The sequence below is a fragment of the Anthonomus grandis genome, chromosome 6 (genome assembly GCF_022605725.1).
Source record: "Anthonomus grandis grandis chromosome 6, icAntGran1.3, whole genome shotgun sequence".
Classification (NCBI taxonomy): Eukaryota; Metazoa; Arthropoda; class Insecta; order Coleoptera; family Curculionidae; genus Anthonomus; species Anthonomus grandis.
The window spans coordinates 18,671,974-18,744,062 of NC_065551.1; the positions used below are offsets into that span (position 1 = coordinate 18,671,974).

A 72,089-nucleotide genomic window follows, 5' to 3' on the forward strand; every position below is an offset into this window, starting at 1 on the left:
CAGGTCCTTAGAACATTGAAAGGCCTTTCAATGTTCTAAGGACAGGTCAAAGATATTTAAATCTTTTGGAAGAGTAGATGTTACCTGCCAAGAGAGCTATAATACCTGAAGAAAAAATACGGAATGAAGTGTGGTTTCAACAAGACGGGTGTCCCGCACATAATACTCGGGACGCTCAAAACTTATTAACGCAAGCATTTAACAATAAACTTATCGCAAACCGCGGTGCTGTAATTTGGCCAGCTAGTTAGTGTTAGAAATGACGTTTACAAGTTTGAACCTCCTGCCACTCTCGAACAACTAAAGGACAGGGTTCAGACTGTCTTCAAGCTCAAAACTCATACTCAAAAATGCTTTATTGTCAAAAACTTACAAAAAGCGGGCGACATGAGTCACGAGGCTTGGCCCCACATAGATATCTAATGACCCTTTTCTGGAGTACAAACATTGAACTAAAAAGTGAATTTGAACATGAACCCCAAAAGCAAATTCCATATTAAAGGTGCGACTCGATAATCGCGAAGTATGCAGATCTGGCGATGGAGAAATTAAGACTGGTGGCAATAACCCTTAGGGCGTAGCAGCCTGATGAGACTTTTCTACATACATTCACAATATGGTCTTCAAATTTATCATCAGTATCATCGGCAAACAATGTAAATTTGCCAGTTACCTGCAGTTGTGGCAGATCGTTCACATAAATGAGAAAAAGTAAAGGACCAAGTACTGATCCTTGCGGAACACCCACATTTATATTAAGTTCCTTAGAGATTCCACCATTAAATTTGACAGCCTGGACACGATTTGATAAGTAGGAACGAAATCACTCAAAGGCAGTTCCTCTGAAACCATAGAGCTCCAGTTTCATCAGCAGCACTCTGTGACTCACGCAGTCAAATGCCTTGGACAAGTCAAAGAATACCGCCGCTGCAACTTCACCAACATTCAGTCGGTTGTACATGTGCTCTAGAAAGCCAAAGAGCATCATTTGTGCTCACAGACTCACGAAAGCCAAACTGCTGAAGACGCAATAGGCCAACCCTATTTAAAAATGAAACCATTTTTACCTTAAAGAGCCGTTCCGCTATCTTGGCTAAAGTAGGCAATAACGCTATTGGTCTAAAGTAAGAAGGACAGTCGCGATCGCCACCCTTGGAAAGAGGAACAATCATTGCTCTTTTTAAGCACTCTGGGAAAACTCCAGGCATAAATGAAAAGTTAATTGACTCGGCCAAGACTTGCAAAGCAACAAGAGGTAAAGCAGAAAATATTTTAAGAGAAGTTTTTTATAAAATAGGAACAACCACTCATTTAAAATGTCTTGTGTCATCCATGCTTTTTTTTAAACTTGCAGGAATGCGAACCAGAAAACATTGACTCGAAAAGCTGCAACTGATATGAATATACCAAGGACTATGAGATTCAAAGAGTCCTTAAAAAATATATCGTCCATAATGGCCTATAATTGTTCAAGGTTTAAGGGATACATACTACTATATACTAAAATGCTATCATTGTTTTTAGATAACTACCTTATTGGACCCTTTATTTATCACCAAATATACTGACAGGTCCTTAGAACATTGAAAGGCCTTTCAATGTTCTAAGGACAGGTCAAAGATATTTAAATCTTTTGGAAGAGTAGATGTTACCTGCCAAGAGAGCTATAATACCTGAAGAAAAAATACGGAATGAAGTGTGGTTTCAACAAGACGGGTGTCCCGCACATAATACTCGGGACGCTCAAAACTTATTAACGCAAGCATTTAACAATAAACTTATCGCAAACCGCGGTGCTGTAATTTGGCCAGCTAGTTAGTGTTAGAAATGACGTTTACAAGTTTGAACCTCCTGCCACTCTCGAACAACTAAAGGACAGGGTTCAGACTGTCTTCAAGCTCAAAACTCATACTCAAAAATGCTTTATTGTCAAAAACTTACAAAAAGCGGGCGACATGAGTCACGAGGCTTGGCCCCACATAGATATCTAATGACCCTTTTCTGGAGTACAAACATTGAACTAAAAAGTGAATTTGAACATGAACCCCAAAAGCAAATTCCATATTAAAGGTGCGACTCGATAATCGCGAAGTATGCAGATCTGGCGATGGAGAAATTAAGACTGGTGGCAATAACCCTTAGGGCGTAGCAGCCTGATGAGACTTTTCTACATACATTCACAATATGGTCTTCAAATTTAAGGAACTTATCTATGGAAAGACCCAAAAACTTACTGAACGGTGGCATGGTGATGGCTTCAATATTTAAACATATATCATTTGTATTACATTTAAAATTAAGAATATTTGTTTTAGAAACATTAAATGTCAAAAAATTTGCATCACACCAGTTTTTATTTTTAACAAATCTGCACGTATATTGGCCTCCATTTGAGAAACATCAGAGTCGTGCCAGAGGATGGTGGTATCATCGGCAAACAATGTAAATTTGCCAGTTACCTGCAGTTGTGGCAGATCGTTCACATAAATGAGAAAAAGTAAAGGACCAAGTACTGATCCTTGCGGAACACCCACATTTATATTAAGTTCCTTAGAGATTCCACCATTAAATTTGACAGCCTGGACACGATTTGATAAGTAGGAACGAAATCACTCAAAGGCAGTTCCTCTGAAACCATAGAGCTCCAGTTTCATCAGCAGCACTCTGTGACTCACGCAGTCAAATGCCTTGGACAAGTCAAAGAATACCGCCGCTGCAACTTCACCAACATTCAGTCGGTTGTACATGTGCTCTAGAAAGCCAAAGAGCATCATTTGTGCTCACAGACTCACGAAAGCCAAACTGCTGAAGACGCAATAGGCCAACCCTATTTAAAAATGAAACCATTTTTACCTTAAAGAGCCGTTCCGCTATCTTGGCTAAAGTAGGCAATAACGCTATTGGTCTAAAGTAAGAAGGACAGTCGCGATCGCCACCCTTGGAAAGAGGAACAATCATTGCTCTTTTTAAGCACTCTGGGAAAACTCCAGGCATAAATGAAAAGTTAATTGACTCGGCCAAGACTTGCAAAGCAACAAGAGGTAAAGCAGAAAATATTTTAAGAGAAAGCCCATCCTAACCTGATGAACTCTTATTCTTAATATTAACCATTAACTGTTTAAGCTCTTCTACACCTTCTTAAATATTATAAATAAAAACACCATGCGCAAGGTAAATAGAAGTGTTTTAAAGAAATGTGAAAAATGTTTTAACAAAAATGACCGGCATTTTGAATAGTTTTATTTATTATTATTTTTACAAGTAATTAATTATTTTATTTAGAAATTACGTAAAAGTATAAGTTAGCAAGTTATACTTTTACGTAAAGGGTTAATAATAATGGTGTGTACGACAAAATGCCAATAAAAACCATGGCTAACTCAGTGAAAAATAAACTATTTAATTTTTTGACGTAAACATAAAATATTTTTATAAATTGATGTTTTTACAGATTTTAAAAATACGTTGAAATAAAACAAATACCGCCCTTTTTCAAAAATGCAACTTTTTGATTTTTTCCGAACATTTCAAAATTGGAAGAAAAATAAAATTGTTCTGAAAGCGGCACTTAATTGGTAACTAAATGCCCTACAACTTTTCCCATTTAACCAATTTTCTATCTCTTATAGTTTCCAAGATACCCATACATGTACACCCAATTTGGGCCACACTGTATAAGAAGCAAAACACGGAAGACATCTATACCCATCTGCCAAAATGAAAGCAGTATTTTCACGATATAATAGTGAACGGGTTTCATTTTTTGTACACAAGCTAATACACAACGCTGAAAAATTCATCCCTTATGCAGAGGTTCGTAGAGCCTTCATATTTTCTAATATTTTGAGATTCTATTCGTATAAAAATATAGGAAGCTCGTAAATGAGGAGCACATGGGGGACCTAAGACAAAACAACTTGTAACTCATTTTATCCCAACCCAACCCAACCCATCCTATCCCATCCCAACCCGTTAAGCATAACAGTACAATAGTTACAGTTGGTAGATCCTATCAACACAATGGTTCCATGGTTTACTAAAAAGTCCACCAGGTTTCGGAACTCATCACTAAAAACACCCTCATTGTAAAAGTACAACTGTCACAAGCCATTTTTTCTGTTTTGAAAAGCACTCAGCATATATATATATTCAGATAGTTTTTTACTATTTTGAGTTTTTTATATCTACCTTTTTTTCTAATGTGAACAGTCAACACCACTCTATTTATATACCCAGAAAAAATATTCTTTAAAGTTCTAGAAGAGACATGGCAACCACGCCTTTTAACGAAGTATTTAAAATACACCTTTAAAATAAAAAGAAGAGAAATTGATAGAAACAGAACGAAAGTATTACAACATTTTGCCGATTTTATTGAAGCTTTTTATTTTTCTACATTTTTCTAGAGTTTATGTGAAAGTAACATCTAATATTTTAAGAAAAACCGAAAAAATTTGTCATTTAGAGAATTAATGCCCAAGAATGTCATTTTAAGCTACCTATCAGTGCCATTTACTTTAAATATCGTAAGTTTGGTTGTTTTTTGCACTAAAAAAAATAGGCTTTCACTTACAAAAAAAGGGCTAATTCGTGTTTCCGCCAGCACATCTATAAACTTTATAATCAACACAAAGTGCCTAAACAATAAATATCCTATTTATTGGTAAAAAAGATCTTATCTTATTAAACATTGTTTTAAGTTAGAAATGGTCAAATACTCAAATAGACGCTTTAAATTGGACAAACAACTTTCTATAGTTTGCTAATAGAATAAATGATAGGGCCAGTGCCAAAGAGACGTAACAATTAGTCGCGCAGCAGTGAGCCACCTATAGACAGGTTAAAAAAAAACTAAAAAGAAAATATTTAAACTTTTAGTTTGAACGAACAAAAGCGCTATACATTTTTACAAAAAAAAAATCAGTTTTGCTTAATATAAGACATGAACAATTGACTAGAATTAATTTAAAACGTCAACTAAAGTTTCCATACAACATCATACATAATAATTATTGTTTTAATAATAATTAACCTCACATATTAAATTATAAAAATAAATTATTTTTGTAGCACGACTAGTATATACAAACTTCTTGCACAGGCAATTTAAAATCCTTATTTATTATGAACACTAGAAATAATTTCCCGTCTCTTATATACAGGCCCCACGGCTCCCACACTTGTCACAGTAGACTCCACTTTTACCCCCGTCGACTCTAAACTATCCGAGTCCGGTATATGTCTAGTAGGATGTCTCGAATCCGTATATCTCCTTTTAGTATATTTCTTCTTCTCTTTTTCTATGCTAATAGACGAAACATTCGGGATGCTAATAGGTGACGGCTGATTCTGAAGTGATGCTTGTACCATCTTTGGTTTGGTATCGACTTTGATAATCCTTTCAAAATCAGCTGTTTTAGACTTCAAAACAGCATTACCAATACTGGTAATGCTCGGCGTATATCTCTCTTTTTCAGAAAACGACATCGCACTTGCACTTTTGCTTATTTCCGAGCCAGATCCGTACATTGCTTTTAGGTCTCGTACTTTTTGGATGGTCTGCGGAGAAGGTCCTTGGGCAAAAGACACCTTTTGGATGGTGGGGCCATCTTTTAGCATGCTTCGATCTTTGGGAGCGGGTTTCAGTATATTTACCTCCTCAGGGATGTAGTTTACTGAGGTATGAGCGCTGTCTGGAGACGTTGGTGGACTACTGGTCCAACTGGGAGGTGAAGAGAAGTGTCCATGATCTGCTGTGCTGGACGATATGGACGTTGGAGTATTTTGAAGGGGGGAGGAGTAGGTAGTCGGTGCTGAAGAGCCTACTGCGGAGTCATAGCCATGTCCTAAAATATATTTTTTTAAATAAACTTAATTCTATGATTCTAAGGGCTTGGAATAGTATGTCACTTTACTAGAAAATATTACTAAGTCTCTAAAATATGCAGTTTTTCATTATTATTAACTATTTAGAGTAGTAAAGAATCCTTAAAGAAACCCTACAGATCTTAAAAATATGTTTCAAAGTCTCTAGAATCCCCAGAGGGTCATAAAAATCTTTAAAATATTCTTAGTTCTTTCACTTACCTAATGAAAGTGACCCTGTAATAGCTTGAATATTAGAAGCAACTGAAGAGTCGCTTCCTACTGAGGTATTTCTTCGTCTGGGTGGTACTATTGGTGCCTTCACCACACCTATGGTCATATGGTGTCTACCGTTTTCTACTTCTTCAATATAGGGAATGTCATCATCTACAACATAAGGCAGATGTAATATGTCAATATAACAGAGGTTAAGTAGGAAATGTTACCAATATTATAAGAGATTCCAGCTTGTACTGGTATAGTCAAACTAGCAGTCAGTACTCCACTGTTATCCAGAACGTAAGGACTGGACTTACGCCGCTGTGGTGACTCACAATCTGACATTCTCAATATCCTGTGCATATCTTCGGTGTGTGAACTGTTACTTTCTAATGAGGAAGATCTTGTTTTTAGATAATCTTCTTCCTTTTGGGAACGGATTCTGGATATCAAGGTATCTTCAGTTTTTTCCCGCTTGCGACGCAAGCTGCGTTCCCGAATTTTATCTTTGTGCCTAAAAAAATTATCATTATAATAAATATAGTAAAGGATCTTCAAGGCAACCCAAACTTCATGGAATGAAATAATATATCAATTGATTTGAAAAAGTAATTTTTTTGAATATTATAAATAATCTGTTTCTGACCCTGGCTTATGACCAAAAAGTACAATGTCTTACCTCACTCTCATGCCAATATTAGGACCTCCTGTGGCAGCAGTTTCATGTAAAAACTCCTCTCTAGAATAGGTTCTTTTCGGTTCACCTTGGGGAATTTTAACATCAAATGCATACTCAGTGGACACCTCAGATGTAGGATGGGTTGGAGTCCATGGGGCTGAGTTCGATTCCGAGTCCAGCTCGTCCACTGACCTAAGTTACTCGTTTTTAGAGGTTTTCATTGTAATTTAATAAGCTACTACTCACTCGTCAGCACCAGCTATAGCATCTTTCTTATTTAATAACTGTTCTAAAGCTTCTGGATGGGAATCGACCATATTGGAGTAAACCTCATCTAACAGCTCAGCAGATACTGTGAATATTTGCTTGTAATGATCAATCATTATTCTTACAACGTTAATGATGTCCAATCTGTCTTCAGATCGATCTTGGACGTCTTTAGAGCCGGGTTTGATGCAATGAAGTATGTTTGGGGCAAAGACGGTGGCTAAGTTATTGGAGTCCATCTTGTTACCACTTAGTTCTTCTCCTAAACAAACAGCTTAATAGTGTTGGATTCAAAGGTTGTTGAGTATATACTTACCTAAAGCACTTTTGGTATCATTAGCGTTTTTAGCAACATGAGCCAAAAAACATAACAACGAGTATAAAGTATCACGGTTTGCTGCGGGCAGTAGCTGAACTAAGTGCTGAATTGCTTCGAGTTGCAGTCTTCTATTACGTATCCCTAAGAAACATCATTTTAAGTAAATTACAAATATAAATTGAGACTCTTACTTTGGGTTTGGATGAATGCATGGTATAACTCTCTGCATAACAGGGGATCTGGTAAGTCTCTTAAATATTCCTTAAGTAAACTAGCTACATCATGTGGACATTGGGTCTCGTCTATTGTTGTCTCCTTGCCACAGTCAAAATCTTCTCTCAACTATATTTAATTAAATTATTAATGACCGGTCAAATGAAGCAATATCCAGCTCTCACCTGTCGTAATCGTTTCTTGGATGCACTAACTCTAAAAATTCCAAAAGTGTGTAAACCGTTTTGCTGTAAATGCCTTATGCATTCTGATAAGATGTTGGGTACAGCTCCAGCCTCCTCCCCATCAGCAACGCTGCCTGGTATGTCAGCTGCTGAGGAGCATGATAAAGCATCCAAGAGACCCGGTACAGAACCTGCTATACGTTCACGACCCATTAGGCTTTCACAAGAACCAATCTGGAAAAAAAAACATTATTATATATGACCGAAGTTCATGTTTTCATGTTGGATATAAAAAAAATTAAGAAAAACAATTTCCAGTTGTTCTAATATAAATCTGGAATTTATTTGCAAGTTCTTGCAACACTAGAATCTTGTTTAAATAAAGAAGTTAAATTAGTCCAGTGTAATGAATGAACGAATGATTCCAAGAGCTTGTAATAGAGCTTTTCATTACTCCAAAATTTCTGTTCTGTTACTAGAATTAAAATCTTGGATATTTCTAGAGTGGTTTGGTAGTAATTTACTCCAAGCACTTGAAACTTGTTACTAAAAAATTCCAGAATTAGAAAAAAATGTCCAAGGACACAAAAAATAGTCACTGGATTATTGTGTACTAGATTTCAAACTCTTAAAACCTTAAATCATGTTAAGAGAGTTCCATAGAACCTAAAAATTGGTTTCTAAGATTCTAGTAAATAGTCAAACTAGAGTTATACTCTGGTTCGACAATTATAATGTCTTGAAGTAAAACCTAACTCTAGTATCAAATATTTTCACTAGCGTAATAGCAAAAGCTCAGGTTCTTTTTCAACTATGGAACTGCCTTAATTATTCTAAAGAACAATTCCAGAGACCCAAGTGACCAGGTACTGGCGAACGTTCAGGATCTTACAATCTGGAAAAAATTCCACTTAGACTTAACCGAAATAGTTAATGTTTTCAGGTTGAATATAAAAACTGGAAAAAAAATTTCCAGCCGTCCTAAAATAAGTCAAAATCTATTATCGGATATTTTATTTATTTTGTGAAAAAACACGAGTCGAAACTTTAGTGGCCCGTTTAAAAATTTAATTAGTATTTTATAGTGGTCCGAATGCTGGATAGCCGACGCTCGGAGCGAGCTTTTGAAAATGTAGAAAAAAGAGTTTTCGCATTTTAGTTAATTTACGCTATATTTGATGAATAATAAAATGATGGCATAGTTGAAACTCACTTGCTTTGTATATCAAATTTCAACATTTATAAAATAATATAATATTTTCATATTATAATAATATAAACCAGCTAATTGATAATATTTTCAGCAATTTGGCTAAATGTCAGGTAACAAGTAATACATTATTCTCAGATATATCAGATCATTATGGTCAGAAACTCCATATAGAAATACCTAAAGAGAGTAAAAAGCCAGTATTTATAAAGAAACGTTCATACACAGAAAACAACATTAAGAAGTTTAATGATCTTTTAACACATGAATCCTGGGAAGATGTATATAAATGCACTGAAGTCGATCTAAAATATGATTGCTTTTATAATATTTTCTATTACTATTTTATAGTAACATTTCCTCTAAGTAGCCACAGAATAAAGGATCCTGATAAAAAATGGGTAAACTCTGAAATTAAAAATTATTCCAGTCATATTAAAGATCTGTATGTATGGTAGAAGGAAACAAATAGTAAGGCAGCTTATAATCAATATAAAAAAGAAAAAAAAAGAATATAAAAAATTTATTTCTAACTATAAAACTTCTTTAAATGAAAACAAGATTATCTGTTCAAATAATAAAACTAAAACTGCTTGGACTATTTTCAATCAATGCTCAAATAAGTCAAAGTCATCTAAACCTGTCACCCTAAATTCTGGCAATAATGAAATTATTGAAAATTTGGATGAGATAGCCAACATATTTTTGAAGAAATTTAATGCTTCATCTCTTACTCCTTCATTTTCTGGTCAATTGCCTAAAGGAAGTCACATCCCCACTATTTTTCCCACGGATTCAAAGGAAGTTCAGCATATTCCATCAGCCTTGCCAAATAAATACTCTGCTGGTCTTGATGAAATACCAATAAACATACTCAAAAAAGGTAGTCACCATATAAATGTGCCTCTGCCTCACATAATAAATACCTGTCTGCACATGGGAATCTTTCCATCTAAACTAAAAAAGGCGAAAGTTCTTCCAATTTTTAAAAATAAGGGTGATGAGCAGGATGTAGAAGACTATCGACCAATATCTCTCCTTTCTTCAATATCAAAAATCTTTGAGCGAGTCATTTATATCCGTATTATGAACTTTTTAAAAAGGCAAACTATTCTTTCAGATAGCCAGTCTGGTTTTAGGCCCAATCATTCAACCCAGTTGGCAGTCTTCAAGCTTATATCCTTTGTGATTGCATAAGGAAACTGTGCCAGACTTATAGCCTCTTATTTAGATCAGAGGGAACAAACAGTTTGCCTTGGCTCTGGTAATGGTACATATGTTTACACAGCGTCATCCTTGGTGGTACAGGGAGTGCCTTAGGGTTCAATTCTAGGCCCAGTACTATTCATATTATATGTAAATGGTCTCAGTGAGTGTTTTCCAGGGTGTTTTATCAAACAATATGCTGATGACACTTCCATAATCTTGTCAGAACATCTGATTGAAGAACTATCTGTCAGAGCTTCTCAGGTGGTAGAGAGGATGATGCAGGAGTGGTGTGACAATCATGCTCTGAAGCTAAATGCTGATAAAACCGGGCTACTGACATTCTCCAAAACTTTACCTGAAAATTCCCTACTAGTAAAGTTTGAAAAAAAGTCTCTTCGAGAGGCAGCTTCCTTAAAATTCCTTGGTATACAAATTGACTCCTGTCTCACATGGGTCTCACACATAGACACTCTTCGCAAAAAACTAAATAGTTTCTGAGCGTTAATAAGGCGTCTACGAGAAGAGCTTTCCCTAAATTGTCTGAAGCAACTTTACTATGCATCGGTCCAATCTCTAATCACTTATAGTGTGATGTTTTGGGGATCTTCAACTGACGCCGTGTCAGTCTTTATAGCACAAAAACGCATCACAAGACTTTTTCTCAAACTAATGAAGATCATTATGCTGAGGGTATGTCTATTGTGACAAGGGGGAGAGCTGAATTGAGTGTCCCAACTCATCACTCTGCCTTTTTTCAAAGATCTCCTGCCTTTGCTGCTATTAAAACATATAATAGATTACCTCTCGCCCTAAGGCAAGAGAAAAATATCATGAAGTTTAAGAAAGACACTGCAAGGTATCTGTTGGGCAAGTGTATCTATAGTTTCGATTTACAATTTTAAATGTGTATTATGATTAATATTAAGGGTTTGCTTACTAATTTATTTACCTTCGTAATGTTTCATACTTGAGATACAAGTGGTAAGGTAATGCACCAAGACACCCATTATGTCCAACATTATCTTTTTGTTCTTACTATTTTTATTAGCAGTATGTACTGTGTAGATGTTATCAAATTTTAATTTTGTTTGTTTTGTGACGTTACTATTGTCTATTTTAATTAGATCTTGAAAGAAATAAAGAAATTATTATTATTATTATTATTAATCTGCAAAGAACCTGCCTCAGGCTAACCTGGCGAACAGGGATCAATATTGTGCCTGCTAATTTTGTTTTCAATAAAGGAGGTTAAATATATTTTAAATTAGAATGACTTTTATTTTATCATAATTAAACGCAGTGGCTGAAACTCCTTTTAAATAAAATTGTTTTATACCTAGGATGTGTTATACGATATTTATTTCTTAAGTCCAAATAATGAATATCACACTTAAACCTAATTTTCTAATAAAGATGATCGGGGCCATTTTTAAAGAATTCTTCATTACGCACATTTTACTAGTCACATCTTACCACCACCTCTGACTATAAAGTAGCTTCAGGCTTTATAAAGGCTTCCCTTATACATTGATTAATATGCTCACTAAACCACAATTCTATATTCAGGAGTATACCACTTGACTACTTTTAATCAGTTGACAATTCGCAATAATCCGAATAAGTTTCTAGGAGGTGTCCCAAGACTTTATCCTACAAAAGATAACAAACCAAAAAAAATTGCAAAAAAGACAAAATTCTGATTTTTGTAAGTTTTCCAACTATCTTGGAGACGGTAAATAATATAGAAATTGGACGGAAGTTACAAGGCTCACTCAAATCTCCACCCTTATAAAGAGAGATAACCACTGCCTCTTTCAATTATGCTGGAAAGATGCCATTATGAAAGGAATTGTTTATGGCAGAAGCTAAGGCACTCAATGCTGAGTCAGGCAAAAGGAGTAGTAATTTTGATGATATTCCATCAGCACCAGCTGATTTATGGTTTTTTAAGCTTTTAATTGCATATTCAACGTCAGTAAGACTAACAGAATAAAAGAAAAAAGAATTCTGAACTGACACTTGTTGAATATAATGCAAAGGATCAATATTAGTATTCACATCCTTGAGCAATAAATGAGGAATATTACAGTAATAATCATTTAAACTATGTAGTCTTACTTCTGGTTCTGAAACTTTCTTGTGAGACTGCCTGAAGTCATTTATAATTGACCAATATTCTCTCTGCCTAGTTGAGGACACATTCAAGCGGTCACTATAATATTTAACCTTTGTTACTTTTATCGTCTTTCTGTATAGAATACGATATTTCCGATGATAAAGAATGTTTGCATTAGTTGTATACTTGCACAACTTAGCCAAAAAACGGAGGTTCTTAGCTGAAGTTCTGAGGCCTGCTGTGACCCATGGTTTTCTATTTTTCATTTTAAGCCTCTTTTTAGGAAAACACTGATTGATCTTGTCACATACCACATGAAATAACAAAGTAAACGGGTCAGGAGCCATTTCAACTGCATTCCAATTAACCAAAGCTGTAGTAGAAGAAAAAGCATTGAAATTTGCTTTGCTGAAAATTTTTCCTATATAATGAGATGAAGGAAATCCAGTGTTGCATGGAATCCTAGCGAGAATGGCTTCATGGTCAGAAATACCAGATGAGAGTACTCTACATGACACATCATTTAAATTTGTACACTAATAATTAATAGTAGTTGCAGATGAGGATGTTATACGTGTGGGTGAAAGAACATGCATCTTTAAGTTATAAGATTCCAATATACTTAAAAGGGATGGATGTATGATATGATAGCAAGCTTACATCGGTGAAGTTAATATTAAAGTCACCAGCCGATATAACTATGGAGTGTAGAGACAATTGGAATAATAGAGAATCATACCAATATCTCCTGTGGGTGGTCTATAAACACAAAGAACATATAAAGTAAATCGCTTACAAAAACAAAGGGAGAATTCAAAAACTTTCTCCAACAGAAAGCTATCATACTTACTAATTTAACAGAAAAAAGTTTCAATAGTTTGTTTAACTAAAATAGCTGTTCCTCCATGTATGGAGTGTTACCGACAAAAAATTGATATAGGAATATAATCAGATATTAAAAAACATTCGTTAGGCTTTAACCAGTGCTCAGTTACTAACTGATACAATATCAGGAAAATCACATGAATCAAGTAAAAGATGAAGCTCGTTCATTTTATTTCTTAGAGACTGTATATTTAAAATAAAACTACTGAAACTTTTCGAATGCTTATTTTCAATGTTATTTATAGAATGTGAGTGATCTTCATCTTCTGTGTATTTATCTATAAAAAAGAATCCCTATCACAGTCAGTATCTAGATGTCCAGGTTGATTACTTGGTTTTATTGTGGACACATTTTTTGATGAAATGCTACTTTTGAAATGTTTTAAAATACAGGTATACAGTAATGATGCCAAATCTGATCCAAAGTTGCTGGCATGATTAGACTCTAAAATTCTATTTGGATTAATATTATTTGCGTGAAATATTCTAGAGAGCCTTATCGCTATTATAAATTACATTATGGTTTGGATACATGTAAGGGCTTGTCATCACTAAATTATTGCTATGTAAATGTATAAAATTTTTTTAAATATCGAATGATGAGCAAATACTACTTAACATTAAAATCAACATATCATTTTCTGTAAATTCTTTAACCATAGATGATGCAGTATAAATCAGTTCATTGTTTGTACTTCCTGGCTTCAGGAAACATTGGACTTTGTAGTTAGCTTCAAACTTCAGACGCAATTTCTTCAGGAACACTCTACTACAATTTCCACCCACAAAAAGAAGCTTAGGTCGATTATCAACTTTTCTAAAGCTAGATTGAACAATGAGGTCATTCACGTATGCTCTGATCTGACTCTTCTCTAGTACCTTTAAAATGGCAGATTATAATACGAATCTGAAATAATCGTACAATAATTTTAAAAGAAAAAAGCTTAGTATAAAAATATCGTAAAATTAATAAAATTGCTGTCTGAATTTTCAAAATATTTAGTTTTTTATAGTATCAAAGTAATGATAAGTTTTTTCTAATTTATTGAAAAATTACCTAATGACTCAAAAGCGGCTGTGCCATAAAGGCATTTACAAGTTTCCTTATGGGTGAAGAGACTCATCCACCTTCATAAGAAACTTATTTGTTAAAAATTTTATTAGACGCATTTTTAAAATATTAACATTTTTAGTATCTTTTCACTACCCAAACATTACTCGATAACTCAAAAGCCATATTATAGCTAGATGACCTGCTAAGAACTTAGCAGTTTGAGTACTTAGCAGGTCATCTAGCTATAAGGTCTAATGATGCTTTATTAGCGAAACATGTAACCTTCGTGACATATAAAAAGATGTTTTCAGACCGAGACTTGAAGTTTTTTATTTTTTCTCTAGTTACGTAGGTCTCTTTGAGATAATTGACGAATTCTTTCAATTACCATTTATAGCTGGTTTATCTGATAAAATTAAAAGAATTGCTAAATAGCGAAACATGTAACCTTCGTGACATATACAAAGATGTTTTGAGACCGAGACTTGGACTTTTTTAGTTTTTCTCTAATAAATGGTAAAATAAGATTTGTGTTAAAAAGTTATTAATTTAATTTATTCATGGATTATCAAATTCTTTAAAGCAATTTTTCAAAAATTCTCTTGAAAAAAATTCTTTCGAATAATTGTTCTGTATAAAGACATATTTAATAAAATCTTTTTGAGTTGTTAAATTTTGATAGTCACAAATAATATTTGAACGATAGTAGAAACTTTTTACTACTTCTTTCTTTACCATTATTGAAATTATTATTAAGATATCTATTATATTAGTACGGTAAATTCTAATTTCAAAACTAGATTTGTTTTTATTAAAATATCAAGAAAAGAAGGCTTATACATTTTATTAAAGTAAATTTTATAGTACACTCTTTAAAATTAATGTAATTTAAAAAATTATTTAGGTCTATTTCGTCATGGTGATATATTAAAAATATATCATCCATATATAGCCAAGCTTCTTATATGAGTTATATAAATATATTTTTTTAGTTTTTTCTGAGGACTTTGATAGTATTAGGATTTTGTTTAGTCCATTAAAAAACTATTTTAAAACTCCAAAAACAAAATTTATAATAATGTTTGTGGTAAAAAACTCATCAGCTTTTATACGAAACTATAAGTACTAAAATGTTAAAACTTTTAAAAGAATATTTAAATTTCCAATTTATACCTGCGGTTAAAACATTATCATCTTAATATTTTAAAATTAATTCAAATTACAATGTTTCTATAAATTTAATGGTATTTTTCTTAGAGCTCAACTATAATAAATGGTACATCTAGATATGACTGAAAAGTTAAATTTATTAAAGAATTGCAATTTCCTTCTTCTTTCATTTTAAGTCACATAGTAACAAGTTTATAAAAAAAGGTGATAGACTTAAGAGAAGCCATCTCCAAAAATACTTCGTAAAAAGGTGGTTAAGTCAGCGATGCCAACACTGTTTCAATTATGTTTATATTGATGACGTTTTAATCAAACAGACACACACACGCATACACACAAATTATTTGACATGATGGTCGATAAAAATATCGCCAAGGTATTAACCTCGGCTATAATTGTTATGTCTTTTTTTATTTTTAGACCATTTTACACTAGACAGACGAATAGGTCTCATAAAAACCTGTTAGAGGTGAACGAAGAGGTGGGAAGATGCTATAATAACTGAAAATCGAAAATAAAATATTGAAAAAACATATTTTCCGTAAAATTATTAATGAAAAACCATAATCTGGGAATTTAATCTAGGAAGATTGTAAGATAAAATATATATATATTTTTACAATTTGAATGTATGTACAGAAACATGTGTGAAACTAAATTAGAAATTGAAAAATTATTCGGAATGCAACTGAGAGTAGAGACGATCAAACGTTCAATATTTTTTCAATTTTCAATCATGAGATCCCAGTATCCTGAATAATTGTAGTTATATGATGAAATAAATAATATTATTTATAATCCACAGAGAATGCCTTTGTTCCTCACTCAGGGAACAACATATTCTATACCAAAGGATCATAAAAACACCGAAGATCCATCACACTATAGACTAATTACAGGTCTTTCCACGCGCTATTAAATCATCATATCATGTATCACTAGGTATATCTATCAACACTGCGAGGGCAATGACATTAATGCGCTCCAGCAAAAGGGTTGCGCAAATGCTGCTATGGGCTGTAAAAAATAACTCATAACTAATTCTATCGTTTACAATCAAGCACATACCAAGAAGATTACAAGAAAGCAATTAACGCTGTACCCCAGGTATGGCGTAAATTTGTGTAGAGTCAACCATAATATATTATATTTTTAGAGCACATCATATCAAGCTGGCATACCAAGATCGAGATGCAACCTAATAATAGCAAAGTCGAGACTGAGTGTCCCAATTAAACGAAGTATTTTCCAAGGACTCACAAGTCCATTATGGTTTTTCCTTGCAATGAACCCTTAATCGTAGCGGCTGAATTCAACCACCTACTGCTTTGCTTTAAAAAATGACGGTACAGAATTAACCAGAATTAACAAGGCTGACGAACATGACAAATATTTAGGCATGGTGCAAGCATAAAAGTAAACCATCAGACTATGGAGAAAGAACTAACCACAAGGTTGATTAAAAGGGTGAGCGAGGTTAAGGAACCTATCTTAACAGCAAAAATATGTTCAAAGCTGAAATATAACCGTAAAGTATAACCGACTAAAGTAAACCCGATATCGAGAACTTACAACGAAAGATCAGGACCCTTCTGACAAAAGCACATAGGCATCACCGCTGGAGTGAACAACGGTACTTGGACATCTTGGAGGATACTGCATAGCCAAATAGCTAATCTGCGATCATACTTTCAGAAACAGTCACAGACCTCTTTATTGCATCGTGCAACATGCCCAATAGACCATGCAACACCTCTGTGATTGAGTGAACAGAAAGGTGAGATACCTCGTAAGAAGAATCAAGAAAAGATGCGCCTTTCGAAAAAAAAGCCTCTGCATGAGCGGCATTTCAACGACGTGAGTCAGGATTATGACGACAGTATCGCGTCGAAGTAGTTGACATGAGGAAATATGTTCCAATAAACAGAAGGTCACTGGCTGGCTATTCAAGATCAAGTCATGCTCACAAGAAACTACTTGAAATACATCATTAAATACCCATCTATACAGAGTGAAAAATGTCGCTATGGATGCCAGGCGCAGAAAACAGCAGAAAACACTGACTCATAGGAGTTTGACTTGATTTGACTTGACTGGAGGCCGCAACAGAATATGAAGAGAGACATGATACAGTGGGGTAGATACTGCATCAAGAGCTGGCAAAGCGCCTAAAACTCATACATGAGGACAACTATGAGCTTGTGATGCCTAATAGGCCAGATGTCTTACTTCTAGATAAGAATGCTAGGCAGATAATTCTTGTCGACGAAGTAGTACTAAGTAAAAAGATTTGGATAGATAAAAAGGCCGTGGAAGATAGGAAAGGTCCAAACGGTCCCAACTATTATTTCGACAATAGGTGCTATTCTAAAAGATCTTCTAAAGAACATGAAGGTATTTGGGCTTAGCAAACACCTTTACAAGCCTATGTAAAAAGCAGTTCTACAGTCCGAAGCGTCCGGAAATTTATGGAGAATGCGCCGACTACATGTTCCTTAAGGGTCCGATAACTCAGAAGAGCCTTGACAGAGCTCAATTCTTTTGATAGCTAGTAACTATCTGGCATTTGTGAATGTTCCAAGTTTTTATTTTAATGAATAATAAAGTTTAAAGTTTCGAATAGCACAATTATTTAAATTATTTTTACCACTATACATTGTACTTGATGAAGTCTTCTGATGAATAAAAACAAATTGTGTAAAGCAACTATCTAACTTTTAGATTTTCTTCTGTCCAAAGACTGTATTTTAGAAAGTTTTCTACGATTCCTTATAAAATTAAATAATTTAGTCAATAAGCTTGTTTTACCTGAAAACCAAAATTTTTTACCATAGTCAGTTTTCAGTTTAAGAACAAATTTTTAACACAAAACGTACTTACAGACTACCCTCAACTTAATAATATAATTTTAAATTAATTGGAAGTTTTCTGGAAAAATGTTTTATTAATTACTGGCCTTAGCGGACAAAACTGCTTATAGCTCCGAACGTATTAGAAAATGCATTTTCTTTATAAAAGAAACTTTATCAGTCTCACAAAATTAATACACGTGATTCTTAGAAAACATAAAAATTTACTAAAAAAATTACCTGAAAATAAAAATTGATTTTGTAAAGTCAACTTTTAGCCTAGCTCAACTTTTTATAATAAAAGGAATTTTAAAAATAGATTGAAAATCATATGGAAAAATGTCCACGAATAATTAAAAAATCATCTATTGCTTACTTTTTACTCTCATATAAATAAATAGCAGAAGATCGTATGTGCTATATCTGTATTTTAAAATAGACACTCACTTATCGGGACACATAACCGTGACTTCTAACCAGAGAAGGTAGTAAAACAGACGATCGCATTAACAAAGAAGAAGGAAAAAAGGATTTACGTTAAAGATGGGTTCTTTTACATATAAAACCAAATAAGTATTAAGACACCTAATTAAGCAACAAAAGAAATAAAGAAAATACAACGAATTTGCTATAAACACACCAAAAAAAAAACATGTTTAGTATCTCTAAACAGAAAAAAGACGAAGCTAATAAAAGACCCGTTTCCAGTTACGCCCTTACGCAACTATATCTAACCGATCTGCCCAAAATAACTTTCGTGTTATGCATTTTACGTGTAACTATAAATTTCATCATAAGCATCCAAATGTTGAAAACGTGGTCCAGTTGGTCGCTGACAAGTCGTCCTAAGAATGACGTCAAACTGGAAAACGAGGCAACGACAGCTCTAATAAATGACGTCAAACGATGTTGTAACATATTTTGCTTTGAAGAGTTTTTGCATATAGTTTTAGTGTTTGTCAGAATTACAGTGATATATCCAATCTATGAAGTGATTTAAAGTTACAGAAGCTGAACGAAGAGGATTTCTTATAAGGAATGAAAAAGTATTTAAGGAGTAAAATCTCCTAAAACTTAAAGCGTTAGTAAAACTCTTACAGATTCTTACCTCTTCTCCTCTGGGTGAATCGATAAGTGAACTAAAACTGGTTCTAGAACCATGTCGTGCTATATTGCATTTCTCTTCCGGAGAACTTACTACTTCTCCTGCTCTTCCGATGCCTCGTAGCCTGTCGTTTTCCACACACTGAGTTAAAGGAATGCCAAATACAAGTCCACCGGTGGAATTACCATCTGAAAAGGAAAAATGCCTTGTAATAATAACTGCCTGTACAAATTAAATATAATACAAAAATGTTAAAAATTTTTAAAATTATTTTTAAAAAAGGTAGATTGTACCCTACGCATTTGTTATTTAATAAAGATATTTTTAACATTCGATCAATTTACACTCTCACAATCTGTTCTTATATACATACTCGACCTAATTTAAAGTCTTTTGTTAATCATAATTATGATACAAGAACTAGGTGCAATAGGCAAATTAAACTACCACTAAGTACTAATACTCTTAATCTAAGATACATAAATTACTTTGGACCTAAACTGTATAATTTGTTGCCGGATGCTTGTAGAGGTTGCACTTCCATTAAAAAAATTCAGTTGTTGTGTAAGAGTGTTATTTCTAAAAGCGCTCAGCAATTTGAAAGGTTGTTCGTCTAAGCATTTGATCACAGATAGTGTCATAGTTGGTTGTATTTTAATTTTTTTTATATATATGTATGTATGCATAATTTTCTAATTATGTTTTTCTTTAATTTGCTTAGACTCTTAAATGACTTTAAAATTTTACTAAATTATTGTTTTTCTTAATTAAATTTTTCCCTGGAAAATATTCAGAAAAAAATTGAAATAGCAAAAATGCTTAAAAAAATTAAAATTTTAAAAGAAAATCTGGAAATGAAGAAAAAAATATAATATGATATTGGATATTGTGAAATATAACCCAATAGAATACAGAATTTGAAAAAAAATTTGGAAAATAATATTAATTTTTTCTAGACCTTCTAAAATTAAAATTGCTTCATAAATTTTAGGAGAAAACGTAAAAGTAAGAATCTCAATTTTTTTTTCTGGATACGTTTATGAAAGTCGAAATTTCGTTTTGTCTTCCCAGAAGACTTTAAAATGAAGAAAATAAAAATTTAGCTACCCGAAAAGAAATGAAATCCTTAGTAGAAAATTTAAGATAATAAACCTTGAATCAAAAAATATATATTCGGAGAAAAAAGAAACTTAAATTGAAAAAATTTGAAAAAACTTTGCAATGAGCAAATTTAAAGTAATAAAAATATAAATTGATTAAACTCCATAGGAAAAAAATTTAAAAATGTAGGAAAAGCCTGGAAGTAACCCAAATAAAAATATTGTTTTTTTTAGGATGTAATTGCCCAGAAAACATAAAAAATATAGGAAAATCTCTGGAACAACCTTAACAATATGAAACCATCTATAAAAAAAATTGTTAGAGGGAACTTGAAGAGGAAACTTGAGAAAAGCTTGAAGTATAAAATGTCTCAAATGTACCGGATGAGCAAATAAGAATGTTCACCGGCTATATCTCAGCGGCTAATTGAGATAAAGCGTTCCGTTAAACATTTTTTTTACAAAAATGCTTAAAAGAAAATGCTGGCAATTATTTTCGAGATTGTGGCACAGCCGCTAGAGGGCATCACAGGCATGACCAAATAGAAAACTAGTTAATTCTACGATTTTTTTCAAAATAAGTGGTATTTATAATATACGCATTTTAACGCTTTATTAATTACCTTTGTCTTTTGTTGTAAATTTTTTTCTAAGTGGTGGACGGATGTCAAAACTTTTTTTTTATATTTAGAAATTTTTCTGGTTTGACTTAAGCGATTTCAACAATAACATGTCGATGGCGTTTTTAGAACCGGAAATATTATGAAAAATGCTGATTTTTTTTCAATTGATTGTTTTGTCAATTTTCCTAGTCTTCAAAAATACATACAAGTTTTTAATAAAATAATAATTCATTAAAATAATTGTTTTAGTCTAACAACCTACCTATTATAGAAAATACATATTTATAATTCGCATATTATTATACAGGGTGTTTCAGAACTATGGGATCAAACTTCTGGGGGTTGTTCAGTGCAACAGAAGAATCCATTTGAGTATAGGAATCCATGTTCGGAAATGCGTCACTACGCCACTACGGCCCTAAGACGCGTTAAAATTTATAAAAAACATTAATTACCTAAATAGGATCTGCTGCATTTATTTTTACCTTTTGTACATGATACCATAACAACAATTGTTTAAAATCAACGCTTATCAATGTCAATTCACAACGTCATGTTTAAAAATTTTATAGCAATACAATTTTTAAACATTTATTGCTAATGGAAAACTTTACCAATCAAGAATTGGCGGATATGCATTTGGCATACGGAGCAACAAACTGCAATGCACGAGCAGCATCGCGGTTGTATCATGAACGTTATCCCGAACGACAGCATCCTGGATACAAAAAGTTTATTGCGGTTCATCGGCGGCTCAAGGGCTTGATAACGGTTGGTAAGTATCTCCAACCGTTATCAAGTGTAAACTGAGTTTACACTTGATATCAGTTTACACTTAATAACGGTTGGAGATACTTACCAACCGAAACGTCGTGTTACATTAAATAAATAAGACAATGCAAGTTCGACAAGATGTTTTCAATGGCAGTGTTAACTTGCACAATATGCATTACTGGTCGGAGACGAATCCACATTGGATGCAGCAGGTGCAGCACGAAGGTCGCTGGTCGGTGAATGTATGGTGCGGTGTTTTAGGGGGGAAAATTATTGGACCATTTATATTTCAAAGATTAAATGGGGCAATCTATTTAAACTTTTTGAGTAATGAGTTACCACCTCTTTTAGAGGAGGTTCCATTAACCATTCTCCGTGACATGTTTTTACAACATGATGGGTGTTCTTGGCACTTTGCAAGAGGTGTAAGACAATTTTTAGATATCACATATCCTGCTAGATGGATTGGACGAGGAAGCGTATTTTCATGGCCTCCTAGATCATTAGACCTCACTGTGCTAGATTTTTATCTGTGGGGAAGACTAAAAGATCTAGTATTCGCAACTAGGCCTACCACGCCCGAAAATATGGTTGAAAGGATAAGAGAAGCAATCGAAAGTATTTCTGTATCAGAAATTGAGACTGCTGTTATCTCAACCAGGCAGAGATTATTAGATTGTATCCAAAATGACGGACAGCATTTTGAACATCTAGGTCGCCATTAATTTGTATGTTTCGCTATTTTGGAAGTTTTAGTTAAGTTGTTATTTTAACTTTAAGTATTTTCTCGTTTCATTATTAAAGCTTACTTTTTATTTTTGGTTTTAAATAACGTGTTAATATATTAGTTAAATCATAGATAGTAAAATAATAAATTCGTTAAAGCTATTTAGGTTACTAAAATAATTAATACGAGTATAATAGAAAATAAGCAAATAATAGACCAAGAAGACCATAATGGCGAAAAATGCAGCATTTCATGTTTTAGTCAATATTTCCGGTTCTAAAAACGCTTTCGTCGTGATTTTTTTACCGAATTATTAGTAATTTTATTTGTCATTTGATGATGTAAAAAAAATTATACCATTGCATTTAAATTTTAAGAGAAAATTCATAAAATTTGCTAACATTTCATTTAACGCCCTCTAGCATATAATTCGAAAAGCGCAGTTTATAGGTTAGGACATGTTCTTTAAAATAAATTAACATTGGTTAAAATCGCTTAAGTCAAACCAGAAAAAATTCTAAATATAAAAAAAAGTTTTGACTTCCCCTACCACTTTATTTTAAGAAATATAGAAAAATAATTTATAACAAAAGACAAAAGATATTAAGAAAGCGTTAAAAAGCATATATTATAAATACCACTTATTTTGAAAAAAATCGTAGAAATAACTAGTTTTCTGTTTGGTCATGCCTGTGATGCCCTCTAGCGGCTGTGCCACAATCTCAAAAATAATTTCCAGCATTTTCTTTTAAGCACCTTTGTAAAAAAAATTTTACCGGAAGGCTCTATCTCAATTAGCCGCTGAGATATAGCCGGTGAACATTCTTATTTGCCCACCCGGTATATTTCTTGAGTTCTTAAATGAAATTTAAAAATGATTATGAAATTAATAGAAATATGAATTCGAATGCCAAATTTTTTTTTCGGATATTTTAAAGAAAAACCGAAAAATGAGAAAATAAAAACATTTTAAGCTATTTAAAAGAAAATAAATATTTCGTTTTAAAAATGAAATAGCGAAAATAAAAATAGCAGAATTTTATGAGCCTGGAAAAAAACAAAATCTCACGTGGAAAATTTAAACACCTCGAGAACAACGTTATAATAAAAATTTCCATTTTTTTTTATTCTTAGACCTAATAATCATCATCAAACATCACAGTTAATCAAAACCAAATACTTCTATTTTATCGAGAACTAGTTTATATTCTAAATACCATATAAATCCCATAATTTTCAATTTTCTCACGTAAATTTCGTCCCTCCACGTTCCTGAAACACCCCTTAAGGTTTTTTTTTTCAAATATTTACCCTCCCACACGCGTTCCACTAAATGTAATTGTTTATCATCTGATATGGCAGGGGTAAGGGGTTTCATTTGCTCTTAGTATGGATTTTGGATATTAATTACACCTTATCTGGGTATTTTACAGAACCGAACAGAGATTGTTTAATGGGTATAGAGCACCAAGGTTCAAGAGGTTTTGAAATTAATCTTTAAGGGTGCATTGAGGCTAATTTCTATCAATTTTTTTACATACTAATATTCAAAAAGTAAATAAAGCATAAATCACTAAAAAAATAAATCGTGAACGTAAGTTATTTTGGAAAAGTGTGCAAACATATTTTTCGCATGTCTACCTGTGATAAGTCACATGTTGCTCCCGTACACGTTTGACGAACTGATTATTTGACAGCACAGGAATTCCACACACGTAAAATTAAAAATACACCGTGCCGATCTATATTTATTTTACAAATTGGAAAATTGTATATAAATGCAAAAAAAAAATTATTTGCTTACCTTTATCGACGTCTTTCCTATTACCATCGAAGATTCCGGTGGTAAGCGCTTTTCGCTTTAGAAGGTACGGCCTGCGTTTCTTTGTAGGAACGGAACCAATAATTTCTAGAAATTCATAATAAATTAAAGTTGTTGGTAATAAGTGAAACAGAAGGTGAAAAGGCAATATAATATTGTTTTTTCACCTGAATGAGTTAGTCAGAATGAGAAGGGAAAGAGTAAGATTGTATCGAAAATTCAGATCTTTCTGTCTTTTTTCAAGATTCTTGCGTCTTCAGTAAATCGGTCAACAATTCGTTGGTGTTACATTAAAATGAATAATTGATAGTGAGAAGAGAAAGGAAGATTGATCGAAATAGTAATACTATTGTAATAACTGAAGGATTTTATGGATTGTATGATTGAGAGAATGAATAAATGAGAGTGAGAGGATGAAGGAAAATTAGGATGCGGATGGTAAATTATTTTGCTCTTTTAATTGAATAACACAGTTAAAGAATCAAGAAAAGCTGAATTGATAATTCGATTAAACTTCTTTAAATCAATCTATAAGTGAGAGTGAGAAGGCACTAGAAGAATGATATGAATGTTACAAAGATTCTTTTGCTCTTCAATTAAATGAGGGAGCTAAATAATCAAGAAAGCTTGTGTTGGTAATTTAGAGAATATACTAGTTTTTCAATAGTATCTACAAGTTCGAATGAGAAGATGATAGAAAATTGAGTAGACGTTGGTGAGGTTAAAAAAACAATACAAAGATTCTTTTATTTTTTTAAATAAATGAGAGAGTCGAACAATCAAGAAAGGTTAAATCGATAATTCGAAGCATATTTAAGATGATAACATTTTGAATATTTATTTTTAATTAATATCTTTTCTAACTTTAATGTTGTTAAATCAATTTAGATTGCTTATGCGAATGTATAAAAAACATGTTTAGTTCGAGAACAGTCTACTTTTTGAAGATCAAAGTATACATTTTTTGTCTAAACTTAAATTTCATTTTGTTTATTTTCAAAAATTTATTTAAAACAATTAATTTGATCATACGTTTACCTGTGTCCTAATAATTACGGAACATTTTGTGAAAGTTTCTTTGATAATACGCCATCAAATCTAAAATAGAATTTTTCAAGCTTTTTAATCATCTTTTCAACTACAGCGGTTAGTGAGACGATAGAAGATTAATTAGAGGATGGTAAGATTGAAAGAATAATACAAAGATTCTCTTAAGTTTTCTACTGAACCAAAGAGAGCTAAGGATGAAGCAACGTTTTTTTCTATTGAATAATATAGTGCGAGGTTATTAATTCAAAAATTCCTTGGATTTATAATTAATAAATAATTAAAGGAGTAAGTAAGTGAGTGAGTAAAGTAGGTAAGGTTAGAATAGTAACAGTTGGAGTGGCAAAAATACATTCTAGGATCTATATGGCTTTTCAACTACATCTGTGTGAGATTGAGGGGATGATAAAAGATTGAGATGAGGATGGTAAAATTGGATTATAAGAAGATAAAGAAAGGTTTGAATCAGAATAAGATTATTAAAGAATTTGATAAAGAGGGACTGACGTGAAAAGAATTAAGTGTAATTAATAAAATAGAGATTAAACTAGACCGCTGCTTTTTAAACTAAATGACTAGATAAGACGGAGATAAGACCATAAGTCTTGACATTAAATTATATAATAAATCATAAGAAAAAGCAAAAAAAGTAACGAAAATAACGTTCTTACCTGTAGGAACTTTAACAGACACACCGAGATTTAAAGCCTGAAGTTTTGCAATGGCGACCTTTTGTAAAACTTTTCTTTCGACCTCTGTTAAATGCAACAAATTCGTATCTTGAAGTATCACTTGGCGTCCGGTTACGCTGTTCCAGATACAACTGCCCTACAAAAAGGAACTTGTTAGATTTATAGTAAAACTGGGAAAAGGGAGGTTTCTAATATTTAAATTAATTTCATTACTCACTAGCCATAACGTGACTAATATAGTGAACCTGTGAGTTTCAAATGTGACATATAGGTAAAAAAAGTTTATTTGCTTAGGCCCTAATGAAGGTTAGAAGAAAAAAATTAGTTTCCAAATATTTTTTTAATATTAAAAAAGAACTTAAATTATTTTCAAAGTAATTTAATGCCAATACGTAAGCGTTTAATTCCCTAATGTATAAAGCTAAACAAAATATACAAAATCGTAATTATTTTCACAATGTTTAGTTCAATAAAAGTGGGCATTAATAATGAAATAAAATGAATTAAAAATAAATCGTTTGTTTTCGAAAATGCTGAAACCGAATAATCGGTCGGTTATTTTTAGATGCACGTCTTGTGTGCGTTTAGTGGTTGCGGTTAACTTTTTTAGGCTCGTTTTCTTATTGATGAGTAAACGAAATCGTTAATAACTTAACTTTTTCTTGATATAAAATATCAACATCATAATCTTAATGTAAATTACTGCAAGACGATTCTCAATTTAAATTACTAAATTTTGTCTAATTTGTCCATGATATTAAATTAAAAGTTAACTATGAAAGTTATGAAAAGATTTCATGTCATTGGAAGAACTTAAACTGGAAGAAGTAGATATTGATAAAAAAAAAAGAAAATATACAGAAACTGACTATAGCCGACAAAGATTCAGCGATATACACAACCAAACTCGTTAAAAATTAAGACACCAGATAGAAGTCCATAAAATCAAAACAATAAAAGAAAGAGCATGATGGAATATTTTCATAGAAATATAATTAATTCAACTTTGGTGTTTCCTTATTTACCAATAATAAAAATCCAGAAGATTAAAACAGAATACAGGGTGTTCGAAAAATAGACGAAGATATTTCATATTTTATGGAAGAAAGAAAGAAAGAAAGAAAATGTGCTATATAACGTTAGAATAGTCTTGTGTACAAGCATCCTACAAGCTAAAAAAATAAAACAAAAATACAATTTCAAAAATTGACAAAACAATAAACAAAATTAAACACAAGAAGACAAAACTTTTTGAACATACTTGAATTAAAGATAACTAAATAAAACAATCAATTACTAAATAACGGTAAACTTGTTGACAAAACTAGAGAAAAAAAACTTTCCAACATGTCCAAGGTTAAAACCTATCATTAAAAAAGTCATTCAGTTTATAATATGCCGTAGCCAATAAAAGCGTCTTTAATTCTCTTTTAATTTTTTTAACATCCGATATATGTCTAACACATAGAGTAAATTTTTTTACTTATGTAAATTAATGAGTTTTTGGTAAGGGAAGACGTAGGAATAGGTAGGGGAACATCATTTACACGACGAGTTAAATGGCCAGTGTCAGAGGGTAGTTTGGGAATTTTGTGAATAAGAGCAGCTGTTTCTAAAATAAAGAGTGAGGCTCTTTTCAGAAATGAGGAGGGGTTTGCAAGAATCCCTTAACTTTGGTTAAACCCCAAAAAGGCAAGCCATACCGAATATGAGATTCAATGAGTGAAAAGTACACTGAACGTGCAACCACCCCTCCCAGCTCTCGTTTTGCCATTCTTACTGCAAAACATCCAGAAGATAATTTCCTAGCTAAATGTAAAATATGATCTTCAAACTGAAGGCGACCATCAATGGTAATTCCTAGGAACTTGCAGCACTCTTTATTCTGCAAGAGGGAATTTTCGTCAAACATCAGACCCTGAACACCGCACTTAAACCCTATAATAGACGTCTTTCTTACATTAAACACGAGCCTGTTGGAAGCACACCACCCTGATAAAATCTGAAGGTCTTCAAGGATACAAGTATTAATATAATCAGAATTTGTATGGCTCCATAGTATGGTGGTATCATCAGCAAACTGAACCACCTTGCCCCGCAGTTTCAATGAACTCAAGTCATCCACATACAGTAAAAATAACAGTGGTCCCAACACTGAACCCTGGGGAACGCCGCATTTTAGGGATCTAGAAGCAGACAAACACCCAGACACTGTAACCTTCTGAGTACCATTTGATAGATAGGACTCAAGCCATCGCAACGCTACGCCCCTAAAACCATATTTATCGAGCTTAAATAACAGTATTCCATGATCCACACAGTCAAATGCTTTGGATAGATTACAATACACTGCCGCCGATGACTCTTTAGAATTCAAGGACACAGAATTCAAAGACGCTCTCCAAAAAGCTAAAAACAGCATCATGAGTCCCTTTACGGGCTTGAAAACCAAACTGATTTGCAGACAAAATGCCATTATGATGTAAAAAGAACAAAATTCTGCTTTTTGCAAGTTTTTCAACTATCTTAGAGAGAGCAGACAAAATAGAAATGTAACGGAAATTACAACGCGGATCCAAATCTCCACCCTTATGAAGAGGGATAACCACTGCCTCTTTTAAACATGAAGGAAAAATGCCAATATGTAAAGAATTGTTTATGGCAGAAACTAAAGCATTTAAGGCTGAATCAGGCAAAAAAAGAGTCAACAACTTTACCCAATTCATCTTCAAAAAATACAGGGTCTTTTACCTGATGATCGCGAGGCAAGACTTGCTTTTTGTAGATGGTTGTGTGAAATGAATAATAGAAATGTGGATTTTATAAGGGCGATTCTGTTTACTGACGAGGCCATGTTCACGAGAAACGGCATGACAAACATCCATAACGCACACATATTGGCTGAAGAGAATTCTAGGGCTATAGTTGAGACACATCATCAAGTGGGTATGTGTTGTGGATAACTTTCTTTTAGGACCTGTCATTTTACCAGGTAATTTGACTGGTGATTAGTTTCTGTTGTTTTTACAAAAAATACTGCCCGATTCGCTTGATAATTTGTCTCTAAATTTAAGACAAAATCTTGGTTTCAACTCAATGGTGCTCCGGCTCATTTTGCTATAAATATTAGGAACTATTTACATCAAGTATTTTCTCATCACTGGATTGGTAGGGGTCGAGATGCTCCTGTTCCGTGGCCACCTCGTTCGCCCGACCTTACACCTTTGGATTTTTCAGTCTGGGGATGTATAAAAGACTTTGTGTATATGGTTCCGATTTTAAACGAGGATCATTTAAGGGAAAGAGTCATTGCAGCTGGAGAGTATTTCAGGTTGAAACCAAATATTTTTCAAAGCCTTAGATTTTCATTAATAAAGAGGGCTCCTATGTGTATACAAACAAATGGAGGTCACGTTGAACACATAATTTAGGGTGAATATTTTATGATTTTTATTATAATAAGTAATTTAGCATTAATTTAGAAAAAATAATTTACGTTTATTTTGTTAACTTGTTAAAATGTATCTAGATTTTAAAATTAAGACATCTAATAAACGGATTCTCAGGCCGACATTTACTAAGAATACTTTTTTTACAAGAAAAGATTGGATAATTAGAATTCTTTACTAGAACTTTATTATATAAGGGTACAAAAAAGTTTTGGCATTTTTAACACATACAATATACCCCAGGTGGCATCCTCTGCGAGGTATAGCAAATCCGTGAACGGATTTCAATTTCTCGTTTCAAAAAACCCCCTCACACCAAATTTTAATTTAATATCTCATGTAACACTCAACTTATTAAAAAAAACGATTTTATATTTCTCATTTTGACGCCCTGTATATTGAATACCGAGCGCCCAAATAAAAAATGGCATAACGAAAGTCGCATTATTTTGGTCTACCCTATATGTGGCCGGCGGAATGGCCTCCTTTTTCCGTACTGTATATGTAAATATATTTTTTTTATTATTATTAAAAAAAAAATTTACTCGATTCTTTTGAAATTTGGCAGTATTACTTGTATTAAGAGGCTAATTTAGCCCCAACTAGATTAAAATTATAAGATCCAGTGGCGACCCGGGAGACATCTTAGCAAATATTATTGGCAAAAAAATGTACACCACTGCGTTTTTTCAACTTTATTATTTGTTGTTTGATTAAGCATTTAAAAATACAACTTTTTTGCCTCTTGTATTTTTTTCCTATCTTACTTTGTTTTCGACAAAAAAAAATTAATACCGTTTTATTATATGCCACTGGACATAATTGGTTTATTAATTTTTTTGTAAAAAAATCACAGGTGCCTTGGAAAACAAAAAATCATTTCTGCATGGAGATTTGACATTGACAAGCGTCAGTTCTCCTAGAAAAATAATTACAGTAGAGTCTCGATAACGTGAACGTCCCATAACGTGAACATCCCTAAACGTGAACAGCCTAATTGGTATTCAGCCTATTCTAAAACGTGAACGCCAAAAATATATCGCCTCTATAACGTGAACAAAAAAATATTTATATCGTTTTACCCGTAGGCATTAAGCGGCATTTCCTATGTTCCCTTTGTCGGCAACTTTAGTACTAACTTGTATGCAATTAAGAAGAAAAAAGACCAAATTACTTCAACAGTTGCCTTGATTTTTTCTGGACCAGGTAAACGAAAATCTCTTAGACCTTCTGAATATCCATTAATGGAAAAAGCTTTGTATAAGTGGTTTTTGCGACAACGAGAGAGGAATGCACCAATAAGTGGTTTAATTTTAAAAGAGAAAGCCAAATATTTTCACGAAAAACTGTACGACAAAAATTCCACGTTTTCTGCGAGCTCGGGGTGGTTGCAAAAGTTGAAGAAAAGATTTGGCATACGTTTCCTAACAATAACTGGTGAAAAACTATCTTCTCAGCCCGAGCTGGTTTCACCATTCTTAAGTAAACTTGAAGAAAAAATCAAGGACCTAAACTTAGACTATAACCAAGTGTACAACGCCGATGAACCCGGCTTGTACTAAAAGCTTTTAGCCGGAAAGACTTACGTATCCAGTGAAGAAAAAACTGTCCCTGGAAGAAAAACAGACAAAGAAAGAATAACGTTTCTAGCATGTACAAATGCGACTGGACTACATAAATTGACTCCTTTGGTAATAGGGAGAGCTAAAAAACCACGAAGTTTTAAGAACTCTTATATTCCTGTACACTACAAAAACTCAAAATCTGCATGGATGACAGCCGGAATTTTTAAGGAACGGTTCAAAGAAATTTTTGTTCCTGAGGTAAATTTCTTGCCATAGCTATACATTTCAAAAATAAAAGTTTGTTTTAATTTTAGGCGAGAAAGTTCCTTAAGAAACAAGGTCTTCCAGAGAAAGCACTTCTTTTATTGGATAATGCCCCCAGTCATCCCCCAGTATAGGAACTTTTATTTGATGATGGACTAATTCAAGTTATGTATATGCCTCCCAATGTGACACCCTTAATTCAACCTATGGACCAAAACGTTATTAGGTTGACTAAATTGCATTATCGCTCCATGTTTTTGGCAATGGTTGTAGCTAATAAATCTAAGAACATGAATGTCATTATCAAACAATACAACGTCAGGGATGCTATTTTAAACTTATCACGTGCATGGAATAAATTAGAACCAGCAACCATTAAAAAGTGTTGGAAAAATATTTTCGAAAGCCAAAGCAATGATGACCTTGAAGACACAATACCCTTGGCAACTCTTGCTCAAGAATTGCTAAGCCTGAATAGTATTGTAGAGACTAACCTTAATTTATTAGAAGAAATTGATCCAGGGCAAGACTTCGAACGTGGAGATATCGAAGAATGGAATAAAGATGACTTCGTTGTACATGATGAGAATTGTACTGCAGTGTCTAATGATTCAGAAACCGAACAGGATTAAGATCCAGAGGTTTCTCAGGCTGTGGATAAAGTCACTCACGTAGAGGCAGTTCGTATATTTAGCAGAGGTCTAGAATGGGCGGAGCAAAACAATGCCGACTTCGAGGATATTCACACAAATTACGTGAATGTGCAACTATTCTTTCAAACAAACAACGTATCCGTCAAATAAAGTTAGATAACTTTTTTCTAAAAACAACGGAATAAATATAAATAATGTATTACTAACTGTATAACATTTTTTTGTTTGATTTTCCAATAAAATATATATTTAAAGTACATATACGTGTTAGTTTATCATGCGATTAACTTTATCCAGTAACATGAACTCCTCGAAAACATGAACATAGTCATCTCATATTTTTTATAAGGAATCACGCACTGAAATATCTTCGTCCATTTTTCGAACACCCTGTATTAAGAACATCCCAAGTATTCAGTCCTCTAGTCTGCGGTTAAACATGCATTTAACTTATCTGCATGGTATTCATGTTGCTCTTGTAATAAATTATACTATCTCTAAGAGTCCAAGAAATATAAGTAAGATGACTTACTTCTTAAATTATCTTATCTTAAGCTTTTTTTCCAATACCGTAGCTTCTCAAGTTCGTCCAGAAAATATAAAACCGGTTTAAAAAATTGACTGAAAATGTCATATTTTTCCAGGGTTAAGAATACAAACTTCACCTACTGAAGGCTTGACAGAGGATGTCCATGCAGCTTTTTTTGTAATTCGTTTCTTTTTCTACGTAATTTGTATTGATGTTGGTTTGAGTCAAAAATCAACTCAAGAAGTCTTCCAGTACCAGTTTTTGACTGTATATTTAATATTGTCAAAGACTAGAAGAAATTATATTAACGGCATTTCTTGATCTGTCATAAATAAATATCATTCCCATTTTAGCTTAAGTAACTTAATTTTTTCTAGCAAAAAGAATATAAGAATTACTAATTTGAAAAAGTTAGTTAATGGCTTGTTTTTCTAGGTTTATATTCTCTGACAAATTATTCCCACTGATCTTATTGAGAATAAAAATAAAAAAATATGTCCTTTAATTTAGATTCTGATGATTAACGGTGTCAGCGTTCTTTTGATTTTGTATCAAAAATCACATTGAATTTGTATAAAAAAATCATATCTGTAATAAAGAGATATGACTGTGCTAGTAGTGCTATCCTTTATTATTCTTATTGCAGAACTAACATGGGATTAAAGGATTCGCAAGCTATGCTTTATTATTAATGAACCTAATTCTTAGATCCTAGTAGGTTTTCCCAAGTAAAATATTATACAAAAAACTGGTCTAAAGAATTTGATCTGAATTTAGGTTTTTTTTCCGGAGTAGCACTGTACTGGTACTGTTTGTTATTCTTTGCCAATTTTTCTTCAGAAATAACTTTGGATTTACCATGCAAGTGTGCAAGAAGTGGAGGACTTTCAATCGATGCTTCATCTTTAATGAACCTATATCTCAATTCAGTAGGGTTTCTCAAGAAATATATCATAACACTTATAACATTTTTCTATCTATAAAGAATTTGGGCTTGTCTGGAATTTGATGTATTTTTCTGACGAATTTTCTAAAAAGTCATAAAAATTACTGGTTTAAAAATTGGTCTATAACTTTTTTCTTCCAGAGGAAAAATTTGGTCTCTTTTTTCAAAAAATTACTGTTTGTTGCTGGTTTTTGCAGGTTTCTAAATGCAAACTATTCTTATTAGACAAAAATGCAAATTACATCACCGCAAAAAAAATGATCATAGTTTTAGAGTGGTAACGTTTTTGACACAAAAACTATTAAAAAATATGCATAAATCAATAAAATTAATCCGTGAAAAGGCTATCAAGATCTCTTCTCAAACTCTGAATAATTTTGTTGTGTTTTCTGCAATAAAGACTATAGAATAATAAATTAATAGTCAGAGCTTCAGCCTAAATGAACATTCCCAATCTAGAAGTTCTTTTTACAGAGAAGATTATAAAGTTTACTGGTCTAAAAAAAGGTCTTGGTCTCGAAAATATCTGGGTTCTAGGCTTAATAATGCAAACTTCTATTACTGATCCTATTGATAAATAAAAACATAGAAATCCTAGTTTTTAAATTATCTCTAGTTCATCATTTGAAATTTCTACTTATATCCATATTGAACAACAGGCATACTTCTTAAGTCCTAGTAGTGCTAGTCTTGGTTATGAAGTTTTGGCAGATGGCAGATTTTATAAAGAATTTTATTCGTAAAATTTATAATACTTGTGATCTAATATTAAGAATGTGAACTTCTTTCTGTAGTTTTGAAAATAAAAATCATTGATAAAAATAATAATGATAGTGACGTAATTTCCAAGGAGCTGAAGCTTGTTTAAAAAAAATTATAGAATTAAAGGCAACAGGTAGCTCTATATCTGAAGAGTAAAATTTAAAAATGACTTCATTTTCTTAATTTTCCCCACAATGTTGATCATCTAAGCGGTAGTTAAGAAACGTGGGTGAAATAACTGCCATGATATTATTTTTTTCGGTGACTATTTAATAGATTTATGGGGACAGCGACGCGTGTGGAATTCAGGTTATATAAAATCCGCAACTATATTATAAAACTTAATTAATTAGATTAGGAGGAATCACAAGTGGGAAAGCTGAATAAACCTTTTAAAATTTATTTAAGAAAAAAGATTTTCTACTATAAGATTTAGTTCTAAACGTGAAAAAATCATAAAATGTGAAAACTTACTAGCAAATATTGTAAAAGATTTACGAACCTGTCACTTACATCAGCAATTTAGGTTGCCTATAAAATATTTCGAAATGTAGTTTAAAAACTGCGTTTTTCGCTCGAAAAATATAAAATAGTATTCCAAGAACTGTATTTACGTTGTGTCTACAGTTTTTTTTTTATAAAAATTGATGAATTTTAAGTTTATATAGTTTACCCTATTTATCCAGCTACAAGGCGTTTGGGCGGGTCTGGTTTGACTTTTCGATCTTGACCTAAAAATCTTCTTGGCAACCAGGCTGCCCTGCTGCACCACACTTGATGACGATTTGCTTTTTTGCATTGCTGTGGCCGTTACAGCTAGAAAAAAAAGAAAAATATAAACAAAATAAGTATTAAACTATTCCCACGCATTTTTTAGGATTTTTAGGAGTTGTAGAGAATAAAGATTTATGGTTCTTTTATGTGTGCCTTATTGTTTTTATTACCGTCATCTGGGGTGAATTCGGACGATTTTCCGGTATTTTTCCAAATAGCAGCTACATTTATTTTTTTAAAAATCTCAAAAAAATAAATAAATTTCTTATGTCTTTTGTCGATTCATTCCACACAAGAAAAAAAAAATATTTTCATTTCTTAATATATTTTTTTTAACCTAAATAGTGTCCGAATTCACCCCTAATGTGTGGGGTGAATTTGGCCACAAAAATTGAAAATAAAAAGTTTCCCACGTCTCTAGATGAAAAAAATATATTTTTTTTGGATATCAGGAAAACACAATAATTGAGAAACATAAGATATATTCATAAGCATTTGTTCACAAAATAAATAAAACAAACTCCTTTGTTAACTGAAAAAATATTCTCACAAGAAATTAAAAAAACATTTCATTTAATTATTATAATAATATATTATTCTAAGAAGTGCTTCTATTACCCGAAAAATTTAAATTGCTATCGGCCCCTTCGTGCGTCTTTTACAGATCTGAGAACAAGCGTTAGTTGACGTCTTTCAATGACACTTTCATCTTTAGTCTGGGGGTAAGTATAATAATCTCCCATCTTAGAAGATTCATGCTTTCTCAGAAAATAAACCATATATGTATCTTGATCCAAAACTTCCTTGACACAGGCGACATAGTTTTTTATTGTCTTTAAGTTGGTCAATTTTACTATAACAAAGGTCTCAGTTGTTATAATTGCCGCTTTTGGATCCTCAAAAGCCCCCTGGACTTCGTTATTATTTCCGCTTTGATTATTTTCTCCATCAGGTTCATTTTCTTTTTCGCTTTCACCATCAAATCGTTCATCAGCTTCATCCTCATTTGACAGATCTAGTTCATATGATGAATCTGATGATGAAGAGGAGATCCTTCTGTTTGGATGTTGTATAGCTTTTCCGGGAGCCACATTGAGCTTTTTGCCTTTTCTACGCGTCGGTTCTTTAGTAAATCGTTTATCTTGAAGTAAGCCAACGAACGTTTCAGAACATTCATCAGGAACATCATCCTGAGCGTTTGGAACTGGAATTTTGTTTAACACTATCTCCGGATTCAAGGGAAAGATTCCATATGCTCGAAATCTCGACTTGATGGTCTGCTGCATTGTAGGTTCCATGGCAGTGTTAATGTGGTGTTAAAAACTCTGGGAAACTCTGATTTAGGAATACATCCCTTACTTTGTAATTTCCAATCTGTTAATGCAGCCCGCCATTTTTTCTTCAATGGAGAAAAATGCCACGTCTAAGGGTTGAAGAAGGTGCGTGGAATTTGGTGGAAATAGAACGAATCTTATAATTAATCTTTCACATTCCTCAAGAACATGTGAAGACACATGGCTTGACAGATTGTCGCCCATTATTATTTTTGGGCCTTGGAGATTTTTCAAATATGGCAACGCAATCTTATTAAACCAGTCTTCAAAGGTGGGCCCGGCGAACCATTCGCTTTTTGTACGGTTGTAGAAAGCGCCTTCTACTTTCCCTTCCACCCACGTGGGATATAAATGTGTAGCTTTATAAACTGCGTAAGGCGGTAGTAATTGGCCAGATGCAGAAATAGCCATCATGGTAGAGATGCTGCTTTTACTTGAATCCATTATTCTCTCCGCTCGTTTTGAGCCTTTACGACACAACACTTTAACACGACCCGGGTCATTACTCATGTTAGTTTCATCGTAATTGACGATGTTCGTATCTGGCACTCCCTCCAACGTGTCCCTCAAATTCGAAAAATATTTCACAATAGCTCAGTTAGACGCTTGTTTCGATTCAAAAAACAATAAAACCACTCTTGCCCTGGCATATTATCTCGGAACTTCGCTATCCTCATTCCCTTACGATCCAAATAGATCTTAACAACATGTCGTATATCGGATCGTGTGAGGGGAAAGCCCCATTCACCAAATTTTTGAATTCCCTCTGCCAAAAATCTATTATCCTCTGCCGAGAGTGCAGTTTGCCCACCTTGTTTTTACTGTGCTTATTTTTTAACGTATCGCTGATGGTTGATTTCAGAATCATATAGGTTTCTGAAGCATCACGAATAGACCTTCTGCCCCGTCGAACATCCTCTAGGGCCCGTTCCAAGGTCTCTGGCGTATAGTTCATAAACTGGACACCGAGTTTCTTCACATATTTACGTGGCATGGTCCGAATTTACCCCACCTAGTGACAAATTTTAAAGTTAACAAAACAAAAAAACCAAGGTCAAAAGTCACAATGTTTTTATGCTAAATTGTTGTTTATATAATACTTTTCAACTATTGTTAAAAAATGCACATTCAAATATTTCCTAATTCTCCCACCAGAAGTTTCTTTCTATGGTATAGACAAAAGGCAAAACATAAACAAATATTTGAAGTCAGAAAATGAATACTCACCTTAAGCTGAATTGTTTTTACACTGTGAATACATGAACTACATGCATACTTAGTCGTGTCTAAACGTCGACTGAAGTGAAAATCTAAACAATGTTACCCACAGGAATATTCTTGCGCAGAAACACATTATGTCCGAATTCACCCCAGATGACGGTACTGTTTCTTTATTCATCTTTTTAGGTCTTTGTTTTGTCTGTTTTAAATAATTATTTTTTTTGTGTTTTCAAGATTTTTTTTTGTAAAAATGGAAAATTCTATAATAATATGGAATTTCTTTAAATTTCGTTTTTGTTTTCTTTCAGAAGCAAAATGGTACTTTTACTTTTGCAAATAAAATTATAAGAGATTTGACTAATTTAAATACCATTATATTTGCGTTGCGCATTATATACGCTTGATTTGAATTCTGCAATTTTATTAGTTAATGAATGGGTCATAGACTGATTTTGTGCAAAAGGTCTTTTATTAAATGCCAACAAAACTCAAAAACTTTATGTTAGCACTGAGTATTTTACTATTTATCCTCTCTCCTCTGAGATACTTTAAATGCATGTAGCAGCATTAAAGGTGATTAAGCGTATTATACATTTTTCGTTGCAAATAAAGGCTGTACGATATATCACACACTTAAGGTCACTAGAGTCATGTCGTAACATCTTTCTTTTTTAGAATAATGACATTTCCTTCACCATTTATTTTTTATACATTATTCATGCAGATCATTCCAATTACATAATCGGTTCATCAGCTGGAATTTCCACCCACTGGTATTAAAAATACTTAAAAATATTAATCACTATAAAAAATTGCCTAATGAGATAAGACTGTTAAAGTACCAAATCTTTAAAAGTACCATTAAGCGTATTGTAACTGTTAACCCATTTTATTCAATTGAACAGTTTCTGCGACATAGTTTTTAATAAGCGTGTCAACATATCTATTGTGTCACCTGCTTGAATTTTATTTGTCGTACAATATCTTATATTTATTTAAAATTTTTGTTTTATCTTTTTTTTTTTCTTTTTACTTTTGACCTGCTACAAATATATTGTATATCATACTTAAATAAATGAACCTTAGCTCAAACCTAAACCGACAATTTCATAATTAGTAATAATTATTTCGTTTGGAATAATTATTTCATTTTAATTATGTTCTTTGACTTAAGTCCAACATATTTAATTCGTCCTGAAGATGCAAATATATTTTGCAAACTTTTATTTTATTGATCCCTAAACCCAACAATATTCCAAACGATATAATTATATTTGGATCATTAAATTTAAAAAAATACATCTTAAAGTAATAATTGTAAATTTTAAACGTTTTTTTTTTATATTTTATAAAATTTTTGTAGTTAATTCTCATTTTATTAAGTATAAAAAATATATATAATTATATTTTTCATGCTTCTTATTTTATTTAATTGTAACGTTTAATCATTTTTTTTAATGAAAATATTTCCTATTTTTCTAGATAAAATTATTAGAAATATCTATCCACGAGGCTCTAGTAACTGAAACAAAATATTATGCAAGTTCATAATATATTTAAATCATATTATTTTAAGGCATTTACTCTAAACATTTCACGTATTTTTTTCTCCCACAAACATCTTTTTTGTCTTCGTATTTTTTATATCGTATCCTAAAAAATATAATTTTTTACTTTATTCCAGGCATAATTAAAGTAATTTATTTATGTCTCAGTTATAGAAAGTAATAATTCTTTGTAATAAGTTTTTCTTTTAATTTTAGCAATTTAATGTCTCGTGGGAACCTGGCTTTAATTAAAAATGTTCTGATTATGGAAGACGTTAATATTCCCTCATTTATGTCAGATTTAACTATTGATGGCAAATATAGACTACTAAAAACTTTTTGTACAGGTGTAATTTAACTCAATTTAATCAAATAACTGACATAAATCAATATTGTCTAGACCTAGTTTTCCCTATCTTTATTATTCTGGTATCTAGTACATCTTTATTATCTGTATAAAGATGTGCTTATCAATTGTGAATCAAAATTGTAATTCAAAAAACAATTTATCTTCAAAGGATGCAAAGCAACGTAATTTTAAGAATGCAAATTTTCGAAATCGTTTGATCTCATTTTAGATTCTGATTGGATCCCAATTACTTCATTTCAGGACGTAGAGCATGTATTATCAAAAATATCATACAGCTCCGAGGTAGCTAGTGTAGATAAGTAAATAATGTTTTCGACGCATAAGCGTACCACCCAAAGTAAAAAGACAAATACGTTTCTCACCATGGTTCGGTAGGAACGTTATCAGAAATATCTATTTAAAAAAAAAACTTTGAGGGACTTTAAGTTGCATTGGTCACAGTTTTTTTCTAATAAATACAAATTATCGCGTGCCTTAATCAAGCAGCAGACCCACATCCAGTATAAGCTGTATATAAAAAAAGTTTCAAAAAGACTTGCGTACTAATCGAACTCAATTTTGGTCCTATATCCAGAGCAAAAAATTATAATCTCGAATTCCTGGATTCATGAAAACTACTAATTCTAATAAAAAATAAACTGGCCTCTAATATTGCCGTAGCTTTCACTGAATATTTTTCAAGCCTCTATAAAGACATATCAATAAACTTACTTCTAGACCTGACGGAGTACCAAGTTTTGTTATGTATGTATCTTAAATGACTTTTGACCGTGCATGTATCTTTAGTGACCCTTTACTACACATATTTAACCTAATACTTAAAACTGGTATATTTCCCGAGTGTTGGAAAACGGCCAAAGTGTGTACGATTCTAAAAAAGGGCGATAGCGGGCTTGTCGAGAATTATAGGCTTAGTTCAATCTTAGTCAACTTCTCTAAAATCCTTGTGACAATTCTGTATAAATGTATTTATTGCAATATTAATAATCTATGATCTGTCGATCGGCTTTATTTCTGGCAGGTCTTGCAGGTCACCAATCTTGCCTGTTTTTCACACTTTATCTGCAATACTCTAACCGAAAGGAGCTAAGTGCACGTAATCTTTACAGATTTTTAAAAGGTATTTGACTAGATCAACTATTACGTATTGGTGAATAAACTTGAGCATATCCTAAGTTCATATCTAACAAATCAATCGCAATTTGCAGAAATTGAGTACTACCAGGTCTCCATTCTTCAAAGCTATCTCAGGCGCACCCCAAGGATCAAATCTTGGGCCACTTTTATTTATGTTTATTAACGACGTCATTCGTATGATAAAATGTTTTAAATTAGCGTATGTTAACGACCTCGAACTCTTTATGGAAATAGTGTCGATCTTGGACTGCCTGTATCTTCAAATAAATATTCTCTCGTGATTTAAATATTGGTAAGTGCAAAATTAGCTCTCAGAGGGGTATTTAAAAATGTACCATTGAAAACGTACCGCAGGGCATTACAGGGTGGGAAAAAACTTTTCGACAAAATCCAAAAATACGTATGTTTCTCAGGGGGACAACTTTTGACATAAGAACCATTTCAAAAAACTCAACCTTTTAAGCGGGGGTGACATCCCCTATATTTTTTCAAATAGGACCGGAGGTCAAGTGGTATCTCTTTAAAAGAGTTTTGTCATTCCCTATAGAACGCTGCTTAGTTCTTAAAAATCGAGTCACTCGTTCAAGAAATATGGGCACTTGAAAGTTAAACAATAATGTGTCACGAAAAATGCAAAAAGCGATTTAAATCTGCGTCCACACCGAGTCGACACTGTCGATCGACGTTGTCGACTTAGTGTGTACGTTGCAATCGACGATGTCGATTGCCATTGAAGCCATCGCTTGTGGGTAAACATGAAAGAGCAGTCGATCGACTTTAGTGTGTGGACGTGTTTTCGACGTTCGACATTCGACAAAGTGTTAAAGTAGGAGTAGGTACTCAGTGACATCTTGCCTTGTTGACATTGTGGCCGTGTTTTTTCGTTGGAGAAATGGAATGGGAACAAGCTAAAGTCAGAGCCTTTATTGAGGCATACAAACCAAAAACAAATCTATGGGATTCTAAAACCAAAAACTATAAGAACAGGAACTTGAGGGCAATGCCCTTATGGAAATTGGTACAAAATTTAACATCGAGAAGCAAGAGGTACTTTGAAGACTTGGTCGAACCCAAAATCTTTTTTTGGCGTAATTTTTCTTTTTTTAGTTGCGATAATAATAATATTCGCGGCACAAGCAAGAATAACGTCTTCTTCGTCGGACATGTTGATTTAACTGATCGACAAACATTTGTGTCGACTCTGGTGTGGACAGATGCAGTTTTTGTCGCTTGTTGATCAACAATGTCAATAGACATAGTCGATTAACAGTATCGACTCGGTGTGGACGCAGCTTAATGCTTACCATTTTAATCAAGTAAATGCTCGAGGTGCTGTCCGCCAACCTTCATACAGTGATTCAAATTATCTTCAAACCGTTGCCGAACGCTTAGAAGATTTGCGGTGTCACTTCGCGACATACGAAAATAATTCTTCTTCGCAACTGTTCTAATTTAGCAGGTGGAGTTTTGGAAACTACGGATTTTATGTGTCCCTACAAGAAAAAACCTAAAGGACCGAGGTAATCACTCAATAATGCCCCTTCGCCCTATCCAGCGTCCTGGAAATCTATTATTTAAATAATTGCGTACATTTAGTGAGAAATGTGCAGGAATCTTGTTGAAAAATCAATCCTGATCATTGTATGCGCGGTCCTCTTCTATGATATCTGTTAGAGCTGGGTCGATGGCATTTTATAAAAAAATCTAAGTACATATCGCCTGTTAAATTTCCAGGGAGAAAAAAAGGGCCCACAATGAAATTTCTAAAAATACCAGCCCATACAACTTATGGGGGGTTGTGTGTGTTTCATGGAAAATCCTTGGATTCATGTCAGCCGAATAACGGCAATTGTGGCGATTGCAACTTCCCCCAATACTGCAATCTCCATAGCTTCATGAAACCCTGCATTTTCAATATTCCCCCTTTTGTTATAAACTAAACCTGTTTCGCGAAACTTTGCAACCAATTCCCGAACAATTTTCCCAGAGAGATGTTTCTCAGGATGTCGTTCATTAAATAAATCCGCGACCCAATTTCCACACTCATTGTTTTAAAAAAAAGCTCAATAATCTCTACTCTTTTTACAATTGAGAACACCATAATTGGTGATAAATTTAAAGGTTTAACAATTTTTAAACACTTTTACCACAAAACGGGTATTTAGCAAAACTACTTGACCTAATTTAAAGGAGAAGAAAGAAACTGGATTTTTTTATTCACTAAATGTGAAAGAAAGAATTTGCCGCAAAAACGACAAGTTCATTTAAAAGACAAAAAATTGTTTCTCGCGTCCTTATTGTTTGTTTACTTGAAATGATTAAATTAGTGTTTCGACTTAAAGATGTGTTCTATGTTCACTCTTTATTTCTCACTACATTATTGTTCAACTTTCAAGAGCCCATATTTCTTGAACGAGTGACTCGATTTTTAAAAACTGAGCAGCGTTGTATAGGCAGTGGCAAGACCTTTTTAAGGAGGTATCACTTGACCCCCCGTCCCATTTAAAAAAAAATTAGGGGATGTCACTTAAGTTGAGTTCAGCCCCTCCTAATAACTTGCTTATATGACTTGACCAGATTAAAAATTTAATGATATGTATGCCTAAGAATTCTGTTTTATTATAAACGTGTAAGTTTTGGCTATTAATCTCAAGTTTATCGGGTTTAAAAATTAACGATTTTTGGTTTTAACAATTAAAGCACATGTATTTTCCTGATTTAACACTAATCTATTTTCATCAAATCAGTTTGTTACCAGTAGAAAAATTCTTGTGTCTCAACCTAATAAATTTCAAAAAGTTTTTTTCTTCCTATTTATAGATTTTCATTATCTGCACAACTGACAATACTTGTATTTCTTTTGTTTACTAAAAGGGCTGTCATTTACAAATATAATAAAGATTAAAAATGTTGTCAAAAAGAATTTCAAAAAGTTTTTTTCTTCCTATTTATAGATTTTCATTATCTGCACAACTGACAATACTTGTATTTCTTTTGTTTACTAAAAGGGCTGTCATTTACAAATATAATAAAGAAATGTGTTAAGAAAGCTAAATTTTCATATTTCACGTAAAAACTCTAGAAATCAGATAACATTTGTTAAATATTTTATGTCAAAGTGTAATATATAAACGTGCAAGAATTTTAAACTCGATATAAAATCACTGTGACATAAACGGAAGTTCTTCATCTCAAATTACATGACTAATAAAATAATTGGCGTCTAGTACATGTTGATAAAATTGGGTTTGATAATAATTACGAATAGGTTGATGGACATTTTTAATTTATTTTGTAATTTGTATTTTTTTTTTGTCTCTTTCTGGAAAATTTGACAGATTTAATGATTCTTTGTCTTAAGGTATATTTTCTCAGGTTTATAAGATGTATTTTTTTCGAATTTTCTGTAATTGGTTTTCTTAACTGTTGGAAATAAACGGCTTAATATTATTATTTATTATTTTTATTATTATTATATTTTCTATATGGAATATAATCCCTTTTTTATAATGTCCTTAAATACTAAATATTTCTTACCCCTTTATCTCTTTCTAACCCTTAACTAAGCAGTATTTTAAAAGGTATCATTAGTATTTAGCCATACATTTTAAGAAAAAAATTGTCTTTGAAATATTTTCAAATTCCTTTTAAAATGAAAACTATATTTCTGATCAAAAGCTGGAATTTACGAAAAGAAATCTTCAAGTGAAAATGCGCAATATTTCTAAGTCAAACTATTAGAGAAAATTTATTCAGGTAAGCTATATTAACTTAATTGAAATTCTGTTTAAAATTAATTAAATTAGTTAATTATAAGTTAATTTAAAATTAGTTAAAATTATTTTTTTTATACAATAGTCTATCCAAGATAAAAATATTATGCAGGATCCTAATAGAATCATATTTTGAGAGTTTAAAGTTCAGTGTGCAGTGTGTTCAGTAGTGTAATGTTAATAGTGTCAAATGTGCAAACTGTGTTAAAATCTAATAAAAAATATGGTCTCACTCTAGAAGTTAGTCATACCACCTGGTACTTGAGCACATTATTTTATTAATTAATGATTGGAAACCCAAAATAGTATTTCTGAATGAGACACATGTATCATGTGATATTGAATTATGTGAATTAAATATCAGGGGGTATAAATTAGAGCAATGCACAACCAACAACAGCAGAATAGGGGGGGTTATGGCATTAATACGTTGTGATATTAGATATAAGATTGTCACTGTTCAATGTCTTGAAAACTATGTTTGGTTATTGTCCCTCGAAGTATCTTTGTCTGGTTTGAAGTATTTATGTTCGGTTTTATATCATCCGCCTCAGAAAGATGATGCAAATTTTATAGAATTTTTTAATAATCATTTAGATCAAATATGTGACTTTAATGGTATAAATGTAATAGTAGGCGATTTTAATTTTGATTTATTGAAAAACTCATTTTATGGCAACAAAATATTTAATTATATACCAATGGATTTTATCAAATAGTACAGACCCCTACTAGAATAGTCCCAAGAAGCCAAACATTAATAGACTATATCGTCACAAATAATAAAAACTCCAATATAAGGTTCACCTTATGCCTAAAATCAGCGACCATTCAATTCTTTCAATAACACTTCCCCAAGAAAAAACTCAAAATGATAAAAAAATTACATTTCAGAGGTTTTTTAAAAATTATGATTCCAGTGAGTTACAACAAGAATTATCACATTCTGTTTGGAATAATAATGTTTCTGATGTAAATATTTTGGCTACTTCTTTCATTGGAGATATTGAAAATATTATTAATCGTATGTGTCCCAGGGTCAAGATAGTCCAAAATCAAAAATATCTCGAGAAAAAATGGATTACTTCTGAAATAAGAGAAATGATGCGTGAAAGGGATCTATTATACAAAAGAGCTGTTATAAGTGGAAGTGAAAATAATTGGCAAGAATACAAAGGGAAAATAAATATCATTGTAAGTAAAATAAGAACAGAAAAAGAAAAATTTTACGCAGAAACAATAGACTTAAATAAAAATAACCCAAAAGAACTGTGGAAAAACCTTAAAACTCTTTTACCTGGGAAAAAGCAAGAATTGCCAGACGTAATCAGGTTTGAAACAGAAGTAATCAACCAAGAGGCAGACATAGCTAATAGATTTAATAAGTATTTTCTGTATAGCATTGACGGTATAATTAGGGATATACCACTTGCTGTACCCTTTTATATTGGACCCACAGTGCATAGTGGAATATTTAGTAATTTTGAAAAATTAACAATGGTTAGAATGAAGGAAATGATAAAAAACCTAAAAAATGTGGGTGGGGGTGAGTGTGACATCTCTAAGCAAGTCCTTTGTGACGTAGTATATGCAGTTGGTAATCGTCTTTTAGATGTTATTAACACATCACTTAGCAATGGTGTTTTTCCAGAATCTTGGAAATTAACAACTATCATTCCTGTTCCTAAGGTAAATAACACGAAATTATATAATGAGTTTCGTCCAATAAATACGGTGCTAATATATGAGAAGGTTTTAGGAGTTGTTGTTAAAGAACAGTTGCTAAACTTCTGTGATTCAAATAAAATAATTATTCCTAACCAATCAGGTTTTAGAGAGAACAATTCTTGCGAGTCTCTTGTTGTTGGTATGTGTGATGATTTTCTTAGGGCCGTTGACTGTGATAACTATGTATTCTTGATTTTAAGAGGGCTTTTGAAACAGTAGATAGGGATATTTTAATAAAAAAATTAGAGCATATAGGAATCAAGAATACTATTTTAGAGTGGTTTAAGTCATACTTGGATAAAAGATCTCAACGTGTGTCTTATAAAAATTGTTTCTCGAAGTCTGTAAATGTTAAATATGGTGTACCACAAGGAACGGTTTTGGGTCCGCTGTTATTTTTAATCTATATTAATGATATGGTTAGAGTAACACTATTTGCTGACGACACAATGCTTTATATTATAGGTAAAAACTTACAACAAATGCAGAAAGATTTGAATGATGATTTGGAGCGTATTTTGATTGGCTGTGTGTTAATAAGCTATGTTTAAATACTGATAAATCCAAATTTTGCATATTTAGAAAGAAATCAAAGCTTAGTGAAGCGGAAATCCAAAATATGCACATAGCTGTAAATGGGGAAAATATTACTTATGATGAGGAAATTAAATATTTAGGCATAATGTTGGATTGCAATCTAAACTTTCAAGCTCATGCTGACTATGTAATGCGAAAATTTTCAAAAGAAGTCGGTTTTATAACTCGAATAGGTAAAAACCTACGCATGCATACAAAACTACAACTCTATAATATTATTGCTCTCCCACACTTATAATTCTGTTCGACTTTGTTATTTAATCTACCTCAGCATGAAATAAACCAAATGGAGAAAATACAAAATAGAGCTATGAGACAAATTTTAAAATGTAGTTGGTATACGCCAATTAAATGTATGTTGAATGTTCTGAATATGTTGTCTGTGAAGCAAAGGGTTTTATTTAATGTGTATCTGTTTGTTTTTAAATTTAAACATAATTTGTTACCTAACTATTTATGTGATGGATTAAAGGTATTTAGTGATATTCATAGTTATCATACGAGAAATCGTACAGATTTTACTTTATTGGAACGGTGCAATTCGACCCAAATGCAAAACTCGGTTTTATATAAGGGATTATCTGAATTTAACAAATTACCTGTAATAATAAAAAACTGTGATAATCTAAACCGGTTCAAAATGCTCCTAAGAAAATTTCTTTTAGATAACTGTTAGTACAGATAGTTATATGTGTTTATTTTAATTTTACAGATTTTAGCCCGTTTTTATTTATTTTATTTATACATCTTAGCACTGTAGGTTTATTCTCGTTTCTTTTGTTTCTCGTCCTGTATATAAATATTTTACATGTTTATTTTTAATTTTACATATTTTAGCCCGTTTTTAATTATTTTATTTATTATTTGTTAATAAGTTAAGTTTTATCTTTGTTTAATTTTATTGTTGCCCCCTGGTATTTGTATTAATAATGTTTTTGTTAAATTAGCTACTGTAGGTTTATTCTTGTTTCTTTTTGTTTGTGTCCTGTACATACATTACGCTTTTTATTTTTATTTTTATTTAATTTTCACATATTTTCTAATGTTGTTTTTTTTCTATTTCTACTATTGTAATAAGACTAATAAAGCAAACTTGTACTTATATGTAGCTTTTTTATGCTAAATAAATGCTTTATTATTATTTTTATTATTAAGTCAGTTTTCTTTTTATTTGCACGTTTACTGTTATTCTTTTCTTTTTCTCTTAAATTAAATATTTTTGATTTTTAAGCTTTTGTAATGTCTTCTGGTCTCCTGGAAAATTAATTTAACCTTTTTTAGGTATTTAAAGTAAATTTTTCAATTTATTTCAAATGCCTCATTTGTCCTTGTGTGTTTTTCAAACAGTTAACGTAATTTGTTATGCCTTTCAAGCATTGGAAATAATTTCGCCTATTTTTCTAGTATTAAAAGAAACTTTTTCATTTTGTTCTAAGAAATTTTTTTATATTGTGCATTATTAAGTCAAATTTAATAAATTGTGGCTTTTATTAAAAAATAACCTTAAAAAAACTGTTTTTTTTTTCGTAAGTTTTAATTTTTAACAAATATTTAAAAAAACATGTAAAAAAACAATTAACTGTGAGCAAATAAATGATTAGGAATCGGGAAAACTCATAACGACGCGTTTGATACACTTGCGCTGTTGCCATATAATACAAAAAGTAGTGAAAATTGTAATTTTTTTAAAGATATTTTTATTTTATAAGAGGTATAATAAGGCTTTTGATTTATTTTAAATGCGATTTTACATTCACCTGATATACAGAAATTTTACCTTTAAGGATTAGAAATTATATTTATCGCACATAATAATATTTTGTAATATAGTGAGGATTGATCAATACGTCGATTTCATTGAAAATTAAACAAAACTTCAAGATGTTTTATTGACCTGATTACAGCCAGATCTAATTTCGCAGATCGTGACGTAACCTAAAAGAAAAACATATTTTTTCTTAATGTTAGTCAAAAAATTGCATAAATTTACCATTGCAATAAGCGAATAAAAAAAAGTGCTTCAAAAATCTATAAATAAGGGTTTTTTTTTTTAATTCTAACTGTAAATATTAAGAGTTTTCAAAAGAAATTCAATTTACTTCACTTCTAATTATAAACGTTAATTAAAAAAAATTAATAAATAAGTTTTGCCCAAGAAGCCTTCCTTTTATTAAAATTTTCAAACTTATTAAATCTGAATTTCCTATTTAACAGGCTAAGGTGTTTTTTTTAATGTATTTTCCCCGTCAATCGGTTCAAAATTGACTTTAAATTTAATTTAGCTTTACAAAATGTCTTTGCAATTTGCATTGTTAATATAGTGTGCACATGGCAACTCGCATTTCCGAACACCAAATTATGCCAAGAAATTATGTTTTAAATTAGAAATTGGATCGTAAATCAAAAAACCGAAATTACACTTCTGACGTGCTTGTGTTCCGTTATTTTTCTCTCTCTTAGTTTTATTACCACTAACCTTTATTGTCGTGCTTTCCTCCATGTAGTAAATGGCTTAAAAATCCATGGCTGCCAAACTTAACACTCGGTGGACTACTCGGACTACTCTTAACGCCATCGAATACACCGATGTCAATACTACTTCTTGCACTAGATAGTCTACTATCATCAGATACGTCATACACTTCAGCCATTTTTAAACTTCTGTAAGTCATAATCCAATCGTCGTTTGTCTGGCAACCCTTATTTAAACCATCGTCATCACCCGGTTTAGTAATTTCACCTTTTGCCTTAATGTTACGCAAGTTTCTATCGTAATTCACCCTTTTAAATCCCACAGCCTTCTCTGAATCAACACTTTTCTTCCTTGCCATCCTTAAGTACCTTTTAATAGTATCAGAAACACTTTGAGACACATCATCGTGATCCACACTGGAACGTCTTCGGGAGGTACGTTGTTCTCTCTCAAGCTCCCTCTTCTCTTCTTCTTCTTCCGCCAGTTTTTTTTTAAATTCACTTTCACATTGAGCCAGCACAGCTTCTTGCACTGGTAAAGTTTGCGTAGCCCAGTCTCTGTAAGTAACGTCGATAGTTTCACTTTCAACTTCGATCAAAGGGGGTGGATGTCTGTAATAATCACTTGATGACTGATTCTTATTACATGAACCAGTTCTGAAACTTCTTGATGGTGAGTGGTAGTCACTATAACCTGCCCCTCGAGCTCCTCTAAACCCTTTGGCTTTGCGTAAGTCAAAGTAAAGCATCTCCAGGGCTTTTCTGTCTGTTAAGAGGTCTGATATAATTTTATCTCTGTTGGTGCTTTGTCCGAAGTACCTTGAGAGGGTGTCTGATAAGGTTCTTTGCACGTAGTCGCCTTGAAAGCTCACGTGGTGGTGGTGTAGTGATGAGGTGCTGGAGTATGGTGATAAGTTGGTTGGTTGATAGTAATCGCTTGTGTGGTGAGACCTTTGAGTGGCGCTTAAGTGAGTTTGAAGTTTATTTACGAGCTCTTGATAGTTGAAGTCTTTGGAGGTCGCTTTGGAGGCATCTGTAGCGTTGGCTAAGCTAAGGTACTTTTCCAGCATGTTTACCAGTTGGCTTTCTTCTGATTCATTACTTGGTGTTCCTGTTGGGCTATTTAGGAACTCCTCGCGCATTTTCTTCAGATCAAACTTGCCATGCACTTTTGGTTCCAAGATGAGATCAGTGGGTCTTTCTGGTTTTATTATGTCGACCTCACCTTCGGACATTGCTTTTCTGCAGCTGCCACCTTTTCTGGATGTCCCGCGTTTCTTCTTTTTTCTAAAACCCAAAGCCCCTGGATAAGAGTTTTTTCTCCATAGTAAAAACTTGGGTTCTTTCTTGCAGAGTTCTTGGAAATGGGCTTCGATTTTAGGGATGTCTTCTGGACAGTTTCTTGCGCCATCGGGTATAAGTTTTCTCCCAGCGTCCGCCATATATTTCCAAGTTTTCCTGGTTAGGAGCCATCGTTCTTTTGGTTTTTTTCTTCGCACTGACCGACCCATGCTTACGGAAAACTCGGTACTTTCTGTGGAGGCACTACGTCGTTCGAATGTTTTTCTTTTAGTGCTCGCCTTGTCCGCCATACTTCAACACGCGGCTTATTCAAAATGCGGTTTTTAAATAGTTTAGTTCATGGTATCTGGGACTCGACTATGCATTTTTTTTCAAATCAAAAATGATCACACTTTTGGCATCGTGCGGCAGCGAATGAAAATAATTTTTGCATAAGTTCCGTTCAATCTGGGTGGTACAACTTAATATCACGCCGGCAACAAACAATTGGATTAAATAAAATGCGGACAAGTTTTGGCAACAATTCTTGGAGCGTGGGTTTCGGGTGGATTTTTTGGTCAGCTGACACGGCTGCAAATGCTACTTAACAATTTAAAGACCCTTTGATATATAATTTTTTTTTCAATTCACTTATTACACTGGTAGCACCTTTTAGTTCACAAAACCACGTAACACTCGAGGTTGACACTGATATTTATTTCATTTTTTTATTATTAAAAAAAAAGTTGCACGGTCGAGCGCCCGGCTGACTCAAAAAACTGCGAGACACCAACTTGGAAAAGTGGAATTACTTCGAAACAAAAATATCAGATTTTGGCAAGAGATACAGCGTAGTTTTCGCAATGTTTTTTACGTAAAAATAGACCGAAAATCTCTAACGGTGGGCCTCAGGGTGGATAACCGGAACATCTACTGGCTATAGACGAATTAAAAATATCGTTTACCGTTTGATCTCTAAAGCGGGACATCGTATTGTAGGTCTGGTTTAGTTATTAATGATGTTCATTTATTGAAGCATAAAAAAAGCAAAATTTTTTATTGGGATTTTTGAAATTCACGTATAATGATCTAAAATAAAAAAAAATTATTGAAAGTTTTGAATTTAAGTTATTAGTTACACTTTTTTATCTTACCTTGCCATTTCATTCTTTTCTCACTATATGCTCTGAAAAGTCAAAATTATTTTCCTGATGGTCATTGCTCTTTGCGTAACGTATGTTATTTGTCTTGTTAACATCTTTTAGCCTCTTCTTTTCTTCTTTCTCGATATTTTTATTTTACTTTTAATTTGCATTTTCTGTACTAAGTGTATGTACTCTTTAATATAGCTTGTCTTGCATTTAGAGCAATTTTTTTATCAAATTTTAATTAAAAAGTCATCATTTTCTAAAAATTTGAAATGTTTTAGGTGATTTTTTATATGTTATTGCCCCTCTATCTCAATTTTTTGGAAATTCCTTCCAGCGCAGTGGTAAACGATTCTATGTTGTCAGAGGGTAAATGGAAGAGGAAGTAAAAGAAATGAATGTTCCCAGGTTATTATGTAATCTGTTACAGTTTCCATAAATAGCAGAATATATAGTCTGAGTGTCTTAAATTAAATTTTTGCGTGAATTATCTGAAAAGCAGACAAAATTTTCTGAAAATTCTCGGATTTCTATCGCATTTAAATACAATCTGAGCTACTATCGCATTTAAATACAATCTATTCAAATATGATTTGTTTATACTTAAATCAGAAAAGAAACATGATTTTCACTATGATTTTTAAGTCCTAGATACATAATCACATCCGGATGTGATCAAAATCACAAACTTTTCTTAAAATATTATTTTTCTTATACAGGGTGACAATTTGAAAACTTTCCACCCTTAATATCTTTCCTGCAGTTAACCATATTAAAAATTGAAAGGACGCGTCCATTTTATTTGTAAGGGGAAAACTTTAAATAAATATTTTTGATCTGCTTGTTTTAATCCCCTAGAAAAAGTAGATCTCATCATTAGAATCTTAAATAGAAGTGAGGGTCAAATTGTACCTCTTACTTCGTTGCTTTTTAGTTAGAGCTATTCGAGTATTCGCGTTTTAAAGATGCAGAAAAAAACAAAAAAAATAATTAAACGTGTGTGTGCGTTTACACAAAAAATATTGCACTGGATCTTCTTGTAGTATAAATGATTAGAATAGTAGGAAAGAAATCTAGTATAAAGAATTAATTTTCTATTTATTAATTATTTTACTTCAACAAAAATCACTTTTTGCTTGTAAAAGAAACATTTCTGTAATAAAACACACGTGACCTACTTACGCACAATCTGAGAAGATGCTGAAAATTTTGTTAACTTTCCTATAAATACTGATAAAGTCTGTTTTCAAACTTTTCCCTAACATTTCTAAAAACTTTATCGACAATTGACTGGCATTCTGCTACAATTCGTCTTTTAAGATCGTCAATATCAGCAGCTTGTGTTTTTTAAACAGTTGATTTAATATGTTCCCAAAGAAAAGTCTAAAGAGTGTTTAGTTCGGTGGTCTTGGAGGCCATTTAAATAGCCATTTTCTGCGAATTTATTTATATGCCATACCATTATAACAGTGAGGTTGAACAGCCTCCTGCTGGGATGTTAGAAAATCCTTCCATAAAACTGAATTACCCTCTGTACCAATTTGAGTTTTTAGCTCATAAGTAGTAAAAAGATCAATAGTTTTTTCAAGCCTATTAAGGTTCAGATTACCTGTTAAGGTTCCTTCAATAAATAAAGGACCAGTAACGGCATTTCCAAGAATACAAACCTAGACATTATTTTTTTGAGTATATTGTGTATGTCGTTTTCAAAAAATATGGGGGTTTTGATCACTCCAATATTGACCATTTTTTTAATTTATCCATTTAGGAAAAAAGAACATTCATCTCTAAAATAGAAATTTGGCAAAATATTAGGGATGGCGTTGACTTGACGACTTATGAAGTCACAAGACGATCTTCTTTTATCAATCATTATAGAGTTATTGAAGTATTGGCATTTTATATATTTATGCATTTTTAGAGCCTTTCTTCCTTTATCGCATGATGTTCCTATCTGTGTTCTGCTACTATCCGCTGAGCTGTTAAGCTCTGCAGCAAATAATCCCAAATCCACAATTTGAGCTCCTTGATTCATCACTCGTGGGTTATCGTTTTTTCTAATATTCACAGAACCAGTTTTATAAAACTTTGCCACCAAATGAAGCATATATATGTGACTAATGCCATTCTCACACTCACAGCCCAACAAGCAAACGCGATCTAATAGTAATATTCCTGTTTTGGCTACATCTTTTTAAGTCGCTGACCATGTTTGGTTTGTATAATACATTTTTAAAATCAATGCAATAGTTTTTGTGGAAAGAATCTGAAACCCAAATCTCAATGAAGGCAAGTTTAATGTCTTCTGCACTTTTGAAATATAACTATTCGGAAACCAGACAAAAGCAAGAAAATAGGATATCACTGTAAAAAAACTAAACGACCTTTAAAACTATCTGCCACTCGACCTTCGTTTTTATTTAAGATTCTAAGTGTGACATCTAGCCTTTCTGCATGTTGAAAAACAAAGTCTAAAAATATTTATTTATAGTGCCCCTCGTTATAAATAAAATTGGTATATATATTTTCGATTTTTCTTATTTTTAAATGCAAAAAACATATGAAGGGTGAGTTTTCAAATTGACATCCGATATGGCTAGCAGACTGCAGATAAAAAACTTCATTTTGATTATGATTTGTGTGTCAAAAATACACATTTATGACAATTTTTTATAATGGGTTTTTACAACATTATGTTTCTCAGATTCAATGCATGCTTTTTGGTAAAAACAGACAATCAATGGCATTTTTTGGGTTTCTACGTCATTTAATTTTCTATGTGAAATCTGAACTAATTTGAAATATAATTTTTATTTACTTAATGCAAATGAAAAACATTATTTTCAATATGATTTTTGGGTCTTGGATACACAGTCACATTAAAAAATAAATAAAGTAATGCATTTTCATATTTTTTTTTGCTTCCTACTGCATTTAATTCTTATGGACATAAAAAATTTAGAAAATAATGATTTTTTTATAATTTTTTTAGATAATAACAATATACAAATAATAATACTCTTTATTTCTTTTAACAAAAGACAAAAATTACAGAATCGGCAGGGCAAAACATAGAAGAAAAACACGGAGCTTACTTTCGTTTTTACTAAAGTATTTTCCATTCAACTCCTATAACTAGACTAAATAAAAATAACTAATTAGATTAAATCATAATAAAATTAAAACATATTTTATAAATTAGCAGAAGTAATTAGTAGGTATTTCTAGATCTAGAAAAAAAAATGATTTGTTAAAAGAAAAAAAAAAGATACTTAAAAAATAAAATTGGAGAAATAATAGCCACAAAAAACCAAGTTAATATAAGAATAAAATCTATGTAAGAGTACACTTTGCGATAGCATATACTATTACTGCGAAAGAGAAAAATTAAGTAGAAGACGTTTAGCGTTTTATAATTCATATTAAGTTATTAAGAAGGATGTTTTTAAATTTGTTTAAACACTGATACTAGTTTGCGCCACAAGTCTAGGGGTATTGTATTATACAAAGATGTTATTTGCTAATAAAATAACAAAAAGTGCAGTCCCATGTATTAAATGAACGAGAGTTTCCTTAAATCTAATATAAAGAATATGTACATCTCTAAATCTAATTTTTTTAACATTTTCTGATCCTAGAAATTAGTCAACATTTTTATAGTCTCTGGATACGTTGCGCAAAAGTTCCTGTAAGGCAAGAACCTTAGTCAAAGGTTAAAAGAACAAAAGACTTATATAGTATCTTTTTAAGAATTCTTTACAGTCATCTATGGTTTATCTACGGAATCAGAATTATTCATTTCACGCTTAAAGACATCATAATTGGTTAAATATGTATAAAAGGGGATACCTTCATTCTGTTGTTCTTTTTTTTATATACTTACCTTTTCAGACTCCAACCTACTCACATGAAAAGCGTTGTTTCAAAACAGACGTTCATTATTAAAATTTAAGGTTTAAAGGTATGCTTACCCCTCCCAAACATTCATTTGAACTCTTTAAAAGATCATTTTCCTATCGAATAGCGTCAACCATGAACAAACTGCTACGTCCAATATTGGAAAGGAAATAAGTGACAGCTTTTAAATATAACATTTTAAAAGAAATTATTAAGGATCAGAGTATTTAAGATTGTATAGAGTGCATATTTAACGCAAGTCTAATAAAGATGTAGAAATGTAGGGCCTTAATTTATGTTGGACTTGCCTCCTACAATCTGAGGCCCCAAACGAAACAGCAATGCACTTAGCTTCATACTGTGATCTCTGGATACTTAGGAAATTACCTTTAAATAATTCCGATTGATTCATCCATGATCATCGTAAATTCGACTGCAAATTTAGGCAAAGTAGAATGAAAAATTTCCGTATCATGAGCATAATATGCTTTTACAAATTTTTGACTTTAAAATAAATTAAATCTACTTGCTGTCTTATAACATCCTCGACAACGAATGCTTCATCATTCTCTAAGAAACCAACCACATCATTATGAAATTTTTTAAACTTGGTGTAAACGTCATCTAAACTTTCATACATAGATTTAAATAATGGAATATCGTGACGATTATTTACAGTTTTTTCGGTTATACGTTTAACAGAAACATTTAGTTTTTGAGCAACTTTATGTTTTTTAAGACATTTTTCTTTTTAAATAATTAGCTACAATTTGATCAGCCCAAAAAATGAATTATTTTTTGGTTTAAATTGCTTAAAATCAGCAAAAGATTTTTAATTAGAGATTAAATATCAGCGAAAAGATAAAACATTAGCGATATGATATTCAAATAAGTATACTAGCGAAGAGGTATAGCCAAATTAATTATTAATTAGTGCAAGAAAAGAATTAAAAAAAAATCTTATAACATTTGATATTATCCTTAGAAGAAATCCACGTTGAAACTTACACTTGATAAACTATAAAACTACATCCCTTGCGAACAAACCAGCACCAATACACCAATTTCAAAAACGTTAGAAAATGGACTGTATTCTTTCTTTTCTCTATTGACTTCTTTCTCAATTAAAATATTTAGGCTTTATTCTTTATTATTTATAAAAATTTCAAATTACCAGAAATAGATTTTCAAGGTGATGGGTCAAATACTGTTCACCTGTGTAAAGACGGTCAGATGGTCGATTTTTTAATATATATAGCGAAAATTGAACGGCTTACACGTTTTTAAATACGATGAGAGCCGACGGACACGAATGATTTAAAAAATGGTTGTTATGGTGGAATATGAAAAGTCAAATGGATTAATCAGTAATTATTACATGAATATTTCAATTTTTATGCAAATGAAAATCCGGAAGAAGGATCAGAAAATGTCGCGAAAAGGTGGTTCCTATTAAAAGACACATTTTTTGTTGAGATTCGACGCGAAAAGGGTATACTTTGGCAATAAAAATGATGAATGGCATCTTACCTTTGGAATTTCTGAATGTGATTGTCGCAGGGATCCCTGATTTCCTCTGGAGAACTTGACTGGATTCTGCTTGTTTCAAAGCATTCACTTAGATTAGATTTTCTTAAAAACAATGTAGTATTTGAATTATATATCATATATATCAGGTATAGTAATCTCTAACCAAACCGGCCCTAAAACTGATCTTTGAGGGACACTCTTATTTAGATTTCCATATTCTGATTTAAATTGTTAAGTGTTACAGCTCTTTTTCGACAAGTAATTTCTAAAATTTTTTGAGTAATCGAACTTGATAAAGATATTGAAAAATATCATAACATTTAGTAATGTGTTTATCAAAAACCAGATTGTATATCAAGAAGAATACTATAGGTATCTGAGTGATATAAAAGCGGCCTCCTTACCGCGTATTCTAACATTTTAAATAAAGACAAAATAATAATCGGTTTCTGACCTATATAATGATATAGACTAATTTTGAGTAAAGGAATGACAAGTGCAATCTACCAAGCTGCAGGAAGAGGATATGAATTATATATTTTTCTATAAAAAAGAGTAATACATTCAAATCAAACTAATTCGCATACCATTGGCTCTGATTGCTCGAGTTTTATTTAAAAATAAATATTTTGAAGTATTTATCTCAGTAATAACTTATGACCTAAGTTATTCACATTTTCTTTTATTCAATTAAAATATTGTATTTTCAGTTTATCAAAATCAATAGGGATCAATATAAGGCTTGGATGAGAAAAAGTTTTGAATAATCAGAAAGGTAATTTTTCTTGCGCGATTTTTGGGAAAACAGCCAAAACGACGTGAAATTTTTACTATTTTTTGGGTCTTTAATGCATTTTATTTTTAGATATATTTGATTGTAAAACACTCGATACCTAAGACTCCAATACGCTTTTGATGCAGAGCTTTTTAATTCTGTTTGCTATTTCGTCGTCTATGTTTAGTAGTACAAAACTAAACATAGACGACGAAATAATAAATAAATACGCTACCTAGGTAGTTAAAGTGTTCAACTTGCTCCAAAGTCTCGCCATTGACCTGTATGAGCTGAGGATTATCTGATGCATAGAAGTTATAAGAAGCTTGGTTTTTGACGTGTTTAGTTTTAGACCTAAGGCTTGGTATGCCCAGGCATAAGAAGCAAGAATTTCCTGAAGAGTTTCTGAAAAAAGAAAAGAAGTGTACGGTCCTCCGAAATATATGCCCAGAAAAAGACATGCACGGCAATACTCTTAAGGACATAAAAGATATCATGCTAAGATGGAGGGAACACTATTGCACAGTACTTAATCAATCAAACGAAGTTGACCTCAAAGTGATAGACATGATTCCACAATATGAAACGGCACACGAACTGGATGGTCCAATATCTGTGGAAGAAATTCGATCAGCTATCAAAAAATTAAAAAATAATAAAGCTGCGGGGCCCGACGGCTTACCAGCTGAGATCTATAAGGCGGCCGGTGACGATATTATTGTACCGTTGAAATCTATCTTAGACAAAATCTGGCTCAGCGAAAAAACCCCGCAAGACTTTAAAACCGCCAATATCATTAACATTTACAAGAATAAAGGCTCAGCGTATGACTGTAACAACTATCGCGGCATTTCATTACTGTCGATAGCGGGAAAGATTCTATCAAAGATCTTAGCGGATAGACTACAACCAGTAGTTGAAAAACTTATTCCAGAAACCCAGAGCGGCTTTCGGCCAAACAGAGGAACCAACGATCTAATCTTTGCACTTCGCCAACTTCAAGAAAAGGCGAGAGAACATCAGACTCAATTACATGTCGCATTCATAGATCTGGTGAAGGCCTTTGATTCGGTTAACAGAAAGGTCCTCTGGTGCATTTTAAAACGTTTCAGAATCCCAAATAAATTCGTCTCAGTGGTCGAAAATTTACATACAAGTAATCAGTCACAAGTGCTAGTAAACGGTGAGCTTTCCGAACCGTTCTCCACTGAGACGGGAGTTAGGCAGGGCTGCGTCCTGGCTCCTATTCTGTTCAATGTTTTCCTTGCGGCGCTATCGATCATTGTTGACAGAAATCTAACTGCTAGAGGAATTGGAATCAGATATAGATATGATGGAGGGCTTTTCAATTTAAAACGTCTTAGAGCTAGAACAAGAGTGCGTTTTATCACGGATCTTCAATATGCGGATGACTGTGCGCTGATTGCGTACATAGCAGAAACTCTTCAGGAAATTCTTGCTTCTTATGCCTGAGGATACCAAGCCTTAGGTCTAAAACTAAACACGTCAAAAATCAAGCTTCTTATAACTCCTGCATCAGATAATCCTCAGCTCATACAGGTTAATGGCGAGACTTTGGAGCAAGTTGAACGCTTTAACTACCTACCGTATTAAGTACAAAACTAAACATAGACGACGAAATAGCAAACAGAATTAGCTCTGTATCAAAAACGTATTGAAGTCTTAAGGATCGAGTGTTTTACAATCATAATCTGAGTCTTAAAACGAAAACGGCAGTATATAAAGCAATAATTGTACCAACGCTATTATATGGCTGCGAATCATGGATCCCATACAGACGACATATAAAGGCTCTTGAACAATTTCAGCAACGGCAACTGCGACAAATGATGAGAATCAGATGGTTTCATAAAGTTTCTAATAATGAGGTTCTGCAAAGATCTACTGTATAAATATTGACACTATGGTACTAAGGGCAAGAATGAGATGGCTGGGTCATGTATACAGAATGGACAAACGGCGCTTACCAAAATCTCTTTTGTATGGAGAACTAACAGAAGGTGCAAGGAGGCCGGGAGGCCAATACAAACGCTTCAAAGATGTCGTCCACGATGATTTAAAGCTATTGGGAATTGAAAACAACTGGAAAGAGATAGTCAACAATCGTGCCCAATGGAGAAGAGCGACGTCTGTTGCTCCTCTACCGACTAGAAGAACCCAAAAACCGGCTCTGCAGGAATTTTCGTGTGATGTTTGTGGCCGGATTTGCAAATCTCGCATAGGATTGTTTAGCCATAGTAAAACTCACCAAAAACTGTAGCTTTACCTTTAGTTTAGATTTATCTTTTATAATGTAATAATTTTTTTTATTTTTTACTCGGTAATCGAGCTCGGCAATATATATATACATATATATATATGGGATAATATATATATTTTTAGATATAACCTGAATGGCCTTGAAATATTATTTCTTATATGTCTTCACACACTGTAGATGAAAAAGTTTTATTTTATTATAAGCATTCTTGTCCATTATCGATTAAAATAAATATAAAATGAAATAATGATTTTTTGCCATTTTTCGAAATATAGCTTAATATGTAATTTTTTTCTAATTACAGGTAATGCAATGAACATTACGATTTTTGAGTTTGAAATGAAGAATTGAATCGAGAATTTTTTTTTAATTTCGGTTTTTTTATCGCAGTAAGTTTTTTTTTAAACAATATGAGATCTACTAGTTAAGAAATATTTTATTAACATTTTATTGATATGTTTCTTGTTATTTCAACTCAACTTTCTACTTTTGAGGCATGTTTTGGGCGCACTATTATATTGTAAGGTTCCTTTATATATATTCCAGATATTTTGAATTATTTCTTGTTTTATGGCATTTGTAGTAATTCTTAGGCATTTTTTAAAATTTTCAATAATTCAAGTAAATCTTTTAATGTACGTACAATCATCGTTTATTTTTTCCAGTATATATTATATATATTATTATATTATATTATTGTTATTATATTATATTATTATTATATATATTGTATATATTTCTATATTATATAATGGAAAAATAATACAAATTTAGTTATATATCACGGGTCAATAAATCTTTTTAATCTGTGAGGAACAGAAAACTCAAGAAATTTATATTCACACATTTACAATTACATTTATAATTATCAATAATAAATTCAACTATACAGATTTTCTTCGATTTAATAAAAGGGATATTGATCATGTAATATATTGTCAACATCATATTTTTAATCAATTCACCTTAAAAACAGATAAATGCAAAGACTGAAGTGAAAAACTTTATTTCATGATATTTAGACTACTTTTTCCTCACTAGTAGTAACTACTAATGCTAAAACTACCAGTAGAAAGAGCGGCGTCATGCAAAATAAAAAAAATGTTGGGTTATATCAACAGGCCGCAGCGTAAAGTTTTCAAAAAAAATATTTTACACTTTTCCTTTTTTTTTTCCTTCCAATCAAAACATGCCGAGGCATTATGAAAAACAATATTTTTCTTAAGTTATTTTCGGAGTGGTTCTGCTTTAGTAACGTGCGGGACTCTCTCTAGAGAATCTCGCCTAATCCTGCTGGAGGTATATTATGCAATGGGCGATACATTGAGTTTTCCGTTAAAATAACTGATATTTTATAATAATATAAATTAGGGTCAAGGAGAATTTTGACGCATAAGCCCAGATGCGAGTCGTTAGTAAATTTTTTCTTTTTTATGTATTGAAGTCAGAGAGTAGAATACTAACACTAAAAAAAAAGAAATTACTCTCGTCCAAACTATGTTTTTAATAAATGTAAGTCATGCCCACTTTAGTTTCATTTTCAGTTTAATATTCATTCACTTATTAACAAATAAATAGAAATGTGCATGCATAACTAAAATGGACATCATTATCCTATTCCATTCCTTCTTTATAAACTAGATTTCTTTGCCTTTGGTAAAAAATATTTCTATTTGTTTTGGAAATGAAATACAGTAGAAAAACAAAAAATAATTTTTCGAAAAAAATTAAATAAAAATAAAATTATTTCAAATGCTAGGAAAAATAAACCAAAACTTTAACTAAATTAAAGGAATAACTTTAAGTACCAGATATTAAAAAAATCCTCAAAAATAAAAAAAAACTTTTTTGTCCCACATTCAATATAACTAATTTCAGATCCAAAAATCGTGTTGTTCGGTGATTTTGTAAAAAATGTTTTACTTCGGTGCATTCGATAACTTAAAAATAGAATTTTAAAATAATAGAATTTTAGGAAATAATAGAATTTTAATTTTAATTTTATTTTATTATTTTAAATAATAGTTCTTAATAAGAGAAAATAAAAGGGAACTTTAAGAGTTTATATGACTCAGATATGCAAGCAGAATGTAAAAGGCTTTCGGATACCTGTTTTTCAAAGTATATCAGAGGTTTTGACACAATGTTGCAGGAGGATCCCAAGTTCAATGATAGGAGATCAAGCCTATACTCTAATAAATATGACACTATTTACATCTACTTTTTCTTTCACTGGTCAAGATATTGCTAATATTTTTAAAAACTTTTTTTTGGCAGTCTATAGTGATTTAGGTGAGATAATTACCGATAATAATGTTGGCAGTAATATAAACGGTGCTAGGATAACAGAAGGGGAAAAATTTGAGCAGATAGTAAAACTTTCCTTAAAGCTTTCTCTGAGCTCCGATGTTCTACCTAACGATTTTTAAAAGCAATGGGTTTGCACAATTACCTTGCCATAGCATGTTCTTTTTAATAAATTATTGAAAATTTTAGTGTTTCCTAATACCTGGATGGTTACTTATGGGGTTCCAATTTCTAAGAGTGGAGCTGAAGATAATATTAAAAATTATCACAATATCTAAGAATCTACTGTTACAAATTGAAATACCTACCAATCAGACATTTTGAAGAGCATAGAAGATCATGAACAAGTAGCCTTTATCTACACTGAATTTTCCAAGGCATTCGATCAGGTTATAAGATCAAATAGCTCAATTCAAGTGTTTCCCAAGGATGACGCTATTTACCTCTACTTTCTTTCTTACTTATATATGATATAACTTATTATTTTTTTTGAGAAGAGAACAAAAAGTTTTGGATCTATTATGAATCCATTAGACCAGAAACTACTGCAAGAAGATCTTGATAGATTGTGTGTTTGGTGTACAAAAAATCAGCTGAACCTTAGCATAAAAAAGTGGGTATTTATTAGGCACAAAGTGAATAGGTTCCCATCCTTCTATAAATGGTACAGCAATTTAGTGTGTCACTACTATTAAGGATCTGGGTCTTTTAAATAGAATGTTAACCATATTAATTCCATATCTGTAAAAAGCGCAAAGATATTTGAGTTTGTCCTAAGAAATTGCCAGTATTTTTTGTAAGGCCAGAATGGTCTACTGTGCGTAAAACCTGTCTTGGAAGACTACTGAGTTACTTGATGACCATATTTTCAAACTCAGTTCTAGAGCATGATTAAAATAAATTTCTGAAGACACCAGTCTATATTCTCTTATCGTGTCTATAACCCTATCAATAGGAATTTGGCCCTAATAATAAATTTTAATATTAAGGTATATTTAATATATCTTTAAATCGGTTAAGAAGTTACCTTGCTCATAATAATTGAGATTACATCAGCTATTATCAATAATTTGAGTAATAGAATTTGTAATGCTTGTGTACCAGATTATGTACCATAAGTAGGATTTCTATTTTTTTGTTTTCTCATTATTATAGCCTTTATTTTGTATTCTTTTTTTAGATATTTAGTTCTAAATCAAACTTAAAATTCTAAATAATATTAATGAGGTTTTCTTGTACTTAATAAATAAATAAATAAATATGAATATTATATATATACTAATAAGCTCAAAAAATTAGTTTTAATGTCAAAAAATTGACTTTAAATGCGAGGAACAAATTAAATTTAATTTAAAAAATAGTTGTTGGAATTTTCAGGTAATTTCCAAATAAAAATTTATTTTTTAAAAAACTTGTTGCGGTGAAAGCCCCAAATATTATAAAAAAGCAATATAATAAAAAAAATCATTTTTTCCCAATTGCATAATTTAAAAATTATATTTATGGATGGATGTTTATGTGCAAGCTTTTAGTTTACAATAAAATCAATTAATAAATGTGTATATTGGAAAATTTAGGAAACATATTAATGCATAACAAAAATGGATATGATTACCACTTTTTAATAATAGGTTTTTTCTCTGCTTAATTGCGTGAAAAAAGCAATAATTCCCCAGCAGTTATCTTTATTTTAAGAAATTTTTGATTTTTGTAAATTACAAAAAAAGTGTTTAATCCATTAAAGAAAGATCTTTAATAGGTAAAGGTACAGAAGCAAAATAGATATGGTACTAATAGTCGTATTTTTTAACCTTTTTAAACTACAAAAATAGCCAACCAAATGTTTGTTTTTAATTAGAATTTTGCTATAATAAAAGAAAAATATATCTGATTTAGGTTTGTTTATTATAGCGAGAGAACTAAGAAAGATTTATTGTATCTCCTTCAAACTATATTTAGACCAATTTGCCTCAGTTGAAAAAAAAATGTTTATATTTAAAAGAAAATAGTTTATTCATTAAATACTAATTTTATCCGTGCCAACCAAAGCAAATGTTCACTTTTCAGTTCATATACCTTTATAAAACATTTTTTTAAACTAATAGTCACACTTTAAAAGCTTTTTTTACAAGGAATCAACTGTATATTTAGCTGCTGTTAGTTAATCTATTCTATAATGAAACAAACTATTTAAAAGATACCTGGTGCTCTCATCTAGCTCATCATACATTCCGATAGCCAACTCATACATTTTCATTATAATTAATCTTTATTACTGGGCTCGTTTCAAACATTGCAGGTTTACTTATTGATACCAAAATAGAACTTTTGATTATTTATTATAGTCTATTATCAAGGCCGGATCGGAAGTTTTAATTTTCCCATGTTAACACTCACTATAGACTGTTTATGGGTTTTTTATTATCGGATTCAACTAATAAACTGTCAAATGAATAAAGGACATTTTATTTTACTTTTAACTCATTTTCAGTAAAAGGTATTTAACCTACGTATGCCTGGCAACAAGTCGTTGTACGTAGCCAAAATAAAGAAAATTTTATTTTCGTAAATACTGTTTACATATATGTTTTTTTGTTATATATGTACGATTTTAAATATTTGTAATTTTTCTTAGAATCGATTTTTAACGGCCGGCAACATATGTCTTACTTTTCGTTTATTTTAGAAGTGCGAATAGGAGCGTAGCATGGCAACAAGTTGGAATGGATAAAATTAGTACTGGATAATTTAAATGATTTTTTTATTGGCGAAATGTAACCTTAACCGATAACATTTGCTAAAATATTGATTGAGATTAGTATGAAAGCTTTTTTGGCTCTTTTTTTTAATTTAGTTATTCGTTGTAGTAAATAAAATGGTAAGCAGTTCTTATTTTTTTACATGAGATCCGTACAGTAAATATTAATGCATAACTAAAATAGATATAACTCCTATCATTAAAATTATTTCTTGAAGAAAAAAATCGAGAAGACTCACAATTTAACTATCTTTAAGATGTTAGAAAATATACTAAAGCTATTTCTTATTTGGATTTTCCTTTTTTAATATTCCCCTTTAAAAAAATATTGTCCAATTAATTTAATTGAGCAATAATTACACAGATTTTCAAAAGTGTTTCTTACTTTTTGAGTTATGGGAATGTTCATATGATTTATCTAAAAAAAAATCTTAAAAAAATTATTAATTTCCTATATAGTCTCCGCAAAGTGCTAAAGTAGGCGTCTAATAAATCTATTATCACAGAATTTCTTAAAATTATATCTTTTGGTTTTTGAATTATGAGCATGTGGATATGATTTAAAAAAAAACATATATTTCAAAAGAATAATATTTTCTCAGCTTTCTGTAAATTGCTCGAATAGGTATCTAAAGAATTTAATTAAGCAATAATCATACAAATTTTTCACACTACATTTTTTTGAAAAATGCTGAAATAAGTATCTAATGAATTTAGTTCGGCCATAATGAAGCTCTCGTACTTTTTAAGTTGTAAGCGTTATATGATTCATCAAAAAATAGATTTTCTTGAAGAAAATTTCAACTGTACAGTTTTTAAAGAATGCTGAAATAGGTAGTAATTTGTTATGCATTTCACACATTTTTAAAAGTATAGCTCTCTTGCTTTTAGTTGTATAAACATGTTAAGATTTATCTAAGAAACAGATTTTCTAAAAGAGTTTTTTTAGCTCACGGAAATTTTTTTGAAAATTGCTGGTGTAGGTGTCTAATGTAATTAAGCAATAATTACAAATATTTTCACAAAATGTATTTCTAAAAACACACATTTTTAAAAATGTACCTATTTTTAGTTAGAAGCATGTTGATATGATTGATCTAAAAAAAATACATGATGCGATTTTTTTTCTCAGCTCCTTTTACATTTTTTGAAAAATACTAAAAGAGGTATCTATTTAATTAAGCATTAATCATATAGATTGTTAAAAGTGTAGCTTTCCTGCTTTTCGAATTATACACATGTTCATATAATTTAATTTAAGAAAAATACGTTACAAACTAAAACTATTTTCTCCTAAGTCTGTACATTTAAAAAAAAATGCTGAATGGAAAGCGCAGCTCTTTGCCTTTTTGTATTATTAGGCTTTTCAGAAAAACATTGCTCAACTTCAAGGTATCTTTTTAAAATAATTCACACAAATTTTTAAAAAATGTAGCTCTCTAAGTCTTGGCCTTTAAATTGTGAGCATGTTGGTAGCAAATATCTTATTTATTATTTAAATGTTATAAAGTATTTTGGAAAAATTAAGTAAACGTTAAAACAGCTTAAGTATTTTTATTAAAATGAACCCTGTCAACTTAATATAAATGCATATTAAAATGGATATGGTTTTAATTTTTTAAAACTATATTTTTTACATTCACGGCATATGGAAATAACTAAATTTTTACCACAATATTTGATTTCACTTGCCAAAAAAATATCAATGCGAGCTATGTATTAAATCTCAAAATGCAAAACATATTAAATAGAAAACAATATAAATTGCATATAAAAGAAAAAGAATATAGTAAAAAAGATAAACATAATATAGAGAGAAATGTTAAGGTTTTGGTCTATGATCTTGAGCCCCATCAAGTGTGAACTCCAAGTTGTCATATGCTGCAGCAATAGGCACCAAAAATGACAGCAAAGTTTTGGTTGTAATGCAAAAGAGTCCGAAGAAAGACGTAAAGCAAGTGAAGGAGGATTTGAGAAAGAAAGTCAATCCTACTGTTATTGGAGCCGGTTTATCGCTAGGTAAAGCAACTAAAAGTGGCGGCGTTATCATTAAGTGTGGTAATGAGAAGGAGCTAACTTCGATTCAGTCGCAGATCCAGAACAACATGGGTGACAACTACAGTGTTGAGGTACCACAACTTTTAGAGCACAGAATTAAGGTGGTAGGCATTAATGAGTCCGAGTACAACCTATCAGATAATGAAATTTTGGCAAAGAGTAAAAATAATGTTCCAGAATCTCCAAACCGAAAAATTCAAATTGTCAGAAAAACTAAAATCGTAAGCAAAAAGTTCAATATGATCTTGGAAGTTAATGCTACCACGTATGCAGTGTTTATTGAAAAAGAGAAGATGAACATTAGTTGGAACAGTTGTCCTATCTTCAACAAATATGGTATCCGATGGTGTTTCAAGTGCTGTCGGTATGGTCATTTACATCATTGAAAAAGTGTAAAGAAAATAAAGTATGTGCAAAGTGTAGTGGACTCCATGATGTTAAAGAATGTAATGTAAGTAGCGTTAAGTGTATCAATTGTGAAGTACCTAGTGAAAAGTATGGTCTTAGGCTAAACGTCAATCAGGTTTCTTGGGATGTAACTAGTTGTGATTCCTATAAGCGAATTGAAGAGTTACAAAGGAATAAATATATTAAGTAGCAATTAGACCTAAATATTGCACCTAACACCAACATTGTTTATTTTAATTGCCAAGGTTATCTAAACAACAAAGATAACATTATTTTACTAGTAAATGACTGGAGGCCTAAGATCTTGCTTTTGAGTAAGACTCACGTAACGCCGGTTATTGAGCCATGTGAGTGTATTATTGATGGGTACAATCTGGAGCAATGCACTAGTAACAACAGTAGAACAGGTGGGGTCTTGGCCCTTACTAGAAACGATATTAGATATAAGGTGGGGTCTGTATTGTCTATTGGTGATTATGTCTGGTTGTTGTCTTTTGAGCTACCTATGGGTGGAGGTAAATATTTGTGCTCTGTTTTGTACCATTCGCCTCAGAAACAAGATGCCAAATTTATAGAGTTTTTTGGGGAATATTTAGAGCAAGTTAGTGGATTTAATGGTACCAACATTATTCTTGGGGATTTTAATTTTGATTTATTCAAAAACAGTTTTTATAGTAACAAATTATTGAGTATCATTTATACTAATCGGTTTAGTCTAATAATTAAGACTCCAACTAGAATAGTCCAAAGAAGTCAGACTCTGATTGATTATTTAATTTCAAATGACAAATCTCTCTCGCATAAAGTCCATCAAACTCCTAAAATTAGTGACCATTCTATTATATCAATTTCTATAGATCAATCAAAGGAACAGCCAATGGATATAGTAAGTTATACTAGGTCTTTTAAATCATATAAATGCAATAAACTTCAGGAAGAACTGCTTACATGCAATTGGAATAGAAATAGTTCAGATGTTGACTTAGCTAATACTTTTGTCACAGATATTAGAAAAATTCTTGACAGTATGTGCCCAAGGATTAAAATTATGCAAAAACAGAAATATGCCGATAAAAAATGGATAACTCAAGATATAAGGGAGCAAGTGCAGGAAAGGGATCGATTATATAAAAGGGCTGCCATAGAAAATAATTACAACATTTGGAATGAATATAAGACTATAAGAAATACCATAGTAAGCAAGATAAGAGTAGTAAAGAACAGATTTTTTGCGAATACCATAGATCTAAATAAAAATAATCAAAAAGAACTCTGGAAAAATCTGAAGACGCTTTTGCCAGGAAAAAACCAAAACATGCCTAATGAAATAAAGTTTGAAAATGAAATCATTACACAGGAGGATGATATTGCACATAGATTTAATAATTATTTCGTGAATAGTATTGATCTTATTCTTGCAGATATTCCACCAGCCGTAAATGGTCAAACATATTTCATTGAACCACCTTTAGTCCAGAATACCTTGACACAATTTAATAAAGTTTCGATGACTAAAATAAAGGAAATACTTAAAAATCTAAAAAACGTTGGTGGTGGGAAGAGTGGCATCTCTAAGCAGGTTCTTTGCGATGTTGCTTATGTTGTGAGTGATCGTCTTTTGGATATTATCAATACATCCTTAAGTACTGGGGTTTTTCCGCTTCTTGGAAACTTTCTACTGTTGTTCCTGTTCCAAAAGTGCAAAACACTAAATTGTGTAATGAATTTCGGCCAATTAACACCGTACCTATTTATGAGAAGCTCCTTGAAGTATGCGTTAAGGAACAGCTACTCGAACATTGTAATATAAATAAAATAGTTGTACCTAACCAATCGAGGTTCCGTGAGAATCATTCATGTGAGTTTGTCATTATTAATATAGTTTATAATTTTCTCAGGGCCCTTGACTCTGATAATCTAGTACTTGCTGTGTTTTTGGATTTTAAGAGAGCATTTGAAACTGTGAGTAGAGAAATGTTAATTAGGAAATTAGAACGGTTAGGCCTTAAAAATAATGTATTGAAGTGGTTTCAATCTTATCTAAGTGGTAGAGTTCAGCGAGTCATGTACAAAAATAGTTTATCTGAAAGTGTGCCGCAGGGAACGGTCTTGGGCCCCTTGCTATTTTTATTGTATGTCAACGATATGGTGGAGGTAGTGTGGGGGTGTAATGTGGTGTTGTTTGCGGACGATACAATGTTATATGTGGTGGGTAAAGACATTCATCAACTGCAACAGGTCATGAACGTTGAACTTAATAACTTATTCATATGGCTTTGTAGAAATAAACTAAGTTTAAATGCAAGTAAATCCAAATTTTGTATATTTAGCAAGAGATCTTTATTAAGTTCTATAGACTTGGGCAATATACAGATTTCTGTGAATGGGGAAAGTATTTTGTATGCCAAAAAAAATAAATATTTGGGAACAATTTTCGATGCCAATCTGAATTTCCATGCTTATGCAGAGTATGTAATGAGAAAATTTTCAAAAAATCTTGGATTTATTAGAAGAATTGAAAAAAATTTGTTAATGTACATCAAATTAAAACTTTACAACGCCATTGCTCTTTCTCATTTACAGTTACTCTTTCTCATTTACGGTTCAACATTATTGTTTAACTTAAGTTTTTGCCACAGTATAGAATTGACCAACTGGAAAGAATTCAAAATAGGGCTTTGAAACTGATTCTAAATTGTAATCGTTACACGTCTATTATCTCTATGTTGGGTGTCCTAGATATGTTGTCTGTACATCAAAGAATTTTGTATAACATTTATTTGTTTATTTTTAAATTACAACATCAGATGCTCCCCGATTATATTTGTAATAAATTAAGAGTTTTTGGAGATATACATAATTATAATACGAGGAATCGTATAGACTTCATACTAGTCGACAGATGTAACACAATACCAAAATAACCAAATAACAAATAACAAATAACAAACAACATAACCAAATGCATAATTCAGTTCTATACAAAGGTTTAATTCTATTTAACAACTTGCCTGCTAACATCAAAAATTGTATTACTTTGAATCAATTCAGAGGGCTCTTGAGAGGATTTATCATGAATAAGTAATATTGTGTTTGTTATTTTATTATGTTATTTTAATTATGTAGTTTATTAAGTTTTACTATAGTATGCATTGTTTCCGCTCCAATCATCATCTTGATTGTGGGTTTATCTGTTGAATGGGTATTTTTGGGCCAACCGGGATACTGGTTACAGCTTCTTGGAACTACCGAAGCATTTCTAAGTGTTACACGGGGGGACCAATGTGTCTGGTGAGCACGGTCAACCAAGTTCCAAATGTGTGTCATCGGCTGCTTGCAACCGAACCGACACGATCAACCTGAGTCGACATTATTTTTATTATTATAAGGCAAACAACAATTAACTGTGCTTTTAATAAGTGGGACAAGGAAATAATATTTAGGTTAAGTGTAGTTTTAATTTATGGTCTACCTCTGACAGGATATTTCTGGAACCGGGATGCTGTTTCTGGATTATCGAGACCATCCATGGACAAACCGGAGTGCCCTGATACAGTTATAGCCAACTTATACTTTTAGTTTATTTTTCATTTATGTTTTTATTGAATGTAGCTTCTTGCTAAATAAAGATATTATTTATTTATTTATTTATCTTCAAGAACTGTTACCTTACAAAGTAAGAATGGATAAAATTAGTACTTTGATTGATATTGCTCCCGTTTTCTAAATAATTTTTTAAAGAAAATAATGGAAAGACTCATAATTCAAGTTTCTTTAACATCTAACAAAATGTACTTAGACAATTTATTATTTGGACTTCTAAAATTCCGTTAAAAAAAAACAAGTTTTTAGTTTGCTTTATAATTTTTAGAACCTATGAAAAAAGATTTCTAATTAATTTAATTGAGAAATATTTACTCAGATCTTTAATAGTGTTTACTTTTTGAGTTATGGGAATGTTTTAATGATTTATCTATTTTTTTTAATTTATCAATTTCCTGTACAGTTTTCATGAAAAGCTATTGTAGATGTCTAATCAATCTGTTATCACAGAAATTTTTAAAAGTGTGGATCTCTTGGTTTTGAATTATGAGCATGTTGATAAAATTTAAAAAAACATATTTTTCAAAAAACAAAAATATTTTCTCCGCTTTCTATAAATTGGTCAAATAGGTATCTAAGGAAATTGATTAAGCAATATTCATCCAAATTTTCAACACTACGCATTTTTTGAAAAATTAAATAGGTATCTAATAAATTTAGTTAAGCCATAATCACACAAAAATAAAGTTTTATTTTTTTTTAAGTTATAGGCGTTTCACATGATTCATCAAAAGACCAAAATGTTCCTTAACCATACAGTTTTTAAAGAATGCTTAAATAGGTTCATCTCTT

The 72,089-nt window shown here is 31.8% G+C and overlaps 1 protein-coding gene across 1 annotated transcript; it reads right to left on the minus strand.

The window, feature by feature from the left end:
* Positions 1–4,860: 4,860 nt before the first annotated feature.
* Positions 4,861–51,324, minus strand: LOC126737287 (uncharacterized). Its single transcript, XM_050442117.1, has 13 exons — positions 49,256–51,324; positions 34,972–35,114; positions 26,110–26,266; positions 24,374–24,478; positions 19,349–19,533; positions 7,748–7,981; positions 7,541–7,691; positions 7,347–7,490; positions 7,010–7,292; positions 6,764–6,955; positions 6,312–6,598; positions 6,088–6,252; positions 4,861–5,846 (listed from the first exon to the last, which is right to left on the minus strand). The coding sequence occupies exons 1-13, from the start codon at positions 50,841–50,843 to the stop codon at positions 5,116–5,118; spliced, it is 4,365 nt and encodes a 1,454-aa protein (XP_050298074.1). The 5' UTR covers positions 50,844–51,324; the 3' UTR covers positions 4,861–5,115.
* Between the last annotated feature and the right edge of the window lie 20,765 nt (positions 51,325–72,089).

Bases quoted from the DNA above. Each gene is read 5' to 3' on its own strand.
- LOC126737287 (XM_050442117.1), bottom strand. From the start codon at position 50,843: ATGGCGGACAAGGCGAGCACTAAAAGAAAAACATTCGAACGACGTAGT. The intron at 35,115-49,255 runs GTTAGTGGTAAT...TTTTTTTTCTAG, and splicing joins AGGAAAGCACGACAATAAAG to CTGTAACGGCCACAGCAATG. The intron at 6,253-6,311 runs GTAACATTTCCT...CTTATGTTGTAG, and splicing joins TGGAATCTCTTATAATATTG to ATGATGACATTCCCTATATT.